Source organism: Ictidomys tridecemlineatus, chromosome 14 (assembly GCF_052094955.1).
Source record: "Ictidomys tridecemlineatus isolate mIctTri1 chromosome 14, mIctTri1.hap1, whole genome shotgun sequence".
NCBI classification, from domain to species: domain Eukaryota; kingdom Metazoa; phylum Chordata; class Mammalia; order Rodentia; family Sciuridae; genus Ictidomys; species Ictidomys tridecemlineatus.
The window spans coordinates 5,249,919-5,322,007 of record NC_135490.1 but is presented as its reverse complement, the minus strand read 5'-3'; the positions used below and the strand labels follow the sequence as shown (position 1 = coordinate 5,322,007).

The window sequence follows — 72,089 nt, the reverse complement described above, 5'->3', positions numbered from 1 at the left end:
AGAGAAAGGTTCCTGATTAGGAACTAGAAAGGGAGATGGTGAGTGAGACACAGTTTAGAGACTACACTAGAGACCAGGAATTCTGAGGTTGACAGGTGATATTAGTAGATAAGACAGGTGCCCACATCACATGAGCAGGCCCCAAAGGAGATCCTTGGACTGCAGTCTCCCATCAGGGACCAGCAGGTGTTATACCCCATTTCCAGGAGCCCTGCACCCAAGACCAACCCTCCCACCCTGGTAACCCCAACCACCCTGAGAGTGGAGATACAGCAAGCAACAGACAACCTGCTGGATGAGAAGGGAAGCAGGAAAGATACTGATCTTTGACAAAACAACCCTTGTGTCTTCCTTCGAGATTTTTTCTTTCTTTCTTTCTCCCTCTCTCTTCTCCTGCCCTCCTATCCCCAACATTTGTGAAACTAAGAACTTTGCATGATTTAGGGGATTCTAGGGGAACAATACAAACAATTTTGTGCCAACAAACTATATAACTTGGAAGACTAGACAAACACCCAGAAAGACACAAATTATTAAATTGGACCCAGAAATCAATATAAACCTTGAGTAGACCCTACAATAAGAAAGAGATAAAATTAGTAATTTTTTGGAAGTCCTTCGGAATAAAAGACCACCAGACCAGTGACTTTTATACACTTAACTACAGTCATATTCTTCACAATGATCAATGAAAAATTTTCTGCAAGTATCAGGTTAAGCATTTAGGTAAACTTGAAATAAAGGATGCAGTCCTCCAAATTCCAAGAAAGTCTAAGCCCTTAACCAGTGGTAGATTGCCAAGCTGCAACATCTGTGGAAAGGCCCCCCAGAAGACCACCCCTCACTTGAGACACCAGCCAACCACTAGGTGCTGCCCAGAGCCACTCCTACTTCACACCTGCTGATCCAAATTCAGGAATGCTTGTGGACACTCTCAGCTTTGACTTTGATAATCCCTGAAATGACTCACAGAACTAGGGAAATGCTATACCGGTGGTTCCAGTTTTATTATTGCAAAATAATACAACTGATACCATCCATGGGGATAGATGAAGTCCTGAGGGGCTCCGAACAAGAAACCTCGCAACAATGCAGAACAGAAGTGATGGCATCTTTGTCAAGCAAGAGGCTCCTGCGTCTTTGATAAGCAAAAAGCTTGTGCATTTTGGTGTACCGTGTTGCTGTGGCCCCACCACCTACTGCCCACATGGCTGACCTTTATTTTCCATCAGTCTCTGAAGGTTTCATCTAACCACAGAGCCTCCACTCTTCCGGAGGTCAGAAGTGAATGCCATGTTCTGATCAAAAACCAGTCAGACTGTCCTGTCCAGAGTTGAGGACCCCAGGCAAACACAGACACTCCTGTGGGGCAGGACATTCCCAGAAGCCAGAGCTCACCCCCAGTGACTGAGGGCAAAGAGAAGACCTTCCTCTGGGTAAAGTGTATCTTTATACAGATGGCGTGCTGAACCCAAAAACACAAAGATTTTGTATCATGCCCAAGTATGTTTACTCCCAAGAATGCTATGTCACGTTAAATCCTGAAACAGATCAATAGATCATATTAATAAATATGCAGTATATTAATAAGTCATTACTATAAAGGATAAAATGCATGACCATCCCAGTAAATGAAGAAAAATGTGACGATTTCACAAAACCAGTATCTATTCATCTATCTCAAAACAAACTTGGAATAAAGGGAAGTGTCTCAAACTGATAAACGATATCTTCAAAAATCCAATGAATATCTTATATAACTGTAAGATTCTGAAATTATTCTAAGATCAAGCACTAGGCTGATATGTCCATTCTCACTTTTCTTCATCTTATGTTCATTCTTAATAATTTTTCCAACATTTGGCTGGACGTTATAGCATGTGAAATCAGTCAGGAAAATAACAAATGAATGGCACTCAGTGTGAAAGGCAGTAAACCCGTCTTTACTACAACATCATGATCTTATATGTAGAACTTCAAAGGTGTCCATAAATACTAGAACAAATAAACATGTATAAAAATGTACAAAGCACATGATCAGCATATAAAATAAGATATATTTATCTCTGAATAGCTAACAATCCAAAAATAGAATTTAAAAAATTCATTTACAATAAAAAATAAATAATTAAGAATAAGGTTAGTGAAGGGACATTGTATTCACTAAAGTCTATAAAATATTGATTGCTTGGGGAAATTAAAGCAAATCTTAATAATGACAGAAACTTTTCATGTTTAACGATTAGAAATACCACTCTTAATCAGACAACTCTCCTTCAAAATAATCTTCAGTCTCCTTGAAATCTGTAATAAAATTCAACCAGGCTTTTCTTGCAGAAATTGGTAAAAAGATCCTGAAATTCATGTAAAATTGTAAAGTACCTGCAGTAACCAAAAAATTTAAAATAGTAGATGAGCTTTTGCTTCTTTGATTTCAAAATGCACCATACAGCACAGTTGAATAAAGAGTAAATTCCAGTGTCAGGGTGCCTTTTTCTTTATATCAACAGAACAGAATTGATTCATTACAATACCTGATGTTTAGTTAATTGATTATTTTAATTAATGGAATGTTGTGAGCACTTTCTGGTCTATAGCAAATGGAGTGGAAGTAGAGTTCTCATACATCCCTCACAGCCCCAACGATATCCCTATGACCCAGCTGGCATTAGTTTATTTATTTTATTTGTTATCACCAATGAATCAATAATGACACATTAGTATTAACTCAGTCCCTTACTATATATACAAACATTTAAACATTTAACCTGTATTCTGAAGGTTGTGTTGTACATTCTACGGATGTCAGAGAAAATAGGTTCATGCACAAAAAATCTGCTGTGCTCCACCTGTTCATCGTTCCTTATCCCATAAACCTTGGCAAACACAGATTTTTTTTTTAATAAGATGCACCATTTGCCCTTTCTGGAATGTAATGTGGTTAGAATCACTGAATATTATCTTTCTGGAAAACTTTTTGCAATTAGCAATATTCTTTCAAGAATCCTGATACCTTTCGGTAACATGGTAGATGATTTCTTTTTATCAACGAGTGATATCAAATTGCATGAATGTCCAACAGTTTCATTAGACACTCATCTGCTGAAGGGCAACTCATTTGCATCCAACTTATAACAACTATAAGTTGTTATCATTCATATGCAGATTTTGTGTGGACATGAATCAACTGCTGTGGGTCAACTCCAGGAGCATGATTGGTGAGCCGTACGGAAGGGCACATTTTGTCCCACATTCCCACACAGTGGCCAACTTGCACCGAGTTCCACCAGCACTGAAGGAATGCTGCCGTCCTTCCACATCCTGTCCAGCCTTCAGTGCTGTTGGCCTTCACACCTTCAACATTCTGATGGTGAGCAATGGAATATCATCTGAAGGTGCCGTTCCCAGTGAATTGTGCTGTAGACTGGTTTCCTACAGGGTGATTTCTATCTTTTTGCAAGGTGTCTGTTCAGGCTTTGGGCCCATTTTTATTAGGCTGATAGTTTTCATAGAGCTTTTTAAATGTTTGTGTATTTTGAATACAAGGACCTTATCAAGTATATGCCCTGAAAATAATTTCTCCCAGTCTGTCACTTCTCTTTCTTTCTCTTAACACTGCCCATGACATAGGCAAAGTTACTAATTTTAATTAAGCCCAAGTTATCAAGTATTTCTCTCATGGATCATGCTTTTGGGATTTACCTAAAATATCACTGCCAAACACAAGGTCACCCAGAATTTCCCTCTGTGAACTCGTAGGAGACTTATGGTTTTGTATTACATTTAGGTTAGTGAACCATATTGAACTAACTTTTGTGGAAGTTGTGGTTGTGATGTATTTGCCTATGTGGGGAAGTGCTGGGTCACACACCACTGTTTGAAAGGATGAGCTTTTCTCCTTTGAACTGCCACTGCTCCGGGGTTAAAGGTCAACTGCCTCCACTTCCCTACTCTGCCTCTGCGCTTCCTGTTCTCTTCCCTTGACCCATTGGCTCCTCTTAACCAACACCACATATCCCGACTGCTGTGCATTGACAGGGAGCTCTGGACTTAGGCCCTGTCTGTCTCTGGTTTGTTTCCCCTTCAGTGTTGTGCAGTGGCTGGGGTGGGTCTTCCGCTTTTACATCTATTGATTCATTGCCACATCCATGCACTTCTTTGTCTCTGGAAATTCATGTGTGGGACTAGGTTATTCCCTTTTGTTAGGCTCTGCTGACCAAGAACAAACCACAGGCCCAGGAGCCTCATAAAAAGCCCTGGAGACTCCACACCCCGTCCCAGATTCCAGGCTCCACCCCCGTTGCTGCCTCTTCTGTTCCCTGGCCCTGCAGCCATGAGACTGCGTATCTTTTTCTACATTTTCCTCTTCTTTTTGACTCTGTTACCTCCAGGTAAGTGGTTGACTGATTATAGGGATCTGCAGCTGAGAAAGCTTTGTGGCAGGTCAGATCAGATCTTCAGAAATCTAACAGCAACAGGTTGAGCAGGATGATGGTAGGGCATCGGGAAAGAGGCCTGCCACTGCCACTCACCAAGCCACCAAGCAGAGTGAGTTCTGCTTCAGCCTTCCTGCACGTCTTGGGATTCGATTGTGAAGCATGGACATTTATTTATGAGTGGTTGCATCTGACAGGACTATTTGAGCCAGCATTTATTATTATATCCATTTATTAGCTCAGAAGAGACAGATGAAACTGATCAAAAGAATCTAGTCCTAAGTAAGGGTCACCAGGACCTGAAAGTGTTACAGAAAGAGCCAAACACGAAAAAGGACAATTATGCTCAAAGTGAAAAGTCAAAGAATGTTTTGGTTGTTTTTTGGGGTGAGGATATGGAGTTAGAGGGAGCTCTCCCTGTAAATCTTACAAAGTATGAAAATTAAAATATCATACAGACTTTACCAAAATCTTGATTTTGATATTATTAAGTGATTATTAAATGATATTTAAATTATTGATATTAAGTGATTGCAATGTGAACATGAGGACCAGAGACAGTTAAAGGAACTTCCAACAAATAAGGCAGATGCCAAAATGCAAAGATGAGAGTTTACCACACAGTAATGGATAAGGCAAGACTATGGACAAGAAACAACGGTAAATGTTTAAAATGTAATGTGGAAGCACATATCTTGGAATTTTAGAAAATACAGCATAATGAGCCTACAAAAGAGACAGGTAAGGCAATCATATTACAGCCAGGTGGCTTTTAAAAACTTCCTTGCAGGGCAGTTATCACCTGTCTCTGGGCTCCACTTTGCCTGTATCTGTGATCTCTAATTCCTCTCCTCTCATCCCCTCTTAAATGCATCCCATGCAGGAATTATTCCCACCCCTTCCACTCTGTGAAGAAAACTGCTCTGTCTTTACTCATTCATCTAAAGTGTGGTCCTGTCCCCCAAAGAAAGGGCTTTTCTTGAAGTCCCCACTAACCTCCAAGTTCTTGGAGCCAATGGTCACCTCCCTCTGCAACCTACTAGGCTTCCCACTCGATTTTCACACCCAGGCCACGGCCCTCTTCCTAATGCACCGTCTCCATTTGGCTCCTCAGAGGCTTCACTTGACCCCCAGCCCGCCCTCTGGAGGCACCTCCTCAGTGTCCATCCCTGCTTCCCCCCATCTCCCATGACCCTTCCTGTGGCAGAGCCTCAGGGCTCAGCTCCTGGTCCTCCTCCCTCCTTCGCCCCATTCACTCTCAGTGGCGCCAGCCACCCCCATGCCTTTGAGTTCTCCCCAGGACCTTTCCTCTGATCTCCAGATGTGGAATGCGCTGTCCAAGGGCACACCTGCTCTCTCTCTAGGATGCTTACCTTCAACCGTAACACCCCAATCTGGCCTCACGACTTCCCCTCGCAAACCTCTTCAAGCAGTTTCCCCACCACCGAGTGCCTGGCAGGTGAGCCGTGGAGGCATTCCTGGCTCTCCTGCATGCCCCCTCAGGAAGCCTGCACTGCTCCACCCCCGGGCTCTCTCAAGGCCCTGTCCTCAGCCAGCCTCAGGAAGCCCCTGCACCACACTCACCGTAAGCCAGGTGCATGGACACCTCAGCTGTCCTGCCCCACCTTAGACCTCATGGTGCAGCTCTATCCTGCCCCTGTAAGTACAGGGAGTGGGGGTCTCCTCGTTTCCCCTCCTCTGACCCAAGTGGCAGTGGTTGCTGCCTGCTACTCAGAGTAAGACCTTGAGGTTCTCCTGCTCTGACCTCCAACTGCAGCATCCAGTGCTCACATGGGGGCCTTCACATGACTACTTCACTCAGACTTGCTTAGGAGCACTCGCCGGAAGATCATAAAAAGAGCTTGTGAGTCTGTAACTGAGACCCTGGTAATGCTACTCTCCAAGTCCACACCCTGCCTTCAAACCACTGCTTGAGGCTCAGCATCTCTGTTTTCCTCTCTTATCAATGGCTCCTTCCTCTTGCTCCTGACACTCACACAGGAAAGCAGCTGTGAGTGCCCTGTCAGTCGGGCCTCCTCACTCAGAACCCTAGTGAGTCCACTCCCATTGAACCCTCAGCTTTGTGCAGGGCCTTAGAAACCTAGGATGTATAGACTATCCAACCTACTCTCTTTGTCAGGGCAAGAGCAATTCCTTTTGTCACCTTCTGTGTCCTACTCAGAAGGAGAAGCATCCATGCCATTCATTTCAGGTCCCTGTGTTAGAAGAAGTGTCACTACCACAAGTACGATGGTGTTCCCTCAGAATCCCACCCTGACTCTTAGGTCCCCTTCTCTAGTCAATCCTTTCTTCCTACACACACACACACACACACACACACACACACACACCTTTCAGGATTTTCTTGCTGTAGATGTCTTGGTGGGAAACCATTTGAGTCTTTACCCATCAATTTCTTAGTTTTATCAATTTTCCTGAAGGTGGAATTTCTCGTACACAATTCAGTATGAACAGTCATTTTCTCTCAACATTGGTTGGTATAAGTCCACTTATTTTTGGTTTCATTATTGTTGTCACAGTCAGATTAATTATAATTCCATTATAAATTGTCTGTTTTATTGCTTTTGTTTTGTTTGGAATTGAGATTGAATCCAGGTCCTCATGCATGACAGGCAAGCACTCTGCCATTGAGCTCCAGCCCCACTGTTCAGTCATGATCTGGCCTTTCTTTATAAGGTTTAGAGCTTAACTAATTTGCATTTTAGATCACATCTTAAAGTACTTTTCTTTGAATGGATTCATTAATTTTTGCATGACTTGTTTTAGAGTATCTTCTCAAATGTCCATCATTTTATTCTTCTTTTCTCCTGGGATTTGAATTAGATAATGCCAGTCCTTGTATCTCAGGACTGCCTTCTGGCCTAAGTTGAATGCTTCTCTTCATTCTCTGATGCTTTTTCACCTCCAAGTAATTTGTCAATAACATCTTCCACTTAGTTTTTCAACATTTTCTTTAAGCCTGCCAATTTATTTGATCATCTATATTGTTTTCTTACAGTTTTTAAAACTCTGTAGCATAGCTCTTATGTCTTTAAACATTGTACATTGCTATTGATTGTTTCTCCATACTGGAAATTCCAGTATCTCTCATCCTTGAGGGTCCAAATTATTGCTTATCTCTTTAATGTTTACTCCTGCTGCCTTGCCTACCTGATCATCTTTGTTGTTGTTGTTGTTGTTGTTTTAGATATACATGACAGTAGGGTGTATTTTGACATATTGCACATACATGGGGTACAACCTATTACAATTTTGATCCCATTCTTGGGGTGAACATGATGTAGAGTTATGCTGGTTGTATATTCATATAAGAACATTACATCCAATTCATTCTATTGTCTTTTCCATTCTCATGCCCCCTCTCTTCCCTTCATTCCCCTTTGTCTAATCCAATGAACTTGTACACTTCCCCTTCCTACTACCCTCCCTTCTTAGGGGTTAGCATCCACATATCAGAAACCTGATCATCTTTGATGGTGAACTCACTGCTCATTGTTAATCCCCCATTGTTCCATGGTCTAAAATGGGAATGCTGCCATCCAAACCGACTTCGGTGAGACCAACTCAATGATGTGTCTCAGTGAAGGAGTTCCAGGCTTAACAACCTAGCATTGCTGTTGGCCCAAGAATAATCATCCCCTTTTCCTCTACTGATGATAGAATTGACCATCTGGGAACTCCTACTCCTCTCCATGTTGACCAAGACAGTGTCCACTGCTCAAGCTAAATATCAAGGGCTACTTCTTTGCTTGAAGGGGAGGGTATTCTAGGAAATTACTATCCATTTTTGAAAAGATTTTAAAGAGATTCCCTAGTATGTATTGATTCTAGAGCACCAATTGCTTGAGAGTATGTATCTTCCAATATAGCCAAAAGTCTCAATTGTTCTTTCAGTCTAATCAAACTATTTGTGCCTCTCAGAGATTTTTGATACTGATGTATGGATGAAATTCTAAGATTCTGAATTACAAATCAAAGTAGCATTCCATCTTAGACCATAGAACAATGGTGGATTAAGTATAAGCGATGAGTTCACCATCAAGGATGATCAGGTAGGCAAGACAGAATGAGTGAATATTAATAAGACAAAACAAATTGGACCCCCAAGGACTAAAGTTCCTGGAATTGCCAGTGTAGAAGCTATTACAGACTCTTCAAAATGCCCCTTATGTCAATCCCATGGTATTTGGGGAAGTAGAGAAGACATCAGTGAGTTTCTGGTCATCATTCTCTGACCTTTTTATAAATTATGTCATTGCCAAAAAACTCAGAACTATAGAAATATAATATTGAGGACAGGCATTTTTGTATTCTTCTGTTAATAGGATTGAGGGTAATATTTTGCTTTGAAGTTGGTATATGCATTGTTTATGAATTTTAACTTTGTTAAAGCAATATGCTTCTCTTCTATATTAGATATGTTTTACTAGTATCAGTGATGATGGTCTTTTCAGTTCTCCCCTTTCAAAAAACTATTTATATAAGTTGATTGCCTGGGCATAATATATGATTATATAGATATAACATATCATATAACAATATGAATAATGATATATATATATATATATATGTATGTGTATACAATATATCATTCTGCTCTGCCTATCAAACACTGTCCTATCATGCTTACCAAAGAGTGTTCTCAATAGTTACATATAAATAAAAGTGATGTGTTGATACTAAACAATTATCTTCCTAATAGGGTCTGTATATATTAATGAATCTAAAGTTATCTCATGGATGACAAGTCATTGACAGTGTATAAATTCCCAACACAGAGGGGGAAGACAAATAATGCTATTAACCACAATTGTCCTAACTCTTTTGGCTTCTCTCACTCTGAGGTGGGATTTATTAATTAAACTTTGCTGTGACATAGTGCATCTGAAGGAATTTATCTGGATACAACAAAAAATTCAACTTTTAATATTCTTCTAATATACTTTCAGATGCATATTGATAGACTCTCTTGGAATGTCAAAACTTTTACTTTTTTCCTAACTGGTAAAAGTCTAAGATTTAACCATTGAAATAGATCACATCTACATATGGAGAAAGTAACTCTGCTTCTAAATTAATCAAAAGATGAAGAAACTAAAAGATATTAATTGGATTAGTGGTATCAAGATAGTCAAGTGGATGATAACAGTCTTCACCCCCCCTCACACATACAGAGTATGTGTGTGTGTGTGTGTGTGTGTGTGTGTGTGTGTGTGTGTGCGTGCGTGTGTATCCATAAACTGAAATAGTCCTGGGAAAACTCAAGATTTACTTAAGGACACCCAGAAACAAAAGAGCACAATAAAAATTGAGACAATCCACATAGAAAGGTTTGCTGATGAGATAAGCCTACCAGAGACACAAAGAGACTGAGAAATAGCTAAGAATAAAGAAGAAAGGTGGAAACTACAGTATAATTATGTGGTGGGAAACATGGTGCTCCTCAGCAGCCTGTCCCTTAGAGGACACTAGGATGTTTTGCCACTGGTGTTACTAACAGCCATTCCAAGAGCAATTCCCACTCTAGAAATCCCAGAGAGGGATATGAGGCTGCCCATTTCCTTCACCTTTGCAAAGAAGCAGTTGCTCTTGTGCTGCATCAGGATAACAACTGACATTCTAAATCTGTCCATGTCCTTGACTTACAGGCTGCAACCAAAGCGTGCCCACTTTAAGGACCCAGTTCTCTTTCTACACTTCGTCATCCACACCTGAGAAAGTGAAGCCATTACCATACTGAGCTAGTTCACAATAAAAGTCACTGATCCTAATGCTTGTGCTCCAGTTAAAGCCCACAAACCTTAGGGAACACATTCATACACCAGGACCCAGAGTTGTGGTCACTATGCATGCCAGTGTTCATAAGTGTGGCAAATGTGCTACTCCACATGTGATTGCAGGTCAGTTCCCAGAGCCACAACTCTAGTCAGCCTTCTCATGCCTGGGCCCTGAAGCCACATTCTGTCAGCACCATTGCTCCAGGTACCAGCTCAGTTACATAAAGCTAGGCATCACCTGACCCTGCATGCTCAAGACCTGATCTCAACTCTCTGGCTCCTTACATGCAGCCACACAACTACCAACATGGCAACGGGGTGACTGTGTGCTGAATGTCCACTTTTCACCCCTCCAGAATCCAGTACTTTTCTTTTCTCACTGTCAGTTGCTGCAAACCTGGGCTCTATGGCTGGTCCACTGGTACCACTCAGAGGACACAAGTGCCACCACCATCTCTTGAGTACTCATGTGACTCAGATGCAGGAGAGATGTCTTCTGCATAAATCCTCTGTTAGGAGAAATATTGGGTATTATAACAACATGGTAGGTAGAGTTAATGACAGTATAGAGTATACTTGAAAATTATAAGTATACACTTTTCTGGATCTCTCTACCAGAAAAGAAAGATTGAAGAAAATGTGTGAAATCATTCACATTAATTGGCTTGATTTTGACATTCTCCAGCATATCAAAACCTCATGCTATACATAATAAATATATACAGCTTTTAAGTTTTAAATTATAATTAAATAATTCAAAAACAAATTTTACCTTCGGGTAGGCAGTCACCACAAATGACTGCTCACACAATAGTTTTCCATGAAAAATTGACCATACCCTTATCAGAAGGAAGAGGGTACAGGAGACAGAAAAGGCCCAACACTGAGTGTTTTAAAGGAAGTATTACAATAGAGATCCCCAGGGGACTCCAGTAAGGCAGTTACAGCAGCCATGATGCACATCTGCAAGCTGATCATGGGCGGCAAGCCACCCATATCTGATCCTAGAGTATCTCAACTCATTTCCTATTAAAACACATTTCTCTTCCAACATGCTCAATGTCTCCTTTCTGTTTTCTAAATAACTAAGCCAGGGAGCTTGCTCATGCTATTCTATGTGTCTAAAGTGCTCTCACCCAGATGCTTGCTTATCTTTTCTTGCCCAGCACTCAGGTGTCAGTTCAAATGCTCCATGGTTCCATCATCCAGTCTATATCTTGCCCATAATTGGGTTATTTTTCCTAGGCTCTTCCCATATTCTGAATTATTTAGTTTTGAGTGGTTTTATTTTCTTCACTGAATGTAAGTTCTGTATGAATAGAAAACATTTCTCACTTTTATTTTTCTATTAGTATACTCAGTCAATATTTGCTGAGGATTCATACAAAAGACTAAGTAATGAAGACATTGCTGTATTTGGGACATACATTTTGTCAACTTTCTTATTGTTTCACCATCAAGTTTACCAAGTTTGGTTCTAAAGTTCAAATTACTTATGCCAAAAATCTATAAGAAAAGGAAGGAGGTGTTTTGTAAATACTTGAGCCCTTAGGTGAAGTCAAAAGCCAGTGGACAGGGCAGTCAGTGAGATGGAGCTATTAAACTGAGTCTTTCATTCAACCTCTTTTCTTCACAGAGATGCTCATAACATAATTATTCTGTTTGCATATGTTCAACCCCAGAACTACAAAGTCCATATCACTGTTTATCAATCCCAAAGAGAGAACGTAGAAGACAAAATGGAGATGTTTTGGATATTTTGTTTCTTACTCCTGGGTGGTGGTGGGCCACAATACAATAGATGGCCATGTCATGCCTAGGGGCTGGGGAGGATAAGATAGGATGCAATCCCACTACTCAGGTGGCTGTCAGATGTTTTATGAGAACATTCCTTTACTTCCCAACCCAGGTCATTCCCTCCAGATCTTCTCCAAAGGATTGGGGCTAGGGGGAAGGGCCAGCTCCCCCTCTCCATGTCCCTTGTTAGCTTTTTTAGGCACGCAATGCATGTACCCCAACAGCATACTTCAGAGTGTTGCTGGCTTTACATTTCCTACATGAGCTAATTATCTCATTGATTCTCTTCTTCAGCAGTAAGAAGTGGCTTAGGTTCTGGTGAAGGCCATTGTATTGGCCTTGGAGGCGTCTGCAGAAGACCTACCTGCAAAGTAATAGAAGAGCTAATTTCTTTCTGCCAAAGAAAGATTAGATGCTGCAGAAAGTGGTGGATTCTTCTACCAGTTCCAACACCAGTTATCTATACCGACTATCGTGAGCCCCTTAAACCCAGGATAAAATGAAACCATGAGAAGCATCAAAAGGAAAGCTCTGTGCCAAGAACAAAATATTCATATTGAACACCTCTAGCTCTATGATCAACTCACATTTCAATTGTCAATAAAAATAAATAAATATTGATTTCACATATAACTTGATGCCATGTTTTGGTGACATTTGAAAATTAAAACAATATCAAAATACACAGCACGGGGAAACCACACCTTTCAAAAAATAATCAAGAAAACATAAAAACTCTAACACCAAAAAAAAAAAATTGAAGAAAAAAAAAAGAAAGAAAAAACAAGGCTAGAAATGAGAGGAAACAAATATGAACATGTGAAAGAGTCCTTGAATCAGTCAGTACACATTCAAATAAAACAAGAATCCAACATGAAAACCTCAAATCAAAAAGGAAAACATAACTACCACAACAAACAAACAACAACAACAAAAAAAATCTTGGTGAAATGTTAAGAAATCAAGGAGTTGTATCCACTACAGAGGACAAAACAGTGAGTGTATGTGTTCACTGTCTGCCCACCTGATTTTCTTTCTGTTTCTTCTTGAGGTGTGATCTAAGCGAGTCTGGGCCATGGATTGTGCATCCTTCCTCTTATTGGGTTGCTCACCGAGTTGAGGTTGGGTTTCAGGATTCCTAATTTCCCTTCTTGGGGGATTAGTGAGGGGCTGCAGACCTGGAGGTGAAGTGGGAGGCTGGGGAAGCTGGGTTGCAGGTGGACGACAAAGCTGCTGGCCAGGACCAGGGGCTAGGTGGATCAGGCCCTGGCACTGGATCCTGTGAGCCAGCAAGAAGGCTGTGTGCTGGACCAGGAGGGTCTGGCAGCAAAGCAGCCTGGTGGACTGAAGCTGTGTGATCCACTGGGTGGGGCTGACAGCTAAGCGGCACTTGGGGCAAGTTAGGGCCCAGCTGTTCTGTGCCACCAGGTGGATCAGGGCCTTATGCATGGAACTGGGGGCTGGCTGTGAAGGGGCCAGGGAAGGTGGGGAGACTGGAGGCTGGGGAGCCCACCTGGCAATCCTGGGAGCAGTGGATGCTGGACTGTGGAGGGAGTCTGGACAAGGTGAGTGCAGGCCTAGGTGGGTGCCCAGTCTTCAGGCTGTATGAGCTGAAAGCAAATGCCCTCACACCCCTCTCCAACCCTCTGACCCACTGAAGCCAGCCCTAGCAGTACCCTCATGGAGCTGTGGAGAGCCTAACTCTCTCAAGCCTTCCTAACCTGTGTCCCCCTGTCGGAATGCTCCCAGTTCCTCACTTCCCACAGGCCCACACCGACCTAGCTGCAAACCCTCAGATCTGGTTTTCCAGAGTAGGCTCCACCCCTCTGCCATCCCACGGTGTCTCCTGGATCCACTCTCAGCATACCTCTGATAAACTCTGGTGCAGAGGGTTTTTAAAGATCTGGCTAATGAGTCAGTCCATGGTTGGGCTAGGCAGATTGCCCCTCCAGACTCGGGATTTTTCACTAAGCCTCAGGAAGAGAATAGCTCAGGAGGTATTCCTGATGTTTCAGGTCTGGGCAGCAGAGCTAAGAGAAGTGCTGCCTCAGCTAATCCACCATCTTGCCCTGACCAGATCCCTATTTCCGAGGCAGGATCCACAAGAGAGCTGTTAGAGGCTCTTCTCCCAGCATGGGAATTCTTCTCTGGGAAACTTATTCTCCACTTGGCTTCCCTTTTATAAGGGAAAACCAGTTGATGAAGCTAATCAGGACCACATTATAGGGGATATACCCTGATTGAAAAACACTAAATCTAATGAGGTCTTACCTGGAAACATACCCTGTGCATTTTATTGGAATTTCTAGACAACTATACAGCTACCATCCTCACACAAAGGGAAGAATGAAGACATTAGGCCATTATAAAGGGGACTTAGAGAAATTCAACCAACTTTCTATTCTTTTACAAATGCTCTCACATACTTCTCAGGTATAAGAAACATTCCAGGCTTTGAGGGCATAGGAATCTATGGACTTTTAAATAACATTTGTGAGCAGTCAGGAATTTGGACTGGGCCCCTGAACTGGGTTCCACAGAACATACCAATAAAGAGTTTAATGGTGGTAACTGAACTGAGGTTGATGGTGGGAACCCCTGAAACCAATTAACGAGGTGGAAAAATATTTTACTAATTAAGCTGAAAAGATTTAGCTAATTAAGCTCTAATCAACTGGGTATTAAATTGACTAAGCTGTAGCCAATGAAGTTGTTTTCTACGCCTCTCAGTCCTCCATAAACACTGACCCATTTGGTGCTTGTTGAGCCATCTCAGAACCAGTTTGCATGTAGTTGCTGCTTAATTCATGAATTATGGGGGTTTTTTTGCTTTATTTCAATAAACTTTACTCAACTTAATTGGTCCAAGGAATTTTCTTCTCAATGGGACATAATTTTGTGACACCATGGAGGAAAACTGGCTTGATAATAAAATGAAAGGTAGCCAAATATGAAAACCGCAATACACACAGAATGATTTGACTGAAATAATGAAATATTATTAACTACAAATTGATGCAAAAATAAAATACAATGTTACAAGAATGGAGGAGGAAAATATTAGGATTAAAGATAGACTAAAGTATTTTGCGCTTAAATGACATACCTACGGCTTTTCTCCAGTGTTAGAATGATTGTGTTCTGTAAGTTCAGAGGCATCATAAAAACTTCTCATGTAGATGACATTTGAATGGCATCTATCCAGTTGGAGGCATCTTGTGTCCTGAGGGCAGACTGATGGCGAATGGCTTCCCTATCCACAGTCAACGTGTGTTTCTTGCTATTGTGCGTTACTTCATGAAGGCTAAGTTTAGAAGGTGGACTGAAGGCTTTCCCACACAGAGAGCATTTATGTGGTTTCTCCCCATTGTGAGCTCTCTCTTGCTGTCAGGAATGAGAAGATACACTGAAGTCTCTCCCACACAGATGACATATGTATGGTTTCTCTCCAATGGGAACTCACTCATGTTGCCGAAGGTGAGATAATTTCCTAAAGACTTTCCCACACAGCAGGCATTGAAATGTGTTCTCTCTGTTGTGGGTATTCTTGTGTTTTCTAAGGTTAGATTATTGACTGAAGGTTATTCCACACAGACGGCATTCATTCATATGGTTTCTCTCCTATATGGATTCTCTGGTCGGGTCTAAGCTCAGAGATGTAACTGAAGTCTTTCCCACAAAAATGACATTGATGATGTTTTTCTACTGTAGAGTCTGTTGTGTTTTCTAAGAGATTTGTATAAACACTTAGAAATATAAATGACATTCATATGGATTGTCTGCAGAGTCAGTCATGTTGCATTTTAGTAGTTTTGAACACATTAAACGCCATTTCTGCATACCTAATAATCATAAGATTCATCTTGTCATGATTTTTCCTCATGTCCATTAAGGTCTGAGTAGTTACTAAAGGATTGTCCTCACTGTTTGTTGACATAACATTTCTTTGCATTTTGAGTTAACAAATGTTGAGTCAATGTAAAATAGTAAGTTAGACCTGCCTTTAAACCAGTTCTTTCACATGCATCTTTCTGGGTATGAGGTTTCTGATTTGAGAAGAAACAGAGAGTTGGGCTTATTCTGATTGGCTAAGCTTCCCTGCGCCTGACTGCAATCTCCTGCTTCTGTAACTTGGCTTCTTGCATTGGTTAAACCCCCAAATGTCCCTTTTGTGGGTTTTTTTTTTTTTTTTTTTTGCTTAAATACCAGGCCAAACTGAAAGGAGTACATCACTCTGACCATCTTGTTTTTAGAGAGTAGAGTGTCCAATGCTGGCCAGCAATAAAGGCTTAATCGGCATAAAACTGAGAGTTCAGGCCCTGTCATTTGTTTATGTTCTCTGAACTCTTCAGCTTTGATGAGCAGGACCTCTCAGTACAACGGCCAAAAAGGCTTTTAAAATTCTATATTTGTTAGATTCAAGATTTTTATCTCACAGGTGTAGGTTAATGTTTCTCTGATTACACTCTGCTTTGCTCTAAGGCAAATTTACAAGGGTTAACTCTTAATCTAATAGGTTTTTTTTAAAAAAAAAACTACAAGGCTTTTGTCTGTTTTGTGTAGGTGCACCGGTGAACTGTCCGTCTACATGTCTTGCCATGTCTACATATCTTTGGTGCAAAAATTGACATATGAGCTCAAAATTAAAATAAAAAAATGGATCTAAATAACTTTGGTTCATATGATTTAAAAGGTTCAATTTAAATTGGAAAAATAATGAAAGTATAAATGTCTTTAAAGTTTCTAATGCAGTTTTGTTTCTAGGTGGTGGAACAGTTGCTAATAAAATGTTAATGTCTATAAAGTGTCTAATATTCATTGTCTCTAGGATTTTTCTTCATCAGGAAAAAAAATTACTAATGCTATTCAGTGCACTTGTCTGATACCTTGTTTTTTTTAAAAAAATACATAAATTAGATATGACATGTATAGAATTAATCATAGATGTGTTTGTTATGGAGATCTGATTGGTTTACAAAGTTAAACTGCTCAAAGAATTTTATGTTATTAAAATGGATTAATTTACCTAAATTTAGAAATTTATAAGGTTTACTTCAAAGTATAAACAGAAAGAGGGATCAAGGGATTAAAAATTATTAAAAGGTTCTAAATATAAAAAGAGCTTGAGTTAAAAAAAATGTTTCCAGGTTAAAAAAAAAGTCTAAATGTGGTAAAGTAAAATTGTAATACATCTAAGTAAACAATAGGGACTAATTAAGTAATATAAAGATCTATAAATAAAGGATAAATATTAAAAGGTTTATATATAACTAAATTGGTTATATATGTAACACAAATAGTTAAAACTCTTCAAGGTTGTTCTCTAAAAACAAATATTAATGTGCTGATATAAACCAAAGTTGATTTATATGTTAAAATGATAAAAACTTCTTAAAATATTAATTACATTGTGTCTGTTAAGTTTTATTCTCTAGAGCAACTAATCTTGGAGAAATTAAGGTTTGTACATCTGTGGTTAAATAGCAACTGTTATTTTAGAGTACTATCTACATTGCAAAGTCTATATTTTTCTTTAAAGCTAAACTTGGTTAATATAAAAACAGCAATGTAATTGTGGTACATTTCTCTTCTTTACATATTAAATGTGTTCATATCTTTCAGGTATACAAGTCTTTAAGCTAAAAGACTTAAAGGAACATTTTATCAACCTGGTGTTTCCAAACTAAAGTTGTCTGTAATGGTAATTTTAAACTTATAAGGATAACAGATTTTATAGGGGATTTATTTCTATCATTTTATGTTTTGTAACTTATGTTACCTTTTACACTGGGATATGAAATTTTAAAGGTATTTTAAAAGATAATGTGAGCCTGATCTGTTTAAAGGTTAATATTATAAAACATTTTTGCCACTTTTCCACACAAGAAGAAAGTTAAAAACTCTCAGCCTTTCCCTGATTCACATGTTAGATGTAATATCATATTGAATTAGCAAACATTCATACACTCAAGAAATAATATATGTAAACTTTATAAAATGATATCTAAAAAGAGAGACAAAGATCAGCTTCAGAACTAAAATACTTTACCTAAGATTTATGAAGAACCCCACCTTATCTGAGATAAGGCTCTACCTCCCACCTTACAGCATATCAGAATGACTTCAAAGTAAGCCAGACTTCAGCTCATTTAAAGTTGTATTCAAAGATTTATTTTATTGTAAATATTACTGTGATATCAAATAGAGTATATTATGTATAACTTGGCCAAGATTCAAGATTATATACAAGCTAACATGTTTTTACTGTTGTTATTTCACTTTATATTTATATTTTCCTTAGACCTGATACTGTTAATGTTTTAAACAGGTATACTTCAAGAACACATATCTAAATTAATTTGAGATATTAAGCCATCATCTGTGGACAGATAGTGATTAAAGGGGATTAAATTAACTGTAAAGGGGCTGGGGTTATGGCTCAGCAGTAGACTGCTTGCCTTACATGTGTGAGGCACTGGGTTCAATCCTCAGCATCACATAAATAAACAAAATAAAAGTATTGTTTTAAATACTTTTATTTTGTTTATTTATACAGCTAAAAATATTTACTGTAAAGTTATAAACATTAAAGTTAAAGCCCAGTACTCTTACTTTAAGACTGATGAGACTGACTTGCTGGGTGTTTAGGGCCAAACTTAAAAATTTAGGTTAAAATAAAGGGGCCAAGAAAACTAATATTTGGCTCTTGCTCTCTGAGTCAGCCTGAACCCAGGAAAAGAGGAAGAACTTTGCAACTCTGAGCCACATAACCTCCCAATTAGGGAGACCAATGAGACCACTGGAGAACAGAAAGCCAATCAGTGTGCATGCTGCCGAAGAGGAGGGTCACTGGAAGGGGGAAGCATACCTGATGCTTCCAAGAGAAGCCACATAGTCAGCAAGACCTTGACCCATCCTAACGCAGATGGCACTACAGAGCTAAAATGCTGCTCCTGACTTCCCCAAGAGTGTGCCCCAAGGGAACTCAGCTGACTCTTACCAATAGATAGGAGCAAGGTCAGTTTGACCTTGCTTGATCTTAAAAACCTGGCAAAAACAGTTAAAAACCAAAGCACAGTTATTCCTGGGCATTTAAAAAAATATTTTAATGTAACTTAAGATGTACACTTGTGTTAGCACCCCCAAGAATAAGTAAGACTGGAGGCAACAGAAGAGAGATTCTTAGGCAAGAATGCCTGATAACCATCAATAGAAACTGCCAGAGCCAGAAGTTTTTAGTCAGTTTAAGGCCTACAGGTCTTCCTAACCTTCTACACAGGTACACTTTATCAATGTTTACTAGTATAATTGTCTATTCCTGCGTAGCAAAGAGATCTTTACTGAACACAGAGGTCATTCCAATAAATATAATTTTAAAAAATCAGATGACATTAACTAACTTAACTAAATGTTGTGTCTACAATCCTGATAACTCTGACAATGTTAAAGTTTTACACGCAAAACCAGGACTTGAATATTTTTTAATGGACAATCATATAAACATTGCCCATATGCCTAGCTTTGGAAACACACTAAAATCCTCAAAATTAATCTGTGGGCCAAATTATGGGAATGTTACCAAATGTGACATATTTGGTCTACCTGAGCATAATGTGCTGTATAAACAGAAGTAAAACCACAAAGATTGTTGTCTTTAGACTATGACTGTTTAGTCTCAGACTCTTCTAGAGAAATTAATATATGACTTTACATAGGTGCATTATTACCGAATTACTATTTCTTACCAAAGCAGAAATCTCATCTGCAGAAAAATTCATTTAAACAGGATGATATTGAGGAAGGACCAACTTACAACCCTGCAATGATTCAACATTTGTTAACTCATAAAGGAAATCAATAATCTCCACAAACAGTGTGGACCATCACCTAGTGTCAACTTATATCATAATGAGCATCAGAAAAATCATAAGTAAAGCAAATCATATGACTATCAAGTATGCAGGATAGGGCTTATAAAGTGCTGCAAGCCCTGGAGAATGCTGGAGTGGAGCTATTTCAATATCAACTAGGTGGCAAAAACTTTATTCAAATTTAGGATCTGGGAGAACACAAGAGACCCACACAGGAGAGAGACTGCATCAAAGTAATTTTGGTGGGAAAGGCTTCAGTGATGTTTCTGACCTTAGATCCCATAGGGAACTCACACTAGAGAGAAACCATATAAATTTCATCTGTGTGGAAAAGGCTCAGTCCATTATGGAAACTTAGCTGTAAGGAGAGAACACACATTAGAGAACCACATGATGGCCATATGTGTGAGGAAGCCTTTAGCCATACTCCACCCTTAGACAACCCTGGAGGGATGCTATTCTAGGTGATAAAGTCTTTATTAATACCACTAGCCTCATAGAACACTAACTCTGGACAGAAACCATATGAACATCATCTTCATGGAAAAGGCTTCAGTCTATCTTCTCATTCTAGACAGCTAGAGAGAGTTCACAGTGGGGAGAAACAAAATGAATGTCACATGCCTAGGAAAGCCTGAGTCAATCTTCTAGTCCTAGACAGCATCATGGGGCTTGCTCTGCAGAGAAACCACAGGGATGTCATGTGGGCAGGAAAGCCTTCAGTGCATCTTATTTTTGGATGTGGTGCTGCAGGCCAAAGCAAACTGTTGTCTGTGGTGATTCTGTTCCCTCCTGCCAGGACTCTACCATGTAAGTCACTCTAGTTATCCCATGGTGAAAAGCCTGCAACTATGATATGTGTACCTTATCAAGTTGAGGGGGTCTCCTCCAATGGATTTTCAACACCCCAGCATGGTGTTTGAGTTCATTCCTCACACTGTGCTTTTGGAACATTTTGTTTCTTCACTTTCAATTTGGCATTGTTGGGTATTGATATGCACATGGGCAGTAGAAATAGAAATGACTTTTTCTGGGTAAAACATTGGGGGTGGGTCCAAGTGGTCATACTGCAGCACCCACAGATGTCCCAAACTGCATCTATCACCAAAGTCTCCAACATGAGGCTCTGTATCAAGTCATGTTTGCAGTTCTCACAAGACTTGCTTGAGATATGGATTTGTTTGTTGTTTGTTTGTAAGTTTGGGATTGAATCCAAGGGTACTTAACCACAGAGCCAAATTCCCACTCATTTTTATTTTTCATTTGAGACAGAGTCTCAGTAAGTTGCTTAGGGCCTCACAAAGTTGCTGTGGCAGGCTTTGAATGTGGGATCATCCTGCCTCAGCCTCCTGATTCACTTGGATTATAGGCATGTACTGCAATACCTAACTAAGATATGGATTTTGAAAAAAACTGTTTAAAGTTTGGAGAAAGAAACATTTGCATAAACAACATAAGAATCTTCCAGTCCTAGACAGCAGGAGAGAAAAAATAAATGAATGTGTTATATGTTGGAAAGCCTCATTCAAATCTAGTTCTTTTTGTCCTAGAGAACATGAGAGAGCTCACACTGGAGAGAAAGCATATGAATTTTACATGTGTGGGAAAACCTTCAGTTAAATTTCTATTTCTATAAAGCATGAGAAAATCCATACTGAGGGAAAACCACATGAATGTTACCTGTGTGGGAAAGCCTGCAGTTGATATTCTAGTCCTACACAGCATGAAAGAGCTCATGCTAAAGAAAAACCATATGGATGTCATTGTGTGTGAAAGGCTTCATTTGATCTTATTGCTGCTGACAGCTTCAAAGACACCACACTGGAGATAAACCATGAGAAAGTCATCTGTGTGAGAAATGTTCTTGCTAATGTGCTACTGCTTTGTGACATGTGGAAACACACACTATAGAGAAAGATAAATTCATGTAGTATATTTTGTTCAAACTGGATTCCACTGACGTACTCCAGGGTCAAGGGGTATGTTCTCAGGTCAGTGTACTGCTGAGAAGACAGAGATCCCAGAGATCATCCAGACATCCCCCAGGCTAGTCACTGGGACCACAGGGATTAATTAATCCTACACTTCTATTACAGCTCACTATAGACACATGCATATCAACTCAGGTTTTCCCAGAATTGACTTCATGTAAGACCCTTTACATGCTGATCTACTGAGTGCCAATGTTAAGGTCAATTTACTTTCCCATAATTCACAGAGTCAATGTCTTTGTGTCTGTTTCCAGCAGTTGGGAGTCTCAGCAGATTCACCCACTCCACAGCTGGTAAGGCGTCTATTCATTAAGTGCAGCCTGTTCCCTGTGTCTTTGCCTCCTCAGGACAAGAGTGCTCTCTTAGTCACCTGTGTGCGATGAGCATGGTCTTCCCTTCCATGGAGTGTCTCACTCCCACAGAGTGTAATTGGCTAGTGTGATTCTGAGGGCACTCTGATGGCTGAAGAGTTTTGGAGACAAGTCGAGGGTCTTACCCACTGTAAATAATCTCCTGCAGTAGGACTTGGTCTTGTGGAGTGATTTGATTCAACCGTGCCCACCTGCCATGTTACTGAGAGACATGCAAGTCCTCTTACAAAGCACTGGAAATGCCACATCTGAAAAATACACAAACCACAGTCACATTGTCCAGATCAGATTAGAACAGACCTCCCATGCAGAAGAGACATGGAAGTGAAGTAAATAAGTGCTGCCCAGAGGGGAAAAGGAGCAGGGCACCTGGAGGAGACTCACCTTTAGACAGGATCAGGACTCTGCCACTTCCTCCCAATTAGGCGGCTGCTTCCCCTGGGTGTCTTGGAAGATTTCTGAGTAGAGCCTTCTTCTGTTGCTCCTCTTCCCTGCAGAACAAACAGTGGCAATTATATGTATCCAAGTGGAAAAGCAGAGTATAATATCCTGGTCCCATTAAGTGCTTGGTGATACACATATTGAAGCCTTGTGACCTTTGCTAGGTCTGTGCCTTCGCTCATGTCACATCCTATCACTAACTTCAGGCGACTCTTCTCATGGTCCATCTAAGCAGTTTCATATATTCTTCATTCCTTTTGTGTCTGTGATGTGCCAATCACCTACAGGTGCTCTGACCCCTCCCCATTACTGATTGAAATGAGTTCCTGGGCTTGGCTTTCTTGTATGGAGTTCTTGTCTATTCTTTTTTTAAATATTCATTTTTTTGTTGTAGTTGGACACAATGCCTTTATTTTATTTATTTATTTTTACATGGTGCTGAGGATTTAACCCAGGGCTTCGCACATGCTAGGCAAGCCCTCTACAGCTGAGCCACAACCCTAGACCTCTTGACTGTTTTTCCGGATTTTCTGTAATTGCCTGGAGATGGAAGTGCAGTGGTGTGGAGAAGGAGAGACAGCTAGCTTGGGCTGCAATGCTGGAGGGAGACTACCACACTTCCAATGCTCACCTTTGCATGGATCCTTCTGCCCAAAGGCTGGTTAAAGTCCCCTGTGTTCTGGAGATTTGCAGGCTTTTTGGTGCCTGGTTCTCTTTCTCCTTTGGGCCCAAGGGTTGTGGGGAAAGTGCCCCATCCCAGCACTTCATTGGGCATCTTCTGATCCTGGCACTGTGTCCAAAAATCCCACAGTTATTGCCCTTCACCTGTGGGTGGAAAATGAAATTCTCGGTATATCAGAAGAACCACAGCCATGGCTCCATTACCAAGAAAGGACAGATTTTCTAGTCTGAGTTCAGTATTGCATTTTTAGGAGGGATTCAGATGGGAGACCTATTTATTACTATGCTATTTGAGATTGTAGGGTCATTCCCAAAGCACAGATTTGACAAGGGCACTAGTAGGAAGAACTGGAGATCCTGAAAGAGAGGATATGGAGTCAGGTTTCAACAAATGCACAACATCCTGGCTGGATATGATACTTATTTGGAGGTACAGTGGACTCTGGCAGCATCTCAATAGACCAGTTGGCCTGGTGAGGAGTTCCCAGTCTAGACCCTCAGGGGACTGGGATGAATAATTCAGTTAAAGAGATAGAAGCATGCAGGACCTAACCCAGGCTCATTGATCCAAGTCACCCCCTGGCTATCCACATACCCAGGCCTCCACTTACCTGGGGAACTCCTCCTCTGGTGGGGGAGCCCTGGGACCCACTGCTGCCTCTCACATTCTAGGTTTGATGGGTCTGTGTGGCTGAGGCTGTAGGGAATGACCTGGCCACTGTCTCATCTCCTTGGAGTCAGGTCTGCCTTCCTCAGGGGCTTGCTTTTAGAATTTTCTGAATTACAAGGAAAATAATAGAAAAGATATCATATTCACAGAGAAACAAATACTTTTCCCCTGTACACTGAGCAGAACTCATGACCACAGAGTCAAGTCTGTTACTCACAATGTGATGTCCCTTTGCCAGATGATTCTATATTTCTTTTCAAGAAACACTAAATCTTTGAAAAGTGAAGGGGAGAAATTTTAAAAAAATGTTGCTAAACTAATGAAAATGGGATTATAATATAGCAAAACTTGTGGGATGCCACAATAGGGAGCACTAAAAGGGAAGCTTCCAGCAGTGAGTGCCTAGCTATATATATACATTTATATATATATATATATGTGTGTGTGTGTGTGTGTGTGTGTGTGTGTGTGTATAATCTCCAATAAACAGCCTAAGGAAACACCCAAATCCAACACAGTAGTACAAATGAAATAATAAATATCACAAAAGAAAGGAAGTGAACATACAAGAACAATGATACATAACACAAAGAACTGTTGTGATGAAATCATAAATAAAGTTGAAAAACCTTTTGCTAGAGGAACCAGAAAATATAAACAAAAATAACAGGGGAGAGGCAGGTGACCTGAATAAATTAGAGATGACAGGAGACATTGCAACTGACACCATAGAAACTCAGAGAATCCTGAATCATGAGGAATTCTTTAATATATGTATATAAAATAAATTTGAAAATCTTGAGGAAATGGACAAATTTCTGGGCACAACATAATCTTTCAAAATTGACCTCAGTATATATTGAAAAAATAAGAATGGAATTGAGCCAGTTGTTGTAAAGATTCTCCCAAGGAACATCCAGGGGTAGATAGGATCACTGCTGAGTTTTAGTAAATTTTAAAGAGGTTCTAAAAACAAAAATGCTTCTCAAAATGCTTCTGTGCAATTGAAAGGGGGGGGGACTTTTAGAAACCTATTCTGTGGAGCCAACATTCACCTTTATATTTACCCAAACTGAGGAGGGCACAAGAGAAAAAGCAAAAAGTAAACTAACCACTCATATCAGCCATTAGGAAGGAAATCCTGTCATTGTTAGGAGCTTGCCTGCTACTGGAAGATGCGACTTCCTAGGATCCAGTGTTTTCTCTCATGTGTGGAAACTGAAGGAAACAGATGACCCAAAGGTAGAGGAGGGATCCGCTAGGACTGGAAAGGGTGTGGCCAGGGTGAGAGATGGAAATTGAAGACAGAGGGGAGGGGAAATGGGTAGAAGGGTAGATTGAACAGGGGAAGGCTTGACCTGTGCATGGATGGAACTACCAGGTTGAAGCCCCCATTAATTTGTTCAATTTACAGTTTGAAATGCCCATGGCAAAAATGACAAGTTTCCATAGGACTCCTCCACCTATGAATAGAACTCAGAATGGTGGAGTATGTTTCCTCTGAAATTCGAATCTTCCTGCAGTCATTAAAATGTTGAATGATTAATATTATCTTTCTAAATGCAAACACCCTCTGTTTACAATGAAGTGACGCTTACCCAAGGACCTACACCTCCATCATTTCCTGTTTCTCCTCTACTCTTTTCCCCAGCCATAATCTGAAGAACTCATTGGGAAAGGAATCCAACCTGAGGTCCGTCTGTCCACCTCTGGTCTGTCAGCAGGTTGTCAGGCAGGTGGCTGCTGGGCAAACACCACAGGAGCAGAGTCAGCTTCCTAGATGTCACAGAAAAGGGAGGGACATTGGATACTGCCCTGGGGCCATGGGATCAGATGCCTTGTCTAATGCAATCAACCTAATCCCTGTGGACATTCCTGTTAAAAAATGACTCACACATTTGCATCACAGTTCTGTATTCCATGTATCTGATTTGGAAATCATTGGGTCCTGGATCAATGTTACTTACCTGGACGTCTGTGTAAACCTTTCTGAGCTAATACCTGTTTATATACAGGTTCACAAAAACAACAAACACTTAAATGGTTCTCAGGCACTTAGTAGATAAGAAATGAAAAATAATATTGAGTTTCCATGAATTTGGGTTACTGTGGTCTGAAGGATGATTTTTTATGTCTCTACACTTAAAGATGCATTTGTTAAAAGAAATACATTTGAGTGGTTCAAGTGTTTGTAAGAAATACATAATTGTGAGAAGAATGTTATGATTTCAGTTTTTCCTTTAAAAGTTCAGGTCTTTCTCTTCCCCTCTAGAGTTTGGAATAAATAACTTGTGACTTGAAAATGATGATTTTTTTTTTTTGAAAACTTGTGGTGGACTCCTCACATGAACATAATTTTCTAGAAGTTTTGTTAAAGACTCAAATATAGAGATGAATAAACCATTGGTGGTATTCTGAGACATTATTTTGCAATCTGTTCTTTGAAATTCTTCTCTAGTTTCCAGATTTTGATTATATCTGTCAATACTTGGTCCCCACCCTGGGCAGAGAGGTGGGTTCCATGCTTTCCTTCAGAGCCCTCCACAAGCTGCACACACAGAAGGCTGTCCATTTTATAAGCCAACAGAGGTAGACAAATACATTTCAAACTATGTTCCAGATCATTCCACTGAGGAATGCAATTTGACAGAGGTAAGGAATCAGAGAATGAACACCTTCATCCATTAATCTTATTTAAACTATTTATGACCCTATATGAGTGCTGGCATTTGGGTGGAGAAGTCTGTACATATGATACATGAGTACTGGAAGGAACATTATCGTGAACATAATAGAAAACTTATTCCAGCTGGTATTCCCTACCTTGTTGATATTTCTTCCAAAGACAAGCAAGCATATTCCTAAAGGACTTCCTTTTGAATTCAAAACCATCATGAAAATGTGTCAGAACAAGTCCAGCATGACTTGGTTCATTGAGAAGGAATTGAAATGTATATTTTCCTCAGGAAAGTGGTTTAAAAATTTAAAAAAAAACATTTTAATAAGTAAAAACTTCACTATCTCTGAGATATTACCAATATGAAATTGTGCACACCTCAAAATGCTTATGAAATGTGCTTATAAAAATGCTCCTGGGATCCAGGAAGTGAACTGACCACACCCAAATCCCTAATCCTATTAAGTGCTTGCAGGTGATTTGTGGATCTGGCAGGAAGTTAGTGGGTGTGGTCAGGAGGCTGAGCTATAAAAGGCTGAAAACATGGACCAGGCTCTCATTTGAAGGCCAGCTCTGAAGGAGAAGCTCTCTCCTCTTAAGCTGCAGCAGAGAAACCTGGTGGTTACTGCTCCTGGAGACATGGAGGCAGCTTCACTCCACTGTGGAGGTGAGTCTCAGTTTCATGACTGTATAAAACCTGAATGTTCATCAAATGCAGCTCATGCTAAAGCCCATTTGGGTCCTTCTCTACCTGCAGAGTCATCGTTGTCACCTTGCCCTGATGCACACTTGAATAAGAATTCAGCTCCTGTCGGGCCACTGCTGGCTCCTAGAGGGAAACTTTGTCTGAACTGGCAGAGACCGTCCGCAGCTGGTACTGGGCTGCAGAACATGGGAAACACTTGCTACGTGAATGCAGCCCTGCAGTGCCTGACATACACACCTCCCCTGGCCAACTACATGCTGTCCCAGGAGCACTGCCAACGCTGTCCTGGTCACAGGGTCTGCATGCTGTGTGTGATGCAAGCCCATGTGACACGGGCTCTCCGCCACCCTGGGGATGTCATTCAGCCCCTGCCTGCTTTGGTAGCTGGCTTCCACACTTCCCGGCAGGAAGATGCCCATGAATTTCTGCTCTTCACTCTCCATGCCATGCAGAAAGCATGTCTGCGTAGGCACAAGCAGCCAGGTGCTCACTTTGAGGACCCCACTATCTTGCGCCAAATATTTGGAGGATGCTGGAGATTGAAAATCAAGTGTCTCCACTGCTGTGGCCTTTCAGACACTTTTGACCCCTACCTGGACATTATGCTAGACATCACGGCAGCTCCCAGTGTGCAGCATGCACTGGAGCACTTGGTGAAGCCTGAGTGGCTGGAAGGGGAGAACGCCTACCAGTGTGGTGTTTGTCAGAAGAAGAGGCCAGCCTGCAAGACCCTGACCCTGCAGAAGGCACCAAACGTTCTTATGCTTGTATTGAAATGGTTCTCGGATCTCACAGGGGAAAAAATTGCTAAGCACGTGCACTATCCTGAGTGTCTTGACATGTAGCCATACATGTCTCAGCAGGGCAGAGGCCCACTGGTGTACGCCCTCTATGCTGTGCTGGTCCATGCTGGGGTGAGTTGTTGCAGTGGACATTACTATTGTTATATAAAAGCTGGCAATGGCCAGTGGTACAAAATGGACGATGCTAAGGTAGTGGCCTGTGACATTACTTGTGTCCTGAGTCAGCGTGCCTATGTCCTCTTTTATGTCCAGAAGAGTAAACTTGAAAATGACCATGGGAGTGTGTCCCTAGGCAGGAAACCAATAGCTCCTGGGACTGAGGACACAATCTTGGGAGCCACCCAAGGAGAGCTCCATGGAGACTCCTATAGCAAAGCAGTAGAGCCAGAAGAGCGCTTGGTGGATACAGCTCCTGGAGAAATCACCTTGGATCAGTGGAAATTTCTCCAAGAACAGAACCGACCAAAGTCTGAATTCAACCTCGGGAAAATGGAATTCACTCTGCCTCCCAGTGTCATCATAATTCACCAGTCAAAACACAGAGGAAGCCAGAGCATAGACCATAAGCAGGAAAAATACAAGCAGAGCAAGGACACCAAGTACAGAGGAGGTGAGGAGTTGGTGAACACTGGCCAACTCCCGTGTGTTGCAGGAAGGGCCAGAGCCACCAAGAAGAAGAACAAGCAGGGCAAGAGGACAGTAATTGTGGTCTAGCAATCCAGTATAAGGATTACCCATGTCCATACACACCAAGATGAAGGCTCACACACACACACAAACACACACAAATACACACATACACACACACACACACACACACACCCTGATACACATGGAGGAGAACTCCTGAAATGGCTGGAGAGGGAGAAGACTTCAGATTAGAGGTGCAGCTACCATTTATATTCGGGTCTTCAGAATCATTCTGAGGCCCCTGAGTTCCCTGGAAAAGCTAATGATGATCTTGGAGGCAGAACATGGTGCCTTGCCCACTTACACAGCTCCAAATGTTCTGAGCCCTGCAGGAGCCCTGGGCTTCCCAGCCTCTGTGCTTCATGCCTGTTGGTCAGGCCTTCTGGCTAGGCCTCTTCCCTTCTCTGACCCCCGCCCCAGGCAACCCTTTTTAAAAAAAAATGTATCAATGAAAAATATGTAGGAGCAGAGCGGCCAGGACATTGTGGGTCTGGTAGATTAGAATAGAAAACAAAAAGCTAGGTAGCCTCCTGCTCCTCCCATTTCCACTGCCTCCCTGAGTCACTCCTGTGCAGCTCCAACCCCTGGCTCCCCAGTCTAGCTGCCGATATTTGAAGGTCCTTCAATGTGGCAGACATGGACAACAAAGAACGGTGTGGACTTGATCAAGATTTGGATGATGTTGAAGAAGTAGCAGAAGAAGAAACTGGTGAAAAAACAAAAATCAAAGCGCATCAACTGACTGTTCAGATGATGCAAAATCCTCAGATTCTTGTAGCTCTTCAAGAAAGACTTGATGGTCTGGTAGAAACTCCAACAGGACACACTGAACACTTGCCTAGGGTGGTCAAAAGACGAGTGAGTGCTCTCAAAAACCTTCAAGTTAAATGTGCACAGACAGAAGCCAGATTCTATGAGGAAGTTCATGATCTTGAAAGGAAGTATGTTGTTCTCCATCAGCCTCTGTTTGATAAGCGATTTGAGATCATTAATGCAATTTATGAACCTCCAGAAGAAGAATCTGAATGGAAACCAGATGAAGAAGAGGAAATTTCAGAGGAGCTGAAAGAAAAGACCAAACTAGAAGACGAGAAAAAAGATGAAGGAAAAGAAGACCCTAAAGGAATTCCTGAACTTTGGTGGACTGTTTTTAAGAACATTGACTTGCTCAGTGACATGATTCAGGAACATGATGAACTACTCTGAAGCACTTGAAAGATATTAAAGTGAAGTTCTCAGATGCTGGCCAGCCTGAGTTTTATCTTAGAATTTCACTTTGAACCCAAAGAATATTTCACAAGTGAAGTGTTGACAAAGACATACAGGATGAGGTCAGAACCAGATGATTCTGATCCCTTTTCTTTTTTTTTTTCGTATGTTAAAGTTTTATTTTTGACTGACACAATTGTTGTAAATATCTATGGAATACCATGTGATATTTTGATACATGTATACAACTGTGTAATGATCAAATTAGGGTAATTAGCTTATCCATCACTTTAAACATTTAATCATTTCTTTGTGATGAGAGAAATTAAAAATTAAAATCCTCTCTTCTAGCTATTTTGTCTTAGGCGAGCGCTCTACCGCTGAGCCCCAGCCCCAGCCCTTTTTCTAGCTATTTTGAAGTAGATGATATATGATCATTAACTATAATCACCCAATTATACAATAAGACATCAGAACTTGTTCCTCCTACTTGACTGTAACATTGTATCCATTGACCAATCTCTTCCTATCCTCCCAGCCGTTAATAACTAATATTCTATTCTCAATTTCTATGATATGAATGTTTTTATATCACATGAGCTCATGATGCATTTGTCTTTCCATGCCTGGCTTATTTCTTTTAACACAATGTCTTCCAGGTTCATCCATGTTAAATTGATAGCATGTCATTATTTTTAGAGATGAATAGCATTCCATTGTGTGGTCCATTTTCTCATCCACTGGAAATGCAGTCTGACTTCTTTATCCATTGATCCATTGAATAAATGTGAAATGCTTCATGAATTTGTGTGTCACCTATTCTTCTCTGTACCAATTCAATTTTAGTATGCATGCATATTTGGGGATCCAGGTCACCGTTGAGTATTAAGGTACATCTTGCATTATTAATTAGAATTAACTGGAGTGCAAAAGTGATGGGTGGAGCCCTAGCTTCTAGGGCTCCAAACCATTGCCACTGGAGCTACTGCAGTTTCCACCATGGGTGTGATGGGGTCACACTGATGCCACACTTTAAGTCCTGAAGCACCACGGGGATCTGAAAGACCACTGTAGTCTGGGGCGGTAGTGCCATGACTTGCGACTTGGTCTTTTCCCTCGATGAGATAACCCTGATCCCTTTTCTTTTGATGGACCCCAAATTATGGGTTGCACAGGGTGCCAGATAGATTGGGGAAAAGGAAAGAATGTCACTTTGAAATCTATTAAGAAGAAGCAGAAACACAAGAGACATGGGGCAGTTTGTACTGTGACTAAAACAGTTTCCAATGATTCTTTAATTTTTTTGCCCCTCCTGAAGTTCCTGACAGTGGAGATCTGGATGATGATGCTGAAGCTATTCTTGCTGTAGACTCTGAAACTGGTCACTTTTTACGTTAGCATATAATCCCAAGATCAGTGTTCCACTTCACTGGAGAAGCTATTGAAGAAGATAATGATGATGATTATGATGAAGAAGGTGAAGAAGCAGATGAGGAAGGGGAAGACGAAGGAGATGAGGAAAATAATCCAGACTATGATTCAAAAAGGATCAAAACCCAGCAGAATGCAAGCAACAGTGAAGCAAGCTGTATGTGCCTTGAGGATAACCTGCACTGATATACCTTCTGCTTTCCTGGAAAGGATGAATCTACATCATGTGATGAGCCTATTTCAGGTTTTTTGTTGTTTGTTTGCTTGTTTTTGTTTTTGCAGCCTAAAATAAAAATGTCAAATATTTTTTTTAAAAAAAGAAAAAAGTTAGATAAAATATGTCATATATTTCAAACTTAATATAATTTTCAGATAATTCTGAGATCAGAGATAAACCAGTGGAAAATGCAACATTTGTACAATTAATGTGTTCATTAGATTGTTGGATCTGAGACACTTTTTTCAAAGGCATTTGAATTTGTAAATTATTTCACTTGTGAAACAGAGCAAACTAAATGTAAATTTCAAAAGGAACTCATATGCAAGCTGTAACTGTGTACCCTTTTATCTTGTTTTAATTGAGATATGATAATTGTTTCTACCTATAGTGTACTTTGCAATGTTTTGATACTTGTACGTATTATGGATGTCTACTGCCTCAAACGTCTATCATTTCATTTTGGTGAGAATATACAAACAATTTCTTCTTTCTATTTCAAGACATAGAAACATTATTGTTGTCACCTGGGTGGAACTAGAGGACATTGTATTTAGTGAAATAAGCTACATACAAAATGGGAGTGATTTTGTTGTGTTAAAGCAAGCCTCATCTCTCTACCCTCACAGCGCAGATGCTGGACCTGTGGAGTCCCAGAAGTTGGTTTCAAACCTATGTTTCAGTCCCCCTTGCAAATGGCAAATCAAAATGGAATTTGTGCCTTCAATCCACAAAGAGTTTTCACTTACTAATTTCCACTGTGATGAGGCAGAAGTCTTGACTCTAGTGACTCCATTTTGTGAAACAGTCATGACATGTAGAAAGGTCATGACTGGGCAAGTTGTTTTTGTTTTTGTTTCCCTTTTGTTGTAGAAACCCTCAAAACCATGGAACTATCTACCTGGGCTCTGTTTCTGTAACTGGGGAAACTGGGCTTATTCTGATTGGCTAAGCCTCCTACCACCTGACTGCAATCTCCCTTTTCTGTAACTTGGCTGGCTTGCATTGGCTAGACACCCTAAAATCCCTTTTGTGGTTTTTTGGCTTAAATATGAAGCACCGCTCTGACTATCTTGTGTTTAGAGATTAGAGTGTTCGCCTCTGGCCAATAATAAAGGCTTAATTGGAATGGCAATGTGTGGTCTGAGAGTTATTTGAGGGTTTTAGTATTGGTATAACACCCACTGTAAAAATCATGCAAAAATAAAACCAATTCCAATGGCCAGAGACTCACAAGGTTCTGATCCACTACCCATTCCTGACATCCAACTTCCCTGATTCCCCAGGCCTGGTGAACACTTCTTCACCTGCTCCCATACACAATAGAGACTCCAAGAGTTTGAGATCTGTTAAGAAGAAAATGTGTCTGCTAGGGTTGGGGTTGTGGCTCCACAGTAGAGCACTTGTGAGGCACTGGTTTTGATCCCCAGCACTGCACATAAATAAATAAATAAAATAAAGGTCCACCAACATCTAAAAATATATTTTAAGAAAAGAAAATGTATCTTCTAAACACAGCACCAGTGGCCTCACAACTCTCAGCTCTGACTTGAAGGATGAGCAACCTCCACATCCTTGCCTGCATTTCTCTCTTTTTCTTAGAAGATCAGCCATTCCAATGGAGCAAGTGGGTATTACACTGTGACTTTAATTTGCATGTAACTGACATCCCATGATATTAAGCATTTTTTCATGCAGTTTTTGGGTCATTTTTATGTCTTCTTTTGGAAAGTGTTTATACATGTCATCCATACATTTTTATTACAATAAAGTTTGTGGTTTTGTGGTTATTAAGATTTTCTGTTTTCTCATATACTCTGAATATTAACACAGTCAGATGAAGGGTTGTTCAATATTTTCTCACATTCTGTAGGTTGTTTCTCCACTGAGGATGTGGAGAAAATGAGACTTTTATTCACTGTTGGTGGGAATATAAATTAATTAAACCATTATGCCAAACATTATGGAGTTTCCTCAAATAGATGAAAATAGATATCCTATGTGATCTGGATACCCCCCCAGGTTGGGCATGAATCCATAGTAATACTCATCAACACATCAACAAGATACCTGAACAGCCATGTTTACAGCACCTCAATCCCACTAGCTAAGACAAGAGATCAGCCCAGTTCCCACCAACAGAGGACTGGATACAGAAAATATGATACATAATCACAGTGGTGTAATATTCAGCCATAGAGAAGGAAAAAGAGCTGTCATACACAGCAAAAAGTGTGATCTGTAGGAAATTATGTTAAGTTATATGATCCAGAAACTGTACTTCATGTTCTCTTTTCAAGTTCTGAGCTTCTCCTTTATAGAAAGACCAGTGATTATTAGTTATATAAGGGTGTGTGGGAGACGGTGGGAAGGGGTTTGGATTTGATGTGGGCACAGCATGTGCGTGTACAGTACAATCACACAGAACCCATTAATACATACATTTAAGAAGAAGTATGTGAAAACATGCCAAAGACTTAAAGGCTTTTACTCTAACTGCTCTGAGTCATTCCTTCAGGCAACCCCTGGATTCCAGGAAGAGGTCTGATAGATAAACACCCTGTGATGAGTCCATACTACCACCAGGTGGTAGTCCACTCCCAAGATAACCACCAAGCCATCCACCATTGGCCCAAGACTGCCTGACTGTGATTTTCTGCTCCCCTTGTCTACACTCCAGGAGCTCACGTCAGCACCCCAAGGCAAGGCTCAGGAAGTAAGCCCCCCATCTCCCTGCTCTGGGTGCACTGATGAAGGTCCTTTTCCTACTTTCACCGTGGCTGGATTCTTCAATTAGTCTTCTGGGACAGCTAGGAGAACCTAGCTTAATGGCCTCCAGAGCCAGGGACTTCAGCCTAGCTCTCCAGGAACTTTGAAAAGTGTCACTGAATAATGTTTTCACTTAACAGTAGACTAAATCTTTTAAAAACTGTCTCAATTATGCCCAGACAACTTGAAGAAACCATGGCCTACAAACTATGTCAAAATTGATTGACCTTTTTACCACAAGTTTATCTTGGAGTCAATCCTAGAGGACTGATACCTAACCATATTTGGCAGATGGACATCACGCACTTGCCACAACTTGGAAAATTAAAATATTTGCATGTTACAGTTGATACTTCTTCCAGATTTTTGATGGGCTCCCTTCATGCCGGAGAAAAATCTAAAGATATTATAGCTCATTGCTTACAAAATTTTGCCACTGTGGGCATTCCAAAACAGTTAAAAACAGATAATGCCCCTGATTATACTTCTACCTCTTTTAAACAATTTTACTCATATAACAGTAATCCCATACAATCCACAGGGACAAGGCATAGTTGAAAGAGCTCATCAAATTATTAAAATGTACTTATTAAAGCAAAAAGACAGAATTGGAAAGGGGAATATATCCCCCAAAGATAAACTTAAAATAACCCTTTTTACTCTAAACTTTTTAAATTTGGATTCATCAGGGCTTAGTGATGCAGAAAGGCAAATGTGTCCAAAAAATATACATAAGCCCAAGGTACTTTGGAAAGATATTCTAACAGGACAATGGAAAGGTCCTGACCCAGTGATTGTCTGGAGTCGGGGTTCTGTTTATGTGTTTCCACAGGGAGAACAGCAGCCTATTTGAATTCCAGAGAGACTAACCAAAGAGATTTCTACAGACCAAAAAGAAGATGATTTGACTCAAATCCATAACAGTTGATATTCAGAGCTCCAGCTTGGCTATTGTTACATCTGCAACAGTGGTTCTCCCACACCTGGAGGCTAATGAATAATGAACATCATTAAGGCCTATTTCAAATGTAAAATACCTTGGGGCTTGCTTGTGGGAATACCTTCAGACCCATTATGCAAGTTACAGGAAAAAGGATGGGATACCCAAAAAAGAGTCAAACCCAGGTGGTAATCAGGATGTCTTTTTCAATATCTATTTTATTATTGCCCTTTCCCACATCATAAAGTTCTAGTTTATTTTTTGAGCTCATTAAGACCTAGGTTACCATTTTTCTGATCAGTTTTATTTTTTGGCTGTGGAGTTTTTAAACATTGCAATGGAGATTTCACTTGTGTAAAGCTACAAGGCCTTTACTATTGTCTTATGTGTTGTATGTTATGTGTGCACACTTGTGTTTTGTGTTATATGTCTGTATATGTGTATGTCCATAGGTCATATGTGAGGAGCGCTCATGAAAAAATGGATCCAAATATTTTTATTATTCACGTGATTTAAATGTTTTAATTTAAATTGGGTAAATTTAAGCTGTTGGGGATTGTTTTAATATGTGAACAAATAAGGAGGTTAACAAATCTGTTTGTTTACTTTCACCTTTCCTTTTCGTTATATTTAATAATTCTGTTAAGGATAATGTAAATTTTTCAGAAAATTGTTTTCTTAGTACCTGTTGGAATGTTACATATTTTTTTAGCCATCATTGCCAGAATTCCTATCTTCATCCCAGTGCCAGTGAAGACAAAGATAATACCAAACTATAGCTTCTTCGATAGCTATCACAGTAAACTGTATAAACTGATGCATCAATGAATAATAACTCAACAAGTAATGCACAATCAAGGAGTTGATTTACTTTGGGAGGAAATGGGCATATTGATAGATTCCTCCACTTTGAACTGCTTGCAGAACTTGCCTGGAATATGTATCACTTGTATACAGTGTGAACTATCTGTTGGTGCAGTGAATAGTGATAATACTGGAGTATCTTTGCTGATGGTGTCACCGGTGGTACAATTTTTCCAAAGGAGCCATCAATTGGCTTAGTGTCGTGGCATTTCTGTATCCTCCTCCCTTCTGCTAGTGATGGTCTAAAATTTGGGGGCCAACAGAGGTTAGGCAAAGAACCTCACCCCCTCACTGGCAACCAAGGCCAAATTTGGGGGCCAACAGAGGTGAGGCAATGAACCTCACCCCCCACACTGGTGCATAGGCCTATCCACAAGTGTGGCTGTATGCTGGACCAGTAGTCAGTGACAGGTAAGATCCAATTGCAGTGGTACCAACCTAAGAGAGGAGGCTGACACCTTGAGGTCAGCTCATCCGATGACGGGTAAGGGCCATATGTAGTATTGGACAGCCTAACAGGCACAGTCCCTAAGCCACATGCTTGGTGTTCAATTAAACAGAAGCGGGGAGATGCTGACAGCCATAGCCAAGTCAGAATGACACCTGGCATTTTTGCCAGAACAGAGTGGTTGAGAGGTGATGCCAGCAAGCCATGGAGATGATAATGGTTATGTTAAGCTGTGTATTCAATTGCATATTAGACCCCTGCTGTCCGCCTTGGCCTGCTACTTTGGAGTTCTCCAGGGGATTCCCAGAGAGTTCCCTTTGGTTGGGGAAGTGCCAGAGGAGCGATTTTCCCGAGGATGGATTTCCGGTTGGGGTGTGGTGTGTCCCGAGAGAAGGCTGCTTGTGTGGCATTCACCAGAGTGCGGAGAATAAAGGAGTTCCTGTTTTGAACCTACAAGGCTGTGTGGCGGCTCGGTTATTTTGTGCCCAGCCAGACTGCGGCAATTCTTACCCTGTGGTCTTCTCAGTTTCATTTTCCTGTAGGAGAGTTTGCTGGGGCTTTCAAAACTGTCACACCCCCAGTTGCTGCCATCTTCTATAGTTTGAAACTTCTTTGAGTACATCCCCTCAAGGTTTCCATGCTGGATATCTGGCCCACAATATAATGGTACTGCTGTGGAGGGGCCATTAAGAGATGATGCGGTCATAAGGGGACCACCCTCGGGAAGGATGGATGGAGCTTATGGGACAGAGTGAGTTCCTGTGAGCCAGGTTGTTATAAAAGAATAACCTGATCCCTCCCTGCTCTCTTGCTTCCTGACTTGCACACAAGACCCTCCTGCCCATAGGGGAACTTGTTCATTGAGTAGCAGTTGAAAAAATTGGGGTACTAGGTGAGGGCCGAGTTTCCTCTCTGCTCAGGGGAAGGTGGCAGCTGAAGTTAATTGCCCCCTTGCTGGGCCTAGAGCCAAGGAGAGGAGTAGTGCAACCTCTGCGGACCTGTCAGGATGGGAGCTCTTTTGAACTTTGCCATAGTGTCCCCATGGACCTAGTGAATTCCAGGGACAAGTGGGTGGAGGCCCATCTCTCAAGTAGCAATCAGGAAAGTTGAGGGGCTAGATGGGTGGTCCACCTCCTTAGGAGAAAATGGAGGCTTTGTTTTTATTAGAAGTGAGTACAGGGAAGAAGTGAGATGATTGCCCCCCCGCCCCCCCCCACATTCAGCTCGCAGAGGACTCTGACTGCCAGGCCCACTAACTCCCAGAGACAGTTGGGTTAGAAGCCAGGTCTCCAGGCAGCAGCTGGAAAAGCTGGAGCATGAGACATTTGGTCTAACTCCACCCAGAAAGAAGCCACAGTCTTGGGTTTATTGCTGGAGCAAGCTGGGGGAAGAAGCCACCAGAAGCACCCACATACCCATCCAAGATCCTGGAGAACTAATGATTGCCTGTCCCAGGTACAGGATAGATAGAAGCCAGACACTTGGCAGAGTTGGGACATTAGGTGAGCAGTCTGACCCTCTCCAGGGAGAGGTGAGGAGCTGAACCTCACGGCCTCTTCACTCTGTTCTGAGCCAGTGGAGAGAGGCACAGGGAGTGCTGGCAGGCTCCTTTATAATCTCCTCTGTGTTTGCATGGTCCAGGGGGATGAGCGAGGGCCAATCCCTGGCAACTTTCAGAGACATGCAACCTAGGAGCCAGGTCCTTGGATAGCATCCATAAGAGTAGGGGCACTACCTGTGCAGTCCCACTGCCACTCTTCAGGAAGGAGAGTTAGAGGAATGGGAGAGCTGACCAGTCCCAAAGCAACTGCAGTTCCTATCTATGTATCCCTGGCTCTAGGCATGGTGCTGCCCTCCTTTGTATCCTGGCACACAGCCACTAAGGAGGGAGTGAGGGATAAAGTGTCCAAACCTCCTCTGTTGAGTCTTCCAAGCTCTGTCTTTGGGATCAGTCAACAGTGTGCCTGGGGCGTGTTCCGCCCTGGGGTTGACTGACAGAGCTCCAGATTATCCAAATCTTGGAGGTCAAAGAGAAGATCCCAAGAGGTTTGCCCCCACTGATATCACAGCTCCTTCCAGTGTATCTTCCCCTTTTTTAATTTTTGTAGCTGGTGCTTAGCTTTTAATGTTTCTGTTTCTTTTTGCAGCAAAGAGGTGTTAATTCAGCTCTACAGCCCCCAATCTTTACTTCAAAGGAAAGGCATTCTGCTTCACAGCGACCGTTCAGTTTTGCACAGAGTTTTCTTCTACGAAATGCTCCCCCTGCTAAGTGAAGAAAGCAGTTAGTCTTCAGTTAGCTATATTTAGTGACTGGAAGGAAAAATCATCACTAAGCCAAGTTCAGAATTCTTGACTACAAAGTCTCCTAGAGATAGAGTATGAATCTAAAGTTCGAAAAATTGGCTATTACCTGAACACCCATGCCTGAGCTCAGAGCCCTGGGGCAGTACATGCAATGTCCTTACTAGATATTCAATTAGGAAGGACAAAAAATGTTCCCTCTGCCAAGATTATGCATAGCTTACCCAGAAACAAAAAGTCTTTTTTTTCTAGTTCCAATAAACAATTATTTTCCAACAAGTTATTTTAATATCTCCAATTAATAGTGTCTGATACAGGGGGAAAGGCAGACTATTTGCAGAATCAGCAGCTTACTGATAGACCTTAATGTGCCTTGTCATGTGATCTTACAGTTTCATAGCTTTAAAGATAAAAGAAACATGATGCTAGTCTTTCTCACTCTGTCCTTCAAAGAACAGGACTAGAAACTTGCAGTTAATTCTGGCACACGTATTTAGAGAGGATAGGCAAAAGAGTTCATCCAAAATAGGAATTTAGTAGAAAAGAATACAATTTATTTTTGAATGATTTTTTTAAAATGGGAATATGAACACTCAGGAGAAACGTTGAAGGAATTGGCAGTTACTCTCGAAAGTAATGCTTATTCTTAGAAAGAGTAAATCAAGGGGAAAGGGTACATATTAACTGCTATGTACATAAAATATTACCATGTTGGTAGTGCCCAAGTTAGGGTTAAGACCAATGTAAATCTGCTCAAATTGGACTATTTTAAATAGTCCAATGTGCAACTGAGGATATAAACATCTGAACATATGATTAACATGACATATGTTTGAGGTGTTCAAACCCTGAATTGGGGCACAGAATAAGAAAAAGTAACAATAGGGACAATAAAGCAATAATAATTGCCAGCTGTAACTGCACAGGGTATGTTCCTGGCCCTGTTCAAGCAATTAAGTGAATATAGAGATTGTCCCCAAGCAGTCACCTTCCCAGTCAGGTGTTTAGTTACAGAACCTTTGGGTTTTGCTGGACACTGAGATACTTAGCTTAGAATGTCAGCTTCTAACTTCATTTGTCAACATGGCCATGTTATTAAGTTGGGCCCAAAGAAGGAGAAGGGGAATGACAAGCACTGCCTCTGTTTAAACTTGTCCCTCAATGTCTCTACTGAGAGTTCATGCTCGACTTTTAGAGCGCCTTTGAACCTGATCATACAGTGGCATGGTTAGGATGTCGAGGTTGAACTTCAGCCTAATCTCAGCATAACTTGATGGAGAGCCTCTAGCCCAACCTAGTTGAATTTTGGGGCTTTTTGGACTTTTGCATAAAAACAAAACAGATTTCCATGTTTTATTAGTCACTCTATTTTTAAGTTTCCTTATTTTAACAAGTCATCCTGTAATTAATGTAGCAAATTCCTTAATCCTAAAAGAAATCCTATTATCACTTCCACTTATAGAGAGGAAGCTGAAGTACAGAATTCAAACAGCTGATGAGGATTGAAACGGAGATTTAACCTTGAGTAGCTGAAACCCCTGATCTCTGTCCCCTTATTTGACCATTAGATGCGTGCTCATCTGTGAGACTCTTCACACTTGTTGTGGTCATAGAGTCACAATTTGTGCCCCAGTTGTGCTTGTTGTTGGGATTCAAGCACGCCCGGGCTCAGCTCTGGAGATAGCAAGCTCTTAAGAATCTCCTTCTACATACTGACGTGACTAATGGGGAGTCCTGGTTGTGGGTGGAGAGAACAGTTTAAAACATATTTTCCTGGCTGGAATCCACCTTCTGACATCTGTGGAAAGAGGCTGGGAGCAGAAGCTAAGGGGCCGATTCTGCAAGTGAGAACCTGGCATGAGGACGTTGCTCCTGGCTGCCCTTTGGTCTCACCCTACCTGCTTTCAAGAATGATCCTTTAGAAGAACCGAAGGCTCAAGAGAAAGTGAATCAAGATGTTGGTGGTTTTAATGATACATTTTTTAATCACTATGTTGAGACTGAAAGAATTTCTGAAATAATCTAAGGATAGGAGAATTGGGCCAACTAAGGAAACACAGAAAACTGCCAGCTACAAGCTATTAACTTAGCTTAGACTACAAAGGCTTTATTTTCCTAAATTAACAATGTGTTTGGAGGGCTCCTCTGGGACTTCTTCTTATATTAAGCAATCACTGTGGCCTGTGCTGAGGATGGGTTGAAGGCTACAAACTCGGAAAGAGATGTAAAAGTAAAAAGAAGCCCAAACCCCTTGGTAGAGGTTTTAGGAAAACAAATTAGATAACTCCTGGTGAGAGATGATCTGGGTCAGTGGGTCCCTTGGCTCTATTTCTGAGCACAGGACAGAATCCCAGGGACTAGTTTGGCCCGGGACCTTTATAGGACACAAGAATGAATGAGGCACTTTTGTAAAAAGCAGACCTTTCTTCTCCATAGACAGATCCTGAACCAGTTGCCAATTCTGCCTCTCTAAGCACTTTCCTCTTACCTGGGAAAATTTGAGCAACAAGAATGAGGCCAGCAAAAATTAAGGAAAATATTCTCATGGCTTCAGACACCTGTGGAGAGATGAAGAGGGAGGTGCAGTAGCTGGAGCCCAGCTCTTCAGTCAAGGGAAGTTGGCAAAGATTCACTCTACTGCTCTGAACTGGCTTTAAGTCAGCCTTGGTCTGAAATGCTCATTGGGAACATACTGTTTTCATGCTCCAGTGAGTAGCGTGTGGGAGGACAGGTCAGACTTTGCCTAGTCACACTATGAGAGTGTAAGAAGGAACCTTGTCTGGAATACTCTATTCTGTGACTCTGTCTAGACTTCTCCCACATTTCCTTCAACCCCCATCTGGAGGACCACTAGTTATTCCATAAGACCTACAAACGCAACTCATTTTCTTCTCATTTTAAGATTCTACATATGACTTACTCTTCTTATTTTTATGTGTTAACTTTATTACAATTATTAGCATGTATTCAGTGAAGAAATGTGGGGTTCACTTCCATATCTGCACATACCTTGTGATGGGAAGCCCATCCCCTTACTTCTGCTCCTCCCATCCCCTTTCTCTCCTGCCCCAGCCCACTTCCCAGGGCCTTACCACTCCTCTTCTTTATGATCATTTTTCATTTATTTTTCTTTCATTATTGTTTAATTTTCAAGACATGATACTTGTCTTTCTGTCTGGCTCATTTGATTAACATGCCATCTTCTAGTTCATTCACTTTCCTTATTCTTTATGGCTGGGGAATACTCCATTGTATATATATGTAGGATAGGCTCTTTCTCCATTCATTTCTCTCTCTCATTTTAGTATGTTTATTTTACTTATTTGTTTTTATGTGGTGCTGAGGATAGAACCCAGTGCCTCACATGTGCTAGGCAGGCCCTCTACCACTGCACTACCACCCACCCCTCTATTTTTCTCTTGATAGGCACCAAGGCTGATTCCATATCATGGCTATTGTGAAGAGAAGCACATTAAATACAGATATACATGTGCTGAGAGCCACAGCCGAGTCCGAATGGCCCCTGGTATTTTGCCAATAGTATTAGTTGAGAGGCAAGCCATTAAGATGATGCTGGATTGATTCGGTTGTATATTAGACCTTTACTGTCCACCTCGCCTGCTACTTTGGAGTTCTTGTGGGGATTCCCAGAGAGTTCCCATTGGTTGGGAAAGTGCAGGAGGAGGGATTTCCGGAGGAGAAATTTCAGGTTGGTGGTTCCTGGAGTGTGGCGTTCAGGAGAGTTCCCGGGGAGTGTGCTGGTGGAGTTCAGAAATAAAGTTTGTTCCTGCTTCAGTGGCTCGTGATTTGTGCCCAGCCAGACTGCAGCATTTGGTGGCCCCTATGGGGAACGCCTGAAGCTTGGGGGTAAGTGAAATTGCTCGCCCCTGAGGGAAGGCGAGAGAATGGGTGACCATTTCAAAAAGCAATGTGTTCTTGCTTTGATTTGTTTTGTTTTTGTTTCAAGCTGCCTATCCCTAGAACTTTCTCAGGCAAACTGGGAAAAATGGTTGGCTCAAGGTTTGAAGTTGTTCAGCCCTGAGGAAGAGATAGAAATAGACCACAAATGCACATGTTGAGAAAATAGGAAAATTGATACAATGATTTTTTGTTCCGTTTTTGTTTCATTCTGTTTCAGTTTTGTTTTATGTTATCTTGTTGGGTTGTGTTATCTTTATAGTAGATTAGAAATTAATAAAAAACAAACTGAAAAAGTGCTAAGTAAATTGTTAGTGGTCCAGACTATGGTAGAAAACATGTTAGATCAAGCAAAAGAGAAGGTCTCTTGAGCTAGTCAGACAGAGGAAGAAAAGGGGCTATAAGGGGAAAAGCTACAACAGGAGGCTGCTACTAACACAGTTCTATCACCAGAGGGTGTAATTCAACCAATAGCTCCACCTATAGAGACAGCTGAGTGGCCCTCAACCCCCATAGTTGATAGATGGGATCCTGAGACAGGACCTCAAAGATTAGCATGCCCTATACTTGAGCAGGCAGGAGGCCAGCGAATTCTTTAGATTTCAAAACAGTGAAGCAGTTAAAGGAGGCTGTAACAACCTATCATCCCCAAGCACCCTTCACTATAAGCATGGTCGAATCCATTACCAACTTGGACATGACGCCAGCAGATTGGGCTACCATGTGTAAAGCTGTGCTAAATGGAGGGCAATATTTGCTATGGAAGGTTGCCAATGAGGAATTTTGCACAGAGATGGCTAGGCGATATGCAGCAGCCGGTTATCCTCAGAGAAATCTAGATATGTTGTTAGGAAAAGGACCTCATGAGGATCAGCAGCAACAAATTAGATATGATCCTGCTATATACTCACAAATTGCTGCAGATGCAGTTAGGGCATGGAAGACTTTACAAGAACATGGAGATTTACAAGGTCAAATATCTAAGGTAATACAGGGAGCTAATGAAACTTCACTGAATTTGTAGATAGGATTATTCAAACATCTACTGGAGTTTTTGGGGATACAGAACAAGCAATGCCATTAATAAAACAACTGGCTTATGAGCAAGCAAATCATTGGTGTAGAGAGGTCATTAGACCATGGAGAAAGACATTTTAGATCAAGCAAAAGAGAAGGTCTCTCGAGCTAGTCAGACAGAGGAAGAAAATTTAAAGGAAAAGGGGCTATTAGGGGCAAAGCTACAACAGGAGGCTGCTACTAACACCTTTCTATCACCAGAGGGCGTAATTCAACCAACAGCTCCACCTATTAGAGCTGAGAAAATACATGTATCTCTTTTTTTTTCATTGGGAGTGGATACCAGGAATTGAACTTATGGTCCCTCAGGCACTGAGACACATCCCCAGCCCTATTTTGTATTTTATTTAAAGACAGGGTTTCACTGAGTTGCTTAGTGCCTCTCTGTTGCTGAGGCTGGCTTTGAACTCATAATCCTCCTGCCTCAGACTCCCAAGCTCCTGGGATTACAGTTGTGCCACCATTAGGGCCAAGTATCTCTTTTATATGCTGATTTTATTTCCTTCAGATGCACACCATGAAGCGGGAGAGGGGGATCACATAGTAGTCTCTGTTCTGTTTTTGGAGGGACCTGCATGCTGTTTTCCATTATGGCTAAACTAACTTACATTCTCCTCCCCAACAGTGTCTAAGGGATCCTTTTACTTCACATCATTACCAGGACACCCTTGTGTGTGTGTGTGTGTGTGTGTGTGTGTGTGTGTGTGTGTGTTGACAGCCTTTGTAACTATAGTGAGATGGAGTCTCAGGGCAGGTTTTTGTTTTAGAAACACCTTTATTTATCTGAATGCAGTCCTGAGAATCCAACCCAGTGCCTCACACATACTAGGCAAGCGCTCTACCACTGAGCCACAATCTCAGCCCTCTCAGGGCAGTTTTGATTTGCATTTCACTGATGCAGTTTTTCATATATTTTTTTATTGGACATTTATATTTCTTGTTTTAAGAAGTGCTATTCAGATCACTTGCCCAATTTTTAATTGGATTGCTTCTTTGGTGACATTTTATAAATTCCTATTGGAAAAATACTTTGCAAAGATTTCCCTTTGCTCTGTAGGTTTTTCTCTCCAGTCTGCTTATTGTTTCCTTTGCTGTGCAGAAACTTTCATCTCCTGGAATACCATCTGGCAATCTTGCTTCTTCTTCCTGTGCTGAGAGTAATGGGCAAGAAGTTGTGTCTGTTGTTTTTCCTCTTTTCTCATCATGGCTTCACTAAGACAAAGCCCTCCAGGGCTACCAGGCACCCTTCCACCAAGAGCCTCTTGCAAGAGCAGATAAGCCACCATCTAGAAATTAATGGAGAAATTTCCAGAAAAGATGACAAGTTGCTGCCACTACTAACTGATCTGCAAAATGAAATCATTGATTCCAAAGATCCCGTATCTCCCCTGCAGGTAAGAGATGCAGAAAGCAGAAATAGCCAGGGGAGTGCAGATTGCTAGAGGATGGCATTTGATACAATGAGCGTTTAGAAGCTCCTGTGTGGCAGCATTTCCATGGTACGAGCATGAACATTCTCTCAATTGTGAACTTCATCCAGAAATAGGGACTGCTGATCAGGTAGCACAAGAATAGCATTCAGAACAAAAAGATGAAAACTCCCTTCTTGAGAATTTGTTCCTTTTAAGTTGAAATCTTCCCTCCTAAAGACAAGGAGCCGTACCATCAAAATGAAGTCACAGAATTATTTTTCCTATGATCACCTCCTATCCCCATATCCTGTTTATTTCCTCATTTTAGTGTATTAAGTTACACAAATTATTGAGTGTATAATGCTACCCTCTTTGAGAACACACTATTTATGGATCTCTATTGACGTCTCAGGATTGGCCATAGAATTTACTCTTTTTCTCCTAAAGTAACTTGGTTTCCTTACGAGTATGTCAGCACATCTAATCAGCACATCTACAAACTTACTATAAATGAGAGATATTGGGTTATTTTAGGCATATGACATAATCTATTAAATTGGTCATGTGACCTGTATCTCACATTTTACATTTAAAGTTTTGCCTTCTAATTTAAGTGGTTAGTTTGTTCTTGTGGAAGATAATAAGAAGAAGGGTTTTCCTGACCCTTTATGTCATTTTCCTATTAGGGAAAGAGAGTAGCATCCTAGCATTTCCAAGATAAAGTCAGGCAGGAAATTGAGTACAAAGTCATTGAAAGTACATTGTGGGGACTGTTCTGTGAAAAGGCACTGGCAAGGATTTCTTTTGTTTTGAATTGGTTCTAAGTGTGGAATGGTGTCTTTAAAGGCAAAAGAAGTAATTGATTGATGATGTCTATGAAATATGAGCAATCTCTGCCTTGACACATGGAAATAGGTAGGGCCAACGTTTTCAGAGAGGCAAGCAGCCCTGGGAACTATTTATAGAAATAACTTTTCTTTTGGTGTAATTTAGAAGAACAAGAAATTTTAAACAGATCAAAGAACCAGGATAAGGAAATTCAGTGATCAACTATATGCTTTCCAACTTTCAGACTAGTTGGAAGAAGAAACATAGCAAGTGGAAGCCCAAAATGGGATCATTGAAAGGGAGCTGGAAATTGCTGCTCCCTGATGGAATAAGGCAGGAGAGCGGCCTGTGTCTGTAGCAGGATCCGAGGGAGAGTGTGGAAATGGAGCTCAGCCTAATAGATTGCCCCAGGTGACATCTTGGGTAGATCATGTGACCTCTTGAGATTGAATTTCTACTATAAAATGAGTACAGTGCTGCCTTCAGTTGAAGGGTTAATGTGAAGATGAATGAAACAGAAAAGAACAATAGAAAACCAAGCAAATACAATTTTTTTTTCAGTTGAGAACATTCCTGAGGATACACAACCTAAACAACTGTATTTATGACACCCCAGGATTGGAATTTAGGGTTTTAAAATCCTACTGTTTGTTTGTGTGTTTGTTTTTCCTGGTTTTCCCAAAAGAAGTTAATTTCAAAAAGAAGTAGGTGGGAGTTGTGCAAAGGGGTTTTCTAGTGTGCTTCCAAGGAAGACGGGTGCCCCCACCTCCCAGAGAGTCCCCTGGGTGTGGTGAGAGCCCAGCGTGATGATGGAGTGTAGCATTTGCAGTAAAGCTGAAAACAGAAAATGGACTCCACAGGAAACTTGTAGGCTTGTCTTCAAATGCAGTGCTACATGAATAAACTATACCTACTTTATTTGTGGTTCAATACAGCAGTTTTTAAAGAAAATATGAAAGAATTCTAGCTAATAAAAATGTATTTTAAAATTCCTGCAAGTCAGTCAAAATGATGTTCTTTCTATAAAGATCCGTACTTGAATCACTAGCATTATTATTTATGGGCCATCTTTCCTGTTGACAGCTAGGCTGTGTGGTTGGAAAACTGTAAACGTGGCTTCTGTTACACGATGTCACGTGATGAAGTCAGTACCGCCCATATGATTGAAAAAAGGAAGGACATGGAAAGAGGGTCTTCCCACCCCAAGCAAATGCACATCAAGATGCAGAGCCAGCTACAACATACAGTCTCATTCATCGTTATTTTTAATTGACACATACCAGTTGCACATATGTGGGGGGTACATGTGTGCAGTAATCACATCAAGGGAATTGGCATTTCCTGTTTTGGGGGGAATCTTCAAACTCCTCTCTTCTAGTTTTATTGAGATATATAATAAATTGTAAGACAATATGAGGTTTCTTTAAAATATTACATTTCTCAGATTCTTTAGAAATCCATGGTCACAGGCAGCAAAACATCATCATCTGCAAGGAAAGACAGGAACCTCCAAGAAAGGTAGGACATGAGCACTTGCTAACCCCAGGCCTACTGCACCAGATGCTGCTAAAATGGCCTCAGATGCTGCCAATAAATTATTTATTCCAGCAATTACATACTAATATGAAACTCCTGGAGCCACAAATATAAAGGGAAATTCTCGACAACTTCTAATTTCCTGTCCACATAATCCCCAAACAATCACAAAAATATGATTGGTGCACCAAGGTGGGTTTGCTGAGAAGGCATCTTTGATGACACACGCTTGGTGGGGAAAGGTGGCCACTGTGAAAGATATGCATGATAGGTTGGGTTCCGTGTCCCTGAAGGTACATGTGATACAAGCTTGGCACACCAAGGGGCACACCTGGGAGGCAGTGCAATGCCCTTATGTCCTTGGGGTAATGCCTTTGAAGGGGACATAGGCCCCAGTCCCTTCCCCCTTTCCTCAATTTTGCTTCCTGACCAGGAGGTGAGTGGTTTTGCTCCACTCCGAGCTTCCCCTACTATTACTGCTAATTCACCAATTTCACCCTTTGCTTCTCTCAGGTTTCCCTTCAAGTATTTTGTAGCTTGGTATTAGGTGCATATGCATTTATAGTTGCTCTATCATCTTGATTATCGATTGACTAACTTATCATTATACATGCACTCTTTGTCTCTAAGAGCATTTTATCTTCAATGTGCCCTTGCTTACTATTAGTGTGGCCCTGTAGCACTCTTTTGCTTACACTATATATGACACAGACTTTTTGATTCTTTTAACTTTAAGCTCTTTGGTTTTTTAATCCAAAGTGTTTTGTTATTTTTTTTGTAGACAATATACAGTTGAATGTTACTTAAAGTTCATTTTGCCAATCTCTAATTGAGTAATTAATCCATTTTCATTTATAAAGTGGCACTTATGTCTGCCACTTTACAATTTATTCTTTAAAGGTGATCAGGTTATCTCCCCGTTTTTTTTTTTTTGTTTCTGTTTTGTTTTAAGTAGATATGCAACTTGTTGCTCTAATTCCTTTATCATTGTTTGGTATATATTTTAGTTTTGTATAAATTTTTGCCTTGGTGATTATAATTGATATCATAATCTATAGATACTTAGATTATATTAATACCAATTCAATGTTCATTGTATTTAATTGCATAATAACTCCATTTATTGGTGCTGTAAGAGGAAATTGAAGAGTTCTGAGACAGGAGATTTCCTTGCTGATCTTGAGGGGCAAAGCTGCCATTTTTGGAAAGAACCCTAGCAGGAGATTCTACAAAGCCTCTACTTGCTAGAGTTGGTCAGATGGCTCTTGCCTGTGTGAGTTAGGAACAGACCACTTGCCCTTGGTGCGATCACACCCCTAGTGAACACTTGGTAACACTTTGCTATTCATCTTGTAAAATCTTGAGCATAGAAACAAGTGCCCAGTGTAGATTCTGACCTACAAAAGTGTGAGATAATATGTGCTGTTTCAAACTGTTTTGTTTATGGTGTTTCATTTAACAGCAAAATGACCACAGCAGTATTTTAAGTGGACATATTTTGGACAAATTTACATGTCATTTCAAGGCTCCTGTGCAGCCCCTAGCATTGTGTGATTTCTTCAGTGGTTAGTGTGCTTTCTTGACCTTTTATGAGTTTCCCTCAAGTCTTCTCTCCCCAGAGCTATATCCTAAGACCTCTCTCTGCTGGTTCTTTTGCCACAACAGGCCACATTCTGGCTCCTCTCTGGCTGGGACTGTTTCAGACCAGTGACTTCAGTGGGGTTCAGGGCTTTCTGCCTGCAGATGTTTGCTTGTGGGAGCCCGACGTGAGCTCCACAGGGTTCTGCATTAGGCTCTCCCAGGCGTCTTCCTGAAGCCCACCGGACAGGGTTGCTTTGAGATGCTGACCTCAGCCTCCTCCTCGAGAGGCACAGCCGAGGTGCATCTCAGCAGGACAGGACGTTTCCAAGGAGGTTCTGTTTCCTCCAGGTTTAAGTAAGTGCCAGGCTGAGTGATCCAGAATCTGGGATGGGATCAGCCTTTTTGCTAATCCTGCATTTGTGGTCCAGTGCCTCAGCTGGGCCAGGGGGGATTCACGACATTTACTTTTTATTCTGTATCATTTGAAACTTCCACCCAAACTGATCAACCTTGCTCTGAAGACATTGTCATTCCACTTCAGGTGAGGGAATTTTGAAGTAGAACCCAGATACAAGAAGGAATAATGTGACGATAATGTAATAAGGTCACGAGTGTGATTTTAAATATCAATAGGGTCAAAGTCATGCTCACTAGGAGAGTGGTAGAGACTGTGGAGGGTGCAAGTGCTTCAGGCAAAAGCAGATGCACTGGGATCTTTTCTTCCTGGCCACCTCCTGCTGACCCGTCCACCCCCGAGAGGACTTTCCCTATCAAAGACTCCGGAGGTCCCAGAGTCCCAACAAAGCAACAAAGCTGATCTGAGCCAACAATCGCCTTCCTCTTGGCACCAAACAGAGCTGAATTTTCAAGTAGCAACTAACGATGCGAGCAAGACTGTTCTCTGGGAAGAACTGGGCGCTCAGGGAAGGAGGGAGCAGCCTAGGAAAGGGCTAAGAGGAGCTTCATGCTAAAGAAGGATGGAGTCAGAGAGAGAGAGGGAAGGCTGTAGGCCTCCCAGCTCCAGCTGTGCACAGGATAACTGGAAAGTAATGTCAGGAGACAGCCACCAGCCCCCACTCTTTCTGTATTGAAAAGAAAAGCTTCAGAAAGGTGGCAGGCTATTTTCAATTTTCTTTCTTTGTTTGTTTGTTTTAAATCAAGCAAAGCAGTATTTGGAATGAGTAGGAAGTACCCCTGTCTCATGGTGCTCTGTAAGCCACTGGCTGTCCCTCCTGTGGAGACCCGAGGGGGGGCACGCACAGGGGGTACAGGGATGGCTCATAGAGCATTGTGAGCCTGGTGGCTCTGGAGCTATAGAATCTTAAGGCAATTCCACCTGCCCCTTCCTGCAGGTGACTCCTGTGCAGATGGCTCAGGACAGCTGTGCTTCGGATGTGTTCTAAAGACCAGTTCCTCCAAGTAAGAGACCTGACTGTGGACTGGTGACACCCAGGCGTGAGAAGAGTCCCGCTCAGTAAGTTCCACAGGAGGGACGCGCACAGCTGAAGACGAGGCCTAGACAGCGGAGCGTGCAGAGGCAACCCGGGGACAGCCACGACTGGAGTCCCCACTGCCTGTGGCTGGAGGAACCCAGGAGGAGATTGAGCCCAGGAGCAAGTCCTGGCTGGGGGGTGGGGAGCAGAAGCAGTTTCTCTGGGAGATGGAGGAGCCCGAGGGCAATAGAGATTGGGAGCGATGTGCCCTGAGTTCTGCCTCTCCCCACGACCACCTCCCCACTGACACCCACGTCCACTGAAACCCCAGAGCTGGAGGCCTGGAGAGGGCAGTTCACAGAAGACAGAGCCAAAGCCACAGAGCAACGCAGAGACAACAAGGAATGACCTGAGCAGAAAAAGACAAATGGCCAAAAAACACTCCAGGAAACTGGTTCAGACTCAAATGTTAAAACTGAGCAATCTCTCAAGTGCCATGGCTGGTAATTGTGACCTTTATTTAATGAAGTTACAAATTGTATCACACAGACTTTACACAGTCACTCATTTCCTTACATGCTGTGCTGAATGTTTCAAATCAATCTCTGACCACTTTCTTTCATAGGTAAGAACGAAAAAACAAACTTTGTGCCAGTGGCATTAACTGAATAGATGGGTGTTGTTATAAAAATACACTTTAATACTAGAATCAATGAAGACCACATATTATAATACCAAAAAATGCACTGGATAAAAGTAACTTATTATGTAGACTCATTACTCACTCACAGATGTGCATCTACTTCCATTTACCTATTAATTCTATGGAAACTAGACCATGTAGCTGGACATGCAGGACTTGACTGTTGTGCCCACATCATTTATTGACTTCCTGCTGTATCTCTGAGCGAATGACAACTCCCTTAGGTATCAATTTCTTTAAATACAAATTAGCATAATAAAAAATACCCTTCAATATAATCTTGACTCCAGTGAGAAAGTACAGAAAAATAATTCATGAATTCTAGGCACTCCTCAGATACATACAAGTGCCTGGTTCAGTGAGTAGCTATTCCTTATTCATTCATGTCTTGATTTTTCTCTGGGGTGGGGGATTAAATGCAGGGCCACCCAATCACTGAGCCACATCCCCAGCCCTAATTTGTATTTTATTTAGAGAGGGTTCTCACTGAGTTGCTGAGGGTGGCTTTGGACACGTGATCCTCCTGCCTCAGCCTCCTGAGCTGCTGGGATTACAGGCATGCACCATTATGCCTGGCTCATGTCTAGATTTTTTTTTATAAAAGATCTTCTGAAAACTAAACCTAGACAAGGAAACCAAAACAAGGAGAGAAAGAAATGAGGATGATCTTGAAACACTCACAATATGACTTGACTAGGCCTCATAGTTCTCTTGACCTTCCTTGAACATCCATCCTGTTCTGTTTCCAAGGCCCAGAGCCTGGTCTGCTATCTCAAGATCTTGGGTCGGCAACAGAAAAAGTTCAATCTGCAGTTTCCATAAATCTTCTCACTCTCCAGGCAAATCTTCCTGCATTTGCCACGACCAAGCCTGCAGGTCTCACAAACGGCAAACTCACCTGTGCCAAGAAAGAGCGGCTGAGAAGGCTTTCCTGGCCATCTGTGGAACAGGGAACAGGACAAAGCCACCAAAAGGAGAGAGGGTTCAGATGTGTGGTCATAAGGCGTATCTCCAAGACCTCGCCCAGATTCTTCAAAGAGCTTGTGTTCTCTGTCGTTTGGAGTGGGGAGGATTATAAGGAAGAGGAACCACGATCCCTCCTGTCCAAATATTTCCAGTCTTGTTCTCATCAAAAGGAAGCAGTAGGCAAAGTGTTAGAGACCTCGAAAACACCCACCTGAAACACTGAGAGTTTTCTCGGTGTAAATGGAGGGGGTATCTTGTGGTTGGGAAGGGTCTTTGAAAACAGAATGCAGGGTTTCAGGCTGGATTCTTGTTGGGGCTTCATAAAGGCAGAGCATCCTCAATAAGTGGCTTATCTGTCCTGCAGGCATTCTAGAAACACCTGCCTGCAGTTTTTATTGGTTTAGTGGTTAAATGAAATGAGTGATGTGACGATGTTGGGTGGGTGGTATGCCTGACTCTGGGCTTGAGATTAAATGACACAATCCTTGTCACAACAGAGTGCCTGGCACACGGACAGCCAGCACTCAGTGGGCAGCACCCTCAACACCTCTCACTCTGAAATGCCGTCCAAACTCTTCTCACAGTTTCCCGGGAATACTCTTGAATTCTGCTCACAATGTGCTGTCCTCCTGTGTAAGACAACTCCCCAGGGAGAGGTCTGGGCTCCTCATTTTGAATGCTCTACTGAGTGAGGGTCAGCTTTCACTGACCAGTCCTCTCTATCTATTCCATCCTCCATTCACCAGAAACATGTGTTTGTGACAGTCCTTGTTAGATCTGGACTGTGAGAGACAAGCAGCTTGATCTCAGGCACTGCTAATTGGCTGCTGTGGGGTTGAACCCATGCTCCATGAGCATATGGGAAAAGTCCCTGGGTCCAAATCCTCATGGCCAAAGTAATAGAGTCCAGAAACAGAGATGTGGTTCTGTGAAATGGAAAAATCCAAATGTGGTGCTGGGAACAAGAGGAAGAAATGAGAGAATTGGAGGCCTGGAATTCAGGCCCTTCCCTTCCACTCCTACACAGCTTCCTTGGTTCGTCAAGGCAGAGAGAGCTCCAGAGCCAGAGTTCCCAAGAGAAAAGGAGAAACTATACTCAAAGGATTTCACCTACCTCCAGGAAGTGACTTGTAATAATCAAGACCCGCTCGGCACCCTACATTTAAAACAAGATACATATTAGAAACAAACATCAACACAGGAAGTAACATCACATAAGACCAGGTTCCCACCCTGGAGGCTGCACATCAGTGTCTACAGGTGACAAAGACGCAGTCTGCATTTTGTTTCTTAGGACAAGGATTCCTGTAGCCAGTCAGACCAAGTTACAGAAAACAAAAACCAAACTGGTGCCAGGTGCACCTGGCTCTTAGATGATTTTAGGGTGGAACATAGAAGAATAATCAAGCTTTATGATCTGCCTCATCAAAATTCTATCCATTTTAATTTACCTGATGGAAACTGAGCCAAAACAAAGAACAAAGCAATGACAAAATAAAACATCTTCCTGCATGGAGCCATCTTTGAAGGGAGACTCCTCAGAACAGAGGTTCCAGGTTTCCTGGAGAGGAAAAAAGGCTCATTTATATTTTATGTAATGGGGTGTGCCCTTGGCCAATGAAGTGAATCAACGAAGAAAGCACAATTGCATGCTCCATTTGCCAGGATCAAGGCTGGACAACATAGATAAAAACGCTGGCACCCATCAGCCTTCCACTGGGGGAGTCTGAAGGACTGACCAGTGTCGTGGAGTGGACGCCTGGCTAGGAACTGGAGCGCCAGGGTCTGTCCCATTCCACTGCTATCCTTTCATATTCATCTCCGCACCTTTGCCTAACTATTTTTAAACACTTTTTTTAAAGTGCGTTAATTCATAGTGAACCTTCCCTGACATGTGATGATATTTTTATGTCTGCTCTGTGGCTTGTAGCAGTTCATCTTCAGGAGCTGGACTGGCACTTGTGTGCGTAGAAGATAAAGAGTTGAGCCAAAGGACTTCACCATTTAGATGTTTTTAATAACTTGGAGCAGTCCCAACTTCATGGGCATATGACCAAGTCACATAGTCCCCTGCCCACCCACTAGGACTTAATGTTCTGAAGCTGCTGTGTTGAAATTTATACAAATTTGTCTTTAAACGTCTGATGGGACAGTGCCACTGGACTTTACATGCTCTCTTTGAAGAGAGATCTACAGGATAGGGGTTCAAGATTTCCTGGAGTGAACAAAAGGGTAATTTTTATTTTAATGTAATGGGGAGAGCCCTTGGTCAATGTAGAGAATCAACAAAGAACCTCTGCAAGGGTCTGTGATGGCCTCTGGTATTCCTGTGTCCAAGAAAGCAAATAGCAAATAAATGATATTATGTCATATTGTAAGACCTGTGGAAAAAGTAAAAAGCTTTATATTTTGGTAGTTTAAAAAAATTATATTAGCATATGTCAATTGTGTAAAATAATGAGTTTGGTTGTGACATTTCCATATGGACATACAATATACTTTGACCATCATATCCACCCTCTTTTACCCTCCCTGGCACCTCCCCTGGGTTTCCACTTCCCTAATAGCCCCTTCTTTTATATTGTCTTTATTTTATTTTATTTTTTTAGATTCCCCACATGAGAGAAAACATGCAATCTTTCTGAGTCTGGCTTATTATATTTAACATGATAATATCAAGTTCCATCCATTTCTCAAAAATGATATGATTTCATTCTTCTTTTGGCTAAATAATAATTCATTGTTTGTATCTCCTTTTCAATAACTATTTTGGTAGATTTAAGATAATATTTTTCTGCATTTTTTGAATAAGTGATCTTGCATTTTAATTTTTTAATAATCCACATACATTCAAGCTGCTCTTAAACTGGAGTAAACGTCCAGTTTTAGGAAAATAACATGGTGATTGACCCTTGTTGCAATGGGGCAAAATTGTGATGTATGTAGTCGAGGGGAGGAATAAAGAACGTCCATGTGCTTCTGCCCCTTTCAATGCTTTATTCATTCAAATTACTCAATACAGATTCACTCTATAGGTTCTTAATCAAGAAAATGACAATTCCTAATGCTAGGCACTGCAATAGACATAATCAATTCACAGCAAACAACTCTAGATTAATCAATTCACAGCAAACAATTCTAGATTAATTGTGAGCACTGCAAAACACACTTAATCATGAGAAGCTAATGACATACATTCCCTCGGCACGCTAAGTTCAAAGGTCTTAAGTCTTAGGCTTTGAGTCCAGCAGATGCACACTCACTCAGACCACACCACGGTGATCAGGTCTGGAAACAAGGCAGGCTTTTCCTGGCAGTGGAGTGGATGACTGGTTGAGAACAGGGTCGTAGGGAGAAGTTGTGGCTCTCACCAAGATCCGGTCGAGGCTGGTAGAGTTTGAGAGCAGTGAGGATCACCCAGAGGCTCAGGAACAATGACAGGTGATGGGATGCCAGGTCCTCATCAGGCTCTCCAGCTCGAGTGCACCCTTGTTTTGGCTGGCTGAATCCCGGTTCATCAGCTCTATTATTTATACTAAATTTGGGGGGGGGTTGACCCTCCTTTCAATCCTTATCAGCTACCACCAGAGTGACATCATTTACTCTGGGGTCAGAAACATCTGGTCTGGTGGTCTCCACCCTGTTCTTCTCGCCTTTCCCTCTCTTCAGGTGAGGACAGCCTGCCAGGGGCTTCACTCTGGTTACCAGGGAGAGGGAAAGTAACTTGTTTGAGGCCTTACTGGAGGGCTCTGTGGGTGTGCCTGGTGAGACTGCAGGTGTCAGACTGGAGCTTTTAAAATGCAGTAAGGCCATCCTCACAACCCCCTTCGTGTTGCCTGAATGAAAGACTTGTCCTCACACTGGGAATGGCAGGGCCTCTTTGCTACTTCAGTGGGTCCAATGTGTGCCCTGTCTACTGGTCCCTATAGCTTACAGCTTCCTGGCCCCAAACTCAAATTTTTGTCATCTCCAATTAGTTTAAATACAGCTCAAATGGGCATATAATCATCCCTTTAGAGCCTGCCTGCTTTACATACCCCCAAAACTGCATCCAACACATGATAACCACACATTAGACAAACCCTGCAGCTACAAGTCCCCAACCCACTCCTGCCCTTCAAAGACTCCCTGCTTTGCTGTTGAGTAGAAACATCTAGACACATAAGTCCCTTGGATTCCCCTTTCTCTGGGGTATGGCCTTGCCCTCTTCCTCTTGGTGGTGATGACCTCACATCACTGTCTCCAAATAGTCTCCTGGGAGGGACACCCCTGTCATGCAACCTTGGTCAACCACTGCTCAACAAAGCAGGCTCTGTCACTCTTGGTGAATTAGACGCATTCTATTAGAAACAAAAACAAGTTATGAGACAAAGTCTACAAACAAGATAGTATATAATTGAAAGTGGCTGAAAGTTTGTCTTTTCTTTATAAAGAAATCAAAAAGAAACAGAAACAAGGTACAGAGACAGAATGGCCCCTTGTCCAAGCTGACAGCTTATTTGTATCAACATGTTACATTAGGTCACTGGCATCAGTAGTGCATTATTGTTCATTGTGACATTAGGCAGGTTACAGAATTAACAACATTATGCAGCTTATTCCTCAGTTATATACTATATGTGCAATGTGCAATATTAGGAGCCTGTGTAGCTCTCAAGAAAGTCCATTGTTTAAAGTGACTGTTATGGGGACAGGTTCAGGTGCAGTGGAGTTGGTGAAACATAGTGGTTGTCTGACAAGAGAGTTTCTTCATTTCCAGGAACTGAGAGCCTGAGATTAAGGTCAAGGCTGATAAGACTCTAGCACAAAGCCTCCTCATGCAGGGCATTGCACAGCAGCTAGGCATCCCTCACCTTTGCACAGAAGCTTTCCTACCAGCTAGACATCCTGTATTTTGCACAGAAGCTTTCCCAGCCACCAAGCATGCCACAGCCATGAAGTCATCCGAGATTGAAATCCCAAACATAGAACCCTTACATTTCTCCTGGATTTAAGTTTTTTAAGTGAGGTTTGAAAAGAGATGGGGAAGATGTGCGCTTGTTAATATGTCATCCCCAGCTAAATCATTCATAGAATATAATCCATGCACACAAAAGATAGCAAACCCACATAGCAAAGAATAACTGGAAATACTGCATATTAGGTTCTTTAAATGAAATTTTATTTTTTTTATTTACTGAAAAATTACAGAGAGTACAGAGTTTCCATATACCCTTCCCCAAACTATTCTTATTGCTCACATTTGTTTTTGTTGTTATTGTTTTGTTTGGTTTGGTTTGGTTTTTGGTCCTGGCAATTATCACTGAGCCACATTCCCAGCCCTTTTTATTAACTTTTTTAAAGTTTCTTAGGCCATCACTAAGTTGTTGAGGCTGGCCTTGAACTTGCAATCTTCTTGCCTCAGCCTCCTTAGTCACTGGGAGCTAGTGCTAGCATCTTATAGAACCAGTGTTCTGCTGTGAAAACCAAGAAATGCAAACTGGTACACAACTACTAACTAAAATAGCAAATTTAAGTTTATCTGCTGTATTAAAGATATTAAACTGGGATTTGGGGTTTAGACTTTGGCAGAAGGGATCCAAAGGGCTGATGTGTCCTTTTACCATCAGTGATTGCAGGGTGTACCTGCAGTATATGATTCAACACTATTATTGCTGACCTCAATCTTCTGGCTATGGTGCTATCTACACAGATTCTGTACAGTGTAAATAATAACTGTAGAGTGATTATATTTTTCTTTCCATATTTAATCATGTATTTTGATATAATATGATATAAACAAACTGATGATCTCACACAGATCGTGTATGAAAACTATACTTTCATCAACACAGCAATCATTAGTTGCTTTTCAGAGTTTAGTATTTTAACAAATGCTTCCAAGGCATCCCAGCTTGTAGTAGCAGCCATAATAGGGTAAGACGAAGCAGGATCACTTTTCATCATGATTTCATTTTCTCTTAAAAAATAGATTTTATGTTCTCACACTCTCTCACACAAAGGAGAAGAATTAGAGTGCATAATTCAGGCCTTTTTCTGCATAACTTATAACTTATTTAATCCAAATTAAGGAAAGTAATTAATGGAATTGATGGGATCCTATAAGGTTGAGAGCCACAGCCAGGTTGGGATGACGCATGGCATTTTTGCAAGAAGTAGTGGTTGAGAAGTGATGCCAGCGAGTTCTCCCAGAGTTCCCATTGAGTTCCAGTTGAGCTCTCGCGGGGATTCCCGGAGAGTTCCCATTGGTTGGGGAAGTGCCAGAGGAGGGATGTTTCTGGTTGCTGGTTCCTGGACAAGCCGAGTGGCATTCCAGAGAATTCCCGGGGAGCGTGTGTGGAGTGTGCTGGTGGAGTTCAGAAGTAAAGTTTGTTCCTGCTTCAGTGGCTCGTGATTTGTGCCCAGCCAGACTGCGGCATTTGGTGGCCCATATGGGGAACCCCTGAAGCTCAGGGGTAAGTGAAATTGAGGAAAAGCACTCCAAATGTTAAAGTGCCAAAGTTTGGCTGGGAAGGCGAGAGAATGGGTGACCATTTCAAAAAACAATGTGTTCTTGCTTTGATTTGTTTTGTTTTTGTTTCAAGCTGCCTATCCCTAGAACTTTCTCAGGCTAACTGGGAAAAATGGTTGGCTCAAGGTTTGAAGTTGTTCAGCCCTGAGGAAGAGATAGAGATAGACCACGAAAATACATTTCAATAAAATAGGAAAATTGATACAATGATTTTTTGTTCCATTTTTGTTTCATTCTGTTTCAGTTTTGTTTTGTGTTATCTTGTTGAGTTGTGTTATCTTTATAGTAGATTAGAAATTAGTAAAAAACAAACTGAAAAAGTGTTAAGTAAATTGTTAGAGGTCCAGACTATGGTAGAAAACATGTTAGATCAAGCAAAAGAGAAGGTCTCTCGAGCTGGTCAGACAGAGGAAGAAAATTTAAAGGAAAAGGGGCTATTAGGGAAAAAGCTACAACAGGAGGCTGCTACTAACACCATTCTATCACCAGAGGGCGTAATTCAACCAACAGCCCCACCTATGGAGACAGCTGAGTGGCCCTCAACCCCCGTAGTTGATAGATGGGATCCTGAGACAGGACCTCAAAGATTAGCATGCCCTGTACTTGAACAGGCAGGAAGGCAGTAAATTCACCATGCTTTAGATTTCAAAACAGTGAAGCAGTTAAAGGAGGCTGTAACAACCTATGGTCCCCAAGCACCCTTCACTATAAGCATGGTCGAATCCATTACCAACTTGGACATGACACCAGCAGATTGGGCTACCATGTGTAAAGCTGTGCTAAATGGAGGACAATATTTGTTATGGAAGGTTGCCAATGAGGAATTTTGCGTGGAGACGGCTAGGTGAAATGCAAAAGAAATCTAGATATGTTGTTAGGAAAAGGACCTTATGAGGGTCAACGGCAACAAATTGAATATCATCCTGCTATATGTGCACAAATTGCTGAAGATGCAGTTAGGGCATGGAAGACTTTACAAGAACATGGAGATTTACAAGGTCAATTATCTAAGGTAATACAGGGAGCTAATGAATATTACAGTGAATTTGTAGATAGGCTTATTCAAACAGGTACCAGAGTTTTGGGGGATACAGAGCAAGAAATGCCATTAATTAAACAACTGGCTTATGACCAAGTAAATCATTGGTGCAGAGAGGTCATTAGACCATGGAAACATGGAGATTTAAACACATATATTAAGTTGTGTAGAGACATTAATGAACAAGGACAAGTCTTGGCAGGTGCAGTACAATAGGCTTTAGATGCTAGGCCAAAAACATGCTACAATTGTGAACAAACAGGACATTTTAAAAGGAATTGCCCCATAGGAGGAGGGTTTAACAAAACTAGGTATCAAAGGAATAGAATACCAGGTATTTGCCCATGATGCCATAGAGGGAGATATTGGGCTAATGAATGCCAGTCTCAAACCACCATAGAGGTTATTCCATTATCAAAAAATGGACAAGGACCAGGTGTTTATGCACGATATTGTGGAGAAAGGCATCAGGCTCCATTGCCAAAAAATGGACAGGGGGGCCCAATGCTCCAGGGCCCACGACCACAAATATACGGGGCACTGGAGGAACCCAGAAATACCATGGAGGAACCCAGCAACACCATCAGAGTAGTGCCCAGGACACATTATCCATCAGATCTCTCATCAGATGAGCCAGAGGGAGCGCAGGGTTGGACATCTACACCTCCGCCAGAGCAGTACTAACTCCAGAGATGGGAGTTCAAATCATTCCCACAGGAGTAAAACGACCTCTTCCCCAAGGAACAGTAGGCTTATTGTTGGGACACAGTTCTTCTACTCTAAAAGGACTTATGATAAGTCCTGGGGTAATTGATCCTGATTATGAAGGTTAAATAAAAATTATAGCTAGTTCTCCAAAGGGTATATCAGTAATTTCACCAGGAGATAGAATAGCACAGTTATTAATAATACCCAACCTACATGATAAATTTTCCATTAGTAGTATAGAAAGAGGTTCCAGAGAATTAGGCTCCACAGTTGTAGATTGGGCTATGATGTCTTTAAATTTAGATTCTTGCCCAATGCTAAAACTAAATATTCAAGGACATGAATTTAATGGGCTACTTGATACAGGTGCAGACCTTAGCATTATATCTCGTCAAGAATGGCCAAAACATTGGCCATTACAATAAGCCACCCAAATGCTTCGAGGCCTAGGAGTGGCAACTAACCCCCATAGAACTACAACGGTATTAGACTGGAAAGATCCTGAAGGATATGAAAGAACTATACAGCCATATGTATTGGATCATCTTCCTATAAATTTATGGGGACAAGATGTCCTAGATCAATTAGGTTTGACGTTAACAAATAACATCAATCCTAATGTGCCCACTACTAGGGCTAGACAAGGTTTTAGGAAAGAAAAAAGATTAGGAGAACAAGGACAAGGTATAGCAGCACCAATTTAAATAGATCAAGGAATAAATAGACATGGATTGGATTCTCAGAAGGGGTCACTGAGGCAATAAAAATTACTTGGAAATCAGAAAGACCAGTATGGGTTCCTCAGTGGCCCCTGACTAAAGAAAAGATACAAGCAGTCCATGATCTGGTCAAACAACAATTAGCAGAGGGACATATACAACCATCCGTATCTCCCTAAAATACTCCCATTTTTGTCATTAAAAAGAAATCTGGTAAATGGGGATTATTGCAAGATTTAAGAGCCATTAATAATGAGATGGTTATTATGGGACCTGCTCAATCCAGGATTTCTCAATTGTCTGCTTTGCCAAAAACCTGGTACGTTTTAGCTATAGATATTAAAGATTGTTTTTTTTTTTCAATTCCAATTCATCCTGAGGATAGTCCACGTTTTGCATTTACTACCCTGCACTGAATTATGAAGGTCCTGATCAGAGATATGAATGGAAAGTACTCCCTCAAGGGATGCCTAACAGCCCAACTATGTGTCAAATTTATGTTAACAAAACAATCCAGCCACTTAGAAATCAAAATCCTGAACTACAAATATTTCACTATATGGATGATGTATTATTAGCACATAAAGATAAAAACACATTGCTAGAATGTTATGCCACACTTACAAATTTATTAAAAAATTATAATCTAGAGATAGCAATAGATAAAGCACTATTAAATTTTCCAATTAATTATTTAGGAGTTCTGTTATCCTCAACCATGGTCCGTTCACCAAAAATTCAAATACGAGTAGATCAACTCAAATCACTTAACGACTTTCAAAGGTTATTAGGAGATATTAATTGGATAAGGCCTTATCTAGACATACCAACAGGAGAGTTGGGACCGTTATTTGCTATCCTAAAAGGTCCATGAGATCCAAATTCACCCCGCATGTTAACGCCTGAAGCAAGAAAGGCATTAAAAATTATTGAAACATATATGGAAAATATGCATTTGGATAGAATTGATATAAGTTTGTATATATTATTTATTGTAATACCAACAAATATTCCTACAGGAGTATTTTAGCAAGAAGGTCCATTATTGTGGATACATTTATCTTATTCTCCTAACACTATTCTTACTAGATATCCTGAGGCTGTAGGACAATTAATACTCAAAGGAATAAAAGCAGCATAGGGAGTGTTTAGAATTTCTCCCCCAAAAATTATTACTCCATATACTATGGATCAAATTGATGAGTTAGCTAATGAGTTAAATACTTGGGCAATAATCATGTGTAAATCTAATGTTTCATTTGATAATCACTTACCATCTAATCCCTTATTGTCTTTTTGGTCTTCGCATCCTGTAGTTTTTCCAAAAATGACAAAAAAAAAAAAAAACACCTATCATGAATGGTCCAAATGTATTCACTGATGGGTCAAATAATGGTACAGCAGCAGTAGTTACCCCTGATCAAACTTTTACATGTTTAGTACCCAATCAGCTCAAAAGGTAGAGCTTAATGCAGTATTAAAAGCATTTGTGATGTTTAAAGATTCTATATCTAATTTATTTTCTGATAGTCGGTATATAGTTATTCCTATAGTATCCCTTGAAGATGCTGGTAGGATTTCCCCTTCCTCTACTGTTTTCTCTTTGTTTTCCACTATACAAAGTCTAATCTGGGACAGAAAAGATCCATTTTTATAGGACATATCAGAGCACATACAAGATTGCCTGGAGCCCTTAATTTGGGCAATGATAAAACTACACGTGACATACATATTTTCTCTACACTAGAAGAAGCTACAAATTTTCATAAAAGATTCCATGTCAATGCTAATACTTTACAAAAGCATTTTTAAAAAACTAAGGAACAAGCCAGACAAATAATAAAACAATGTCAAAATTGTGTGACCATTTTACCACAAGTTAATCTTGGAGTCAATCCTAGAGGACTGATACCTAACCATATTTGGCAGATGGATGTCATACACTTGCCAGAATTTGGAAAATTAAAATATTTGCATGTTACAGTTGATACTTCTTCCAGATTTTGGATGGGCTCCCTTCATGCCAGAGAAAAAACTAAAGATATTATAGCTCATTGCTTACAAAATTTTGCCACTGTGGGCATTCCAAAACAGTTAAAAATGGATAGTGGTCCTGGTTATACATCTACCTCTTTTAAACAATTTTGCTCATCATTTGGCATTACTCACATAACAGGAATCCCATACAATCCACAGGGACAAGGCATAGTTGAAAGAGCTCATCAAACTATTAAAATGTACTTATTAAAGCAAAGAGAGGGAATTGGAAAGGAGTATATATCCCCCAAAGATAAACTTAAAATAACCCTTTTTACTCTAAACTTTTTAAATTTGGATTCATCAGGGCTTAGTGCTGCAGAAAGGCAAATGTGTCCAAAAAAATGTACATAAGCCTCAGGTACTTTGGAAGGATATTCTAACAGGACAATGGAAAGGTCCTGACCCAGTGATTGTCTGGAGTAGGGGTTCTGTTTGTGTGTTTCCACAGGAAGAACAGCAGCCGATTTGGATTCCAGAGAGACTAACCAAAGCTATTTCTACAGACCAAAAAGAAGATGATTTGACTCAAATCCATAACAGCTGATATCCAGAGCTCCAGCTTGGCTATTATTACATCTGCAACAGTGGTTCTCCCACACCTGGAGGCTAATGAATAATGAACACCATTAAAGCCTATTTCAAATGTAAAAAACTTTGAGGCTTGCTTGTGGGAATACCTTCAGACCCAAATGCAAGTTACAAAAAAAAAAAAAAAAAGAAAGGATGGGATATCCAAAAAAGAGTCAAACCCAGGTGGTAACCAGGATGCTTTTTTCAATATCTATTTTATTATTGCCTTTCCCCACATCATAAAGTTCTAGTTTATTTTTTGAGCTCATACAGACCTAGATTAATGTTTTTCTGATCAGTTTTATTTTTTGACTGTGGAGTTTTTAAACATTGCAATGGAGATTTCACCTGTGTAAAGCTACAAGGCCTTTGCTATTGTCTTATGTGTTGTATGTTATGTATGCACACTTGTGTTTTGTGTTGTATGTCTGTGTGTGCGTATGTCCATGTATCATATATGAGGACCGCTCATGAAAAAATGGATCCAAATTTTTTTTTATTCACGTGATTTTAATGGTCTAATTTAAATTGGGTAAATTTAAGCTGTTGAGGATTGTTTTAATATGTGAACAAATAAGGAGGTTAACAGATCTGTTGGTTTACTTTCACCTTTCTTTTTCATTATATTTAATAATTCTGTTCAGGATAATGTAAATTGTTCAGAAAATTGTTTTCTTAGTACCTGTTGGAATGTTACATAATTTTTTAGCATCATTGCCAGAATTCCTATCTTCATCCCAGTGCCAGTGAAGACAAAGATAAAACCAAACTACAGCTTCTTTGATAGTTATCACAACAAACTGTATAAACTGATGCATCAATGAATAATAACAAGTAATGCTCAATCAAGGAGTCGATTTACTTTGGGAAGAAATGGACATATTGATGGATTCCTCTGCTTTGAACTGCTTGCAGAACTTGCCTGGACTATGTATCACTTGTATGCATTGTTAACTATCTGTTGGTGCAGCGAATTGTGGTAGTGTTGGCGTATTTTTGCTAATGGTGTCACTGGTGATACAATTTTTCCAAAGAAGCCGTCAATTGGATTGGTGTCATGGCATTTCTGTATCCTCCTCCCTTCTGCTAGTGATGGTCTAAAATTTGGGGGCCAACAGAGGTGAGGCAAAGAACCTCACCCCCTCACACTGGTCAAAGGCCTATCCACAGGTATGGCTGTATGCTGGACTGGTAGTCAATGATGGGTGTGATCCAATTGCAGTGGTACCAACCTAAGATTGGAGACTGACGCCTAGAGGTTAGCTCATCCAATGATGGATAAGGACCAGGTGTAGTATTGGACAGCCTAACAGGCACAGTCCCTAAGGCACATTGCTTGTTGTTTAATTAAACAGAAGTGGGGAGATGTTGAGGGCCACAGCCGAGTCGGGATGACGCATGACATGTTTACCAGAAGTAGTGGTTGAGAGGTGATGCCAGCGAGTTCTCGCGGAGTTCCCATTGAGTTCCAGGTGACTTCTCGTGGGGATTCCTAGAGAGTTCCCATTGGTTGGGGAAGTGCCGGAGGAGGGATATTTCCAGTTGTTGGTTCCTGGACGAGCTGTGTGGTGTTCGAGAGAATTCCTGAGGAGCGTGTGTGGAGTGCGCTCGTGGAGTTCAGAAATAAAGTTTGTTCCTGCTTCAGTGGCTCGTGATTTGTGCCCAGCCAGACTGTGGCACTTTAACATTTGAAGTGCTTTTCCTCATTGGAGATGATTTCACTGTTAAAGGCATTGTTTTTGCTTAATATTACTAAGGATATTTAGATTTCCATAAATATTTGTACAATTAAAATACTACACACACGCATGCACACACATACACACACAAAAAAAATCTTAGTCACATACCCAATAGTGTCAAAGTTGTCTGGGATGCATGTAACGTGTAAAATGGGAAGCACTCAGCAAGATCTACATTCCTAAACACAATAATGAAGAATGTGCTTAGATCAGGCTCTTTGCCAAGTGCACAGAAACTGAGTCTGGACTTTACCAAGCATCAGCTCTTAGCTGAAGCCCCGCAGCACCTGTTTCCCGACCCCACACCTGCACGTGAAACCATCAGGAGCACAGTCAGCATGGGAGCTGAATGTCCAGCCAAGGAGCTGTTGTGTTTCTGCCTCGTGTATCTACACCTGCTCATCCACGTGTGCCTGCTCTGTTCTCCCCTCACCTCCATTTTCCCTCTTGGGAACTTCCCAGGGTCAGATAAATGATGAGCTGCAGAATGACACCCACTGGTCTGTGGACTGCACCTGGCAGAGCACAGAGACGCCTGCTTTTGACAAGCCTCACTGATCAAGAAGCCATTCGCTCTGGAGAAATGGATAAATGGGGGTGTTTGCTGCCCTTTTCTCGTGAACATCGTGCTAATCTCTCAACCCTCTCCTAGCCATGAAGACTGGCCTCTTTCTATTTGCTGCTCTCTTCTTCCTGGCTCCAGGTAAATGAGCATCTTTGGAGGGAATGTGAGCAGAGGAGGTGGCTCTGACAGAGGGTCTCTGTGCGACCACCCAGGCTGATCACCACTCAAATGCAAGGGCCCCTGTGGGCTGGTGGCCCTGCGTGGCATCACTTGCTGCAGAAGGCGATGCCTCCTTCTATAATTGCACCCTCTATGAATCCTTTGCATTTCCCATCATTGTCCATGAAGTGTTGTCACAGGTTGGAATAAATTAAGGGAAGTCAGGAGAGATGCCTTTGGCTCACAATTCCATGCTAAAAAAATCACAAAAATGTCTAAAAAAGATTTTAATACTCTGGCCTTTGAAAATCTGGTTAGGCTATAAAATAGGAAAGAAAGAGAGCTAGAGAGAGGGAGAAATGGAAGAGGATAGGATTAGAAGCATGTATTCACGTTCTGATGTCATGGCATTAGGACAAACTGCAGGGTGTAGGTTTCTGTCAGTTAACCTACTTTAGCAAACTACAAGCTGGACACCATGGTGAATGCTTCAATGACAAAACGTATGCAGTTCTCCAAAGCCAGTGACTTTAAGAAAAGTGCGACCCCACCTCTTACTCAATGGAATTCAGAGCTTTTGGGGGGGTCTGTTTTACATATATTTTATAGACATAAATATGAACAAGGCAAAAATCATACGTGTGTGCAGGAGGGAGCCAGGGTTGGAGCCTGGCTCTGTTTTGCCTCCATGAAAGATGGTTGTGATTTCCTCCCACACCAGGGCTCACTGCAGTGTTCTCCTGCTTCTGTGCAGCTGCAGTGGCTCCAGCTGTATCTCCCCAAAATCAGGGCACAAGGCTCAACTTGTACCAGGTAGAGCTTGTACCAGGGAGCTATATATCTTTATATCTTTGGCTTCTGGCACAAATTCAGAAGTCACAGTGAGTTGAATTTGTGCCAGAAGCCAAAGATATATCCCTCATGTGCTCTGCTCAGAATTTTCATGCCAACTATTCCTGTGCCCTCTGGTTTGAATTGCAACAAACCTGTGCAAGTAGGTTCTGTGTCAGGACGTGGGGATCTGGGCCTGCAGGGGACTCGCTTCACTGGATTTAATGCACACAGTGGAGACGGATCAGAGGTATCCTTTTCAGGTCACACAGACTTATTCCGTGACTAGTCAACACAATGCAAGGTTGCATAAAATAAAATTACCTAACGTATCTAAATTAAAGCAACTTTTAATGCACTTTATGTGTGCACTCACACACAGGTGCACTAAGTCCCACATGGCTATCTGTGATGGTCCATTAGAAGCCCTGTGGGCACAGATGCTCTCTCCCTCTGGAGGCTCCCGGGCCATTACTATGAACGGGATTCAGCAGGAGGACTCTTTCAAAACAAAGTCCTCTACGTTTAGCCTGAGATGACGTTGCAGTATGAGAAGAGAATAGAATATGTATGCCACTGTGGTGTCATCCAGAGTTCTCTGGGCTTTGAAACGGTGTGTGTGGGGGGGTTGTTTCTATTTGAGCAGATGTGCTGATGCTAGATAATGGTTGGTGCATGGGAAGGCACTCATCCATCTAGATTTAAGCTTATCCTAATGTGAATTAGACACTTTAATATGTTGACATTAAATGTAATCTGCCGACATCTGACACTAACATTGCAAAGATCTCTATTAGTCCACTCTAAAATGTTAACCCAGATAAGATGAACTGTCTGTCCTTGAAGCAAGATGCTCTTACTGCTGCTATAAGTACTAAGGTAAGAACTGGAATCTATGCAAAATAACAGAGAACGATTTAAGGAGCTGGGCACATGCCATAATTTCAGCGGCTCAGGAAGCTAAGGCAGAAGGATCACAAGTTCAAAACCAGCCTCAGCAACTTAGTAAGGTCCTGAGCAACTCAGAGAAATCTTGTCCCTACATACAAATATAAAAAGGGGGATGTGGCTCAATGTTAAACACCCCTCTGTTGGGTCCCCAACAGAGAGAGAGAGAGAGAGAGAGAGAGAGACTTAAGGAACCAGTACCAACACATTCCCTCTTCCTTCCCTAAAGTGCCTTCTTTCCATGGTTGACATGTGGAGGAGAAATCAGATTATGTCTTTGTTTTTTTGCTTGTTTGTTTTGTTTTGTACAAGGGATTGAACTCAAGGGCACTTAACCACAGAGCCACATCCCCAACCCTATTTTGTATTTTACATAGAGACAGGGTTTCACTGAGTTGCTCAGAGCCCTGGTAAGTTGCTGAGGCTGGCTCTGAACTCATGATCCTCCTGCCTCAGCCTCCTGAGCAGCTGGGATTCCAGGCACGCACCACGGCGCCTGGCCCAGATGGAGTCTTTCTAAGCAGCCACGTTACTCTATCGACCACAGTAAGCTTCAGGGGTTTTCTTTTGCTGTTTCCTTTCTTTCTTTCTATCCTTTTCTGCTCTAGTCTCAAGCCCTTTCTTCAACCTCAGGTCTTGCCATACTTTCACCAGGTAGCAATCTTAGAGTGTATGAAGGAAACTCCTGACTCCAGAGAAGTTTATAGGAACAAACTGCTCATTACTCTAATAGATTTGGATAAAAGAATGTTGGCATCTGTTTCCTGAGGACTCCACATAGCCTAATGCAAATGCTGCAAGACAAATGGATTCTTCCTGTTCATTCACCCCATGTAACAAAAAGACAGAAATAACACACAGAAAATAGTTCCCTGCCACCTCATCTCCTGGCAGGGTAAGGCGTTCTGACAGTGGTGTAGAACTCTTGGCTGATGTCTGTGACTACCTGGTCACCGCTGAAAGAACTGACCCATGTGGCTCTTTCCCTTGTGTAGCCAAGAATGAGTTTTTTGATGACAAATGCTACCAGCTTAAAGGGAAATGCATGCGTCATTGTCAGAAAAATGAAGAGCTTGTGGCTCTGTGCCAGAAGTCCCTGAAATGCTGTCTGACGCTCCAACCCTGTGGGAAGATCAGACTGGATGACTGAATCTGGAGACCTGGGCCTCTCGCAGGAGCACGGACGGCCCGGCTGCTGCTTTCACTCTCCACCAAAAATAAATGATTGCTTTGATCAGCTTGTGAGTGCTTCATTTGGAAGGGAAACCACGCCTAGCCGACCCTGCTGGTCTCTCCCTCCTGGCTTATTTTCCTGAAATTCTGTGGTAAGGCCACTGCCCTCAAAGCCATCCAATATCAATCTTACAGGCTGACCAAAAGGGACCAGCAACCACCCTCTGGCTTTCTCCCAGGCAGAGGACTCCATCCAGCATTAACAAAAGAGGGAGAAAGAGGAAGGAGGAAGGCAAGGGAAAGAGGAAAGAAATGGATAAGCAGAGAAACGAACATGCTGCTGGATGAATTCGCTATTATTCATAATATTGGTAACATTCACTATGATTTATCAGAGACTGTCGTAAATGGGTATATATCAAGGACTTTCATGGGTCACCACCTGCTAAATTAAAACATTCCATGAGGATTGCCTGCTACCTATAACTCTGACACTGGTTTTTCAGATGGTTAGAGGATTAGAAACATCCCTGTGGTTCTCAGGAGCCCCTGTGACCTGGATCCTTTTCACAAACTCTCTATCTACCATTTTTCTGGAACTAGCTGGCAAATGACCTTCTGAGTCTCAGCCTAAATGTCACTGCTGTTGTCTGAATGAGTGCCTCCAAAATTCATTTTGAAATCCGATCCTCACTGTGATGGTGTTCAGAGGTGATTCAGTCTTCAAGACTCTGCCCTGAGGAGTGGGATTCATTCCGTTGTAAAAGAGATGGAGAGGACACATTTCCCCTCTCTCACGTGAAAACAGCTTGCCATGCAGGGATTCATCTTGGAGCAGGGACCAGGTCCCCACCAGATACCCAACATGCTCATGCTTTGACCTTAGACCTCCTGCCCCAAAACCTATGAGCAATAAATGCTTATTACCTGTAAATTAACCAGTCTTCAGTATTTTGTTACAGCAGCCTGAGCAGACTGACCATTACCTGGTTTAAGTGACGATTTCCCATCATGTTCCTTACACTTAAAAACCAGCTTTAGATTCCTGTGGGTCCTAAATCCTATTTTACTTCCCTCTCAATTCCCAAGGGCAATGCGCTTAATCATGTTGGAATCATTGACACTGTTATGAGAAGAATTTCTATTTGCACTTTGTTTTGAGATAACTGTAAATTTATATAAAGTTTTCAATAAAAATACCACAGATATTTTATTCAATTTATCTTAATCATAGTGTTTTAGTCAGCCTTTTTTGCTGCTGTGACAAAAAGACCCCACTAGAACAATGGTAGAGGAAGAAATGTTTATTTAAAGGTTGATGGTTTTAGACATCTCAATCCATAGGTGGCTGCCTCCATTCCTTGGGGCTCAAGGTGAGGCTCAATATCATGACAGAAGAGTGTGGCAGGGGAAAGCAGCTCACATGAGGATCAGGAAGCAGAGGAGCACTCTCTTCTTGGCAGACACAGAGATACACCCCAAAGCCACACCCCCAGTGCCCACCACTAAACAGTAATGTGGAGGTGCTCAAACAAACAGAGGATGATGGGAGGCGCCAAGCACCACAAGAACCAACAGAAAAGCTCCCAGTGGCCATGGCTGGGTTAACCGGGGCCAAGAAGTCAATGAGACAACAGGGAATCCTAACCAAAATCAAACTTCCATTCTGATAAAATAGATAGATAGATAGATAGTAGATAGATACATAGATAGACAGAGGAAATAAATAAGCCACTTAGGGAGAAAAGACAACTTTGCCATGCAGAAGAGCTCCAAATAACTCATGAGTATACTCTGGCCTCCAGAAGGTGGCGCTGCTCACCACTCCTTACTGAGGGCTGGCTGTGACCTTCCCCATAGGAAGGGGAAAGAGTGACTGTGGTGGGGGACACTGGCACACTCTCCAGCTGGCAACGGAGGACAGCAACAGCCGTGGAGCCTTGTGGACAGCACCTCTGATAAACGACAGGAATGGCACCTCCCCTCCGCGGCCTTTCTCCCTAAACAGAACCCCAGTTAACCAGGAGAGAGTGTCAGGTGGAGGCCAGGAGAGCCCTGCTGCTCCCTCCCAGGGGCTCCGGCTCAAGGCTGCTTCCTGTGCTTTACTGCTCCCTCCTGAGAGACGCACCAGGAAAGCTCAGAGCACTGTGAAAAGTTAAAGAGGACACAGATACATGGAAGCACACAGCCACGTTTACAGACAGGAAGATCGGATGAGGAAAAAAGTCAATACGACCCTGTCCACACCTCTCAAAATCAAACTCCAAACTACAGTTGTTTTGACCTCGAACTAACTTTAGGATTTTCTACATGGGTCCCTGGACTACTTTGAAGAATTTGTTTCATCTTTTTATCAAAATATATATATATATATATATATATATATATATATATATATATATATATATATATATTAGCCTGGTGCAGTCGCAATCCCAGAGACTCCAGAGGCTGAGGCAGGAGGATTGCAAGTTCAAAGCCAGCCTCAGCAACTGAGCAAGGCCCTAAGCAATTTACAA

General features: G+C 41.5%; 4 protein-coding genes and 1 pseudogene across 4 annotated transcripts; 3 read left to right on the top strand and 2 right to left on the bottom strand.

Moving 5' to 3' along the window:
• Positions 1 to 27,372: 27,372 nt before the first annotated feature.
• Positions 27,373 to 28,956, top strand: LOC101970445 (ubiquitin carboxyl-terminal hydrolase 17-like protein 6). Its single transcript, XM_013366301.2, is given in 2 exon segments — positions 27,373 to 27,400; positions 27,491 to 28,956. Coding segments are annotated over 2 exon segments (1,494 nt in total).
• A 241-nt stretch (positions 28,957 to 29,197) lies between these two features.
• Positions 29,198 to 31,877, top strand: LOC101970730 (nucleosome assembly protein 1-like 1 pseudogene; annotated as a pseudogene).
• A 7,055-nt stretch (positions 31,878 to 38,932) lies between these two features.
• On the bottom strand, positions 38,933 to 41,657 carry LOC101971012 (beta-defensin 13). The gene is made up of 2 exons (XM_021721496.2): positions 41,600 to 41,657; positions 38,933 to 39,075 (listed from the first exon to the last, which is right to left on the bottom strand). The coding sequence occupies exons 1-2, from the start codon at positions 41,655 to 41,657 to the stop codon at positions 38,933 to 38,935; spliced, it is 201 nt and encodes a 66-aa protein (XP_021577171.1).
• A 10,709-nt stretch (positions 41,658 to 52,366) lies between these two features.
• LOC101971305 (beta-defensin 105) lies at positions 52,367 to 54,086 on the bottom strand. The gene is made up of 3 exons (XM_005342532.2): positions 54,017 to 54,086; positions 53,680 to 53,721; positions 52,367 to 52,497 (listed from the first exon to the last, which is right to left on the bottom strand). Exons 1-3 carry the CDS (start codon positions 54,084 to 54,086, stop codon positions 52,367 to 52,369), a joined length of 243 nt encoding a protein of 80 aa, XP_005342589.1.
• A 12,462-nt stretch (positions 54,087 to 66,548) lies between these two features.
• Positions 66,549 to 69,547, top strand: LOC101971590 (beta-defensin 106A). Its single transcript, XM_005342533.1, has 2 exons — positions 66,549 to 66,597; positions 69,393 to 69,547. The coding sequence occupies exons 1-2, from the start codon at positions 66,549 to 66,551 to the stop codon at positions 69,545 to 69,547; spliced, it is 204 nt and encodes a 67-aa protein (XP_005342590.1).
• Positions 69,548 to 72,089: the final 2,542 nt, after the last annotated feature.

What these genes read in the sequence shown, in the direction of transcription:
- LOC101971012 (XM_021721496.2), bottom strand. Translation starts at nt 41,657, where the DNA reads ATGAGAATATTTTCCTTAATTTTTGCTGGCCTCATTCTTGTTGCTCAA. An exon ending in TGTTGCTCAAATTTTCCCAG is followed by an intron (nt 39,076 to 41,599) that starts GTAAGAGGAAAG and finishes TTCTTCACTTAG; the next exon opens with CAGGGGGAGCATTTCGTAGA.
- LOC101971305 (XM_005342532.2), bottom strand. Translation starts at nt 54,086, where the DNA reads ATGGCTCCATGCAGGAAGATGTTTTATTTTGTCATTGCTTTGTTCTTT. An exon ending in TTTGGCTCAGTTTCCATCAG is followed by an intron (nt 53,722 to 54,016) that starts GTAAATTAAAAT and finishes TTTTAAATGTAG; the next exon opens with GGTGCCGAGCGGGTCTTGAT. An exon ending in TTACAAGTCACTTCCTGGAG is followed by an intron (nt 52,498 to 53,679) that starts GTAGGTGAAATC and finishes TTCTTGGCACAG; the next exon opens with GTGAGTTTGCCGTTTGTGAG.
- LOC101971590 (XM_005342533.1), top strand. Translation starts at nt 66,549, where the DNA reads ATGAAGACTGGCCTCTTTCTATTTGCTGCTCTCTTCTTCCTGGCTCCA. An exon ending in TCTCTTCTTCCTGGCTCCAG is followed by an intron (nt 66,598 to 69,392) that starts GTAAATGAGCAT and finishes TCCCTTGTGTAG; the next exon opens with CCAAGAATGAGTTTTTTGAT.